The sequence below is a fragment of the Pezoporus wallicus genome, unplaced genomic scaffold (genome assembly GCF_028554395.1).
Source record: "Pezoporus wallicus isolate ANWC-B61680 ecotype Strahan unplaced genomic scaffold, APGP_CSIRO_Pwel_v1 contig_3486, whole genome shotgun sequence".
Taxonomy (NCBI): Eukaryota; Metazoa; Chordata; class Aves; order Psittaciformes; family Psittacidae; genus Pezoporus; species Pezoporus wallicus.
In genome coordinates this window covers 983,245-1,055,333 of record NW_026642292.1, presented here as the reverse complement: position 1 = coordinate 1,055,333, position 72,089 = coordinate 983,245, and the positions used below count along the sequence as shown (strand labels likewise).

General features: G+C 38.9%; 1 long non-coding RNA gene across 1 annotated transcript; it reads left to right on the top strand.

The window, feature by feature from the left end:
• The first annotated feature begins 50,642 nt into the window (after window positions 1-50,642).
• LOC130609524 (uncharacterized) lies at window positions 50,643-69,164 on the top strand. Its single transcript, XR_008974805.1, has 3 exons — window positions 50,643-50,777; window positions 54,426-54,623; window positions 68,823-69,164. It is a non-coding gene; the product is annotated as an uncharacterized LOC130609524 (long non-coding RNA).
• The last annotated feature ends 2,925 nt before the right edge of the window (window positions 69,165-72,089 follow it).

Genomic DNA, 72,089 nt, shown 5'->3' with positions numbered 1-72,089 from the left:
CAGCCACTTTTGCTAATTCTCCTGTAATAAAATTTGAGATGCTACAGGCTGTGAGGATATATTTAACATTTGCCTTTATTCTTAAGGGAGGTACTGCACTCATAACCTATCTTTCTGCCCTATGTATAGATTGCTTCTGGAAGGAAAAGTTGTAAGAGAGAAGGTTCCTGTTGACCAGAGTACAAAGATGAAATGTATGTTTTGAAGTTTAGAGTCACAGATGAATTACACTTTCATATAGAAGTGTTCATATCTATTGGTTTTGTTCTTTTATATCTATTATTTTTGCTCAAGTTCTCGCCTTCAGTGATGCTCATTCTAATGCATACCTATTTCCAAAGGGTCTTGAGGTGGAAGAGACTTTCAGAATTGGTGAACTAGAAAAAGTAAAATAGCAAACTTTTTCGTGCCTGGACCAAATTTGTCCTATAAATAGTCCCAGAAATCCCACATATTCTCCTTTTTTTTCCCTACAACACAGTGTGTTCACTTTTCATTTCACAAGGGCTGGGAAAGCCCACAATAGCTCTTCAGTCTGACTTGTGGCACAGTAAAGAACTAGGCTCGGCTTTCTTTTGTTTCTTTGATGTATGTTTTAGATGACTCTGTATAAGTGCTTTGCTGTCAAAAGAATTTGTCTCTGTTTCTGAGAGAGCTTTTCCTCGAGATAGGAAATCTCAAACTTTCCCCCAGGTGAACAATGTTATCAATATTACTTAGTACAGGATGGCAAAAGATTGCACAGCTAGAGCTGGAAGAAATTGCTCTAGCAGGCAATTTATAATAGAAGGGTTTAAGAGTGACACCAAATCACAAAGACATGAGTAATACAGAGGAGGTGTGATCAGCTCTAGTCTCTTTTCCAATTGGAACAATAGGAATTTTGAGGTGACCCCTGCTTGCACTGACTTAAATTATGGAGTGCATACTCCAGTACATAACATAAGGAAGACAATTTTCTGTTACTGGCAGGAGGCATGGAAAAAGTCACCTGAAAATGAGCAACTTGGGAACAGACTTTCAGAGAATGCGATTTCATGTAAAACAGTAATAACTATATGAAAAAATTTGAGAAGGGAGGTGACTGGAGCTAGAAGCAGTGATATATTTAAAATAGAACTAGATGAAATTCTTAGTAGACACACCACAGCAAAAGAAAATAATAGGAAAGAGGAATGTGAAAATATTGAGGGACGTGAAAAAAATGAGGGACATGAAAAAAATGGAAAGGATCCTACTACTATTCCTGGATTACCACTGTGTTTTTTTTTCTATAATATAATGATTGTGTTATTATTCTGTAATGACAGAAGCTTACATTGAAAGAAGTTGCACCAATGTCAACTAGCAAATCTTTCCAATAGAAGATTAGGAATCGGAAATAAGTTAAATAGATACACATAGTTTTGTTTGCAGACTCAGTGAGTGCAGAGAGAAAGGAGTGGGGGAAATGAAAGCAGGGGTCTTAGAGAATGGAAATTGAAGACATAGTCTGTGCAGTAGCTATGTAGCATTTATTGAGTAACTATGCTGTTCTGATTGCCTCTTAGCGGTTACCCTTTCACATTTCCCCTTGTGGCAGGAGCCATAGGATGTGTGTTTAATCAAGAAATAAGGTATATTTACCAGTGGCTGGAATGGCAGATTAGGACTAGAAGTTGCTTGATTCTTCTTATTTAGCTACTGGCTCACTATATATCTTTCTTTCACTTGCCATCCCATCTCTGTGCCTTATTTTCCTTGTCTGGAAATTGGGGTTGATGATGCTTACCTGCTTGATAGGGCTGTAGTGAACAGGACATATACCCTGTCAGAGAGACACAAGAAAGTGAAAATATCATTAAGGATAATTGTCTTGTCTAGCTGATGCCAGTACTGATTTGGAAACAGATACCTTTGAATTTGATAATCTCCCTGGGAAAATGTAATTGCATTATTTCTACAACAGTGTAATCTTCCTGGTCTTTGAAGAACCCACCAGTTTCCAGCTGCATAGGGTGATCTTGCTGCAAGACCCTACATTAGTAAAAGCTGTTTATTTAAACATTTCATTCTCATAACTTGCCCAGTCCATCAGCAGATATTTTAAGTTTCTGTGTCTTGACAACCACATCTAATTCAAGATGAAGAAAAAATATCTGCAAAAAGAATTTTTCCATAAAAATATTCTAGTTATTTTTGTGACTATTGTGATTTCTGTGACTGTTTTTCAGAAATTAGACATTATGAACATTTTTTATTTATTCATGGGCATCAGCAGTGATTTCTTCCAGAAGCTGGTTTAAACAAAGTAAACAGGTAGTATGGGGTTAATTCTGTCACTTTGCTGGTGCAGCCTTTTGAGTTTCAACTGCCAGCTAGAACTCCCCAAACCTTGATTTTTCTTTCCCTTTGTTTTCTCTCATTGGTGCAGAATTTCTGCCAGTCGCTTGTCAACATGAGCATACCTTGACTGAATGTGAAATCCCTTTGATTTTCAACAGATAGAAGTTCTACAAGACTGAAAAATATTGGTTATGTTGAAGGAAAACAAGGCTGATTTGTAATTAATAATGATTAAAACTAATTAGTTACCCATACTGGGAGGAATTATACATCATGTGATTTAATTCCCTTTCAGTTTTGCTTAACTTTAGGTCTTCTTTTTCCCCATCTAATATGATACAATCTAGTCAGTGAAATTCCTGCCTTACTGGTTACTGGACTGAACCAGATTAACGAGGTACCCATTTTCCTTCATATATGTAAAGCAAAGTGAAGGGGAATACAGCAGATTAATATGATAAAAGAATATGCCAGCTAACATGTCCAATAAAGGGCTTGGGAAAAAAAAAAATGTGAAATACTACAAGCTTGTAGATTTCCTCTAGAAAAACAACCCGTGCTTTAACTTGAACTCACCCTACTGTTCAGTCTTTTACTTTGATTCCTCTGGAAAATAATCTCTTGATTATATTCCAGGCAGTAGAAATCCCAGTTAAGAAATCCGTGCACATTTCAAGTCCTACAACATAAAAATAATAAAAAGAAAAAGGAGTAAGGGTCGAAAGCTCTCTAGTGAATAACTTGCTTTTCATTTTTCCACCCTTGTCCTCAGTAGGCTCTGGAAGCTGTTCTGATAAGAGGAGCGTGGCTACGTATAGGTGAGGAAGTGGTGGGAAAATGCTAGTAGGAGCTTTGGAATTGGCTCTATTCTGAATTAAAACTAGCCTAGTCCATATGTGAATAGTGTTGGGGAACTTCGTAGCAGCCAACAGTGAGGTGCTGCAGGTAATTAAGCAACTCCCAGAAGAACCAAAAGCAGAAATAAAAGTGCCTTTTTAGTCTGATGAGGCTGCATGTTAAATCTTTTCTCTCCCACATCAAAGACCTAAATTGTGCTCTTCAATTATTAAGTTGATTTAACCATGGATAAGAAGACTGTCTTTAGATAAAGCATTCTCATTCTGATATGGCTTTATCTGCTTAAAAGAGAGTAGCGTGTGTTATCACTTGATTTGCTGTGGGTTTTGCCACGTCACCCATTCCTGAAGCGTGTTTTCTTCTAACCTTGTCTAGGTATGGGAGAATACATGGACAATAGGGACAGGACAATAGGGAGCTTGGGGAGAAGATTACATGTATGAAGAAAAAGTAAAGTTAAAATAAAGCCATAAAGATTCAGTTAGAGACTGTGTGCTTACTAATCTCTTCAGAATGCAAAATAAAGCCCTTTTATTGGCAGATTTACATCTAGATATGCTGCAGAAAAATAAGCAAGTCCATAATGGATGCCCATCCTTAAAATTACTGCACATTTCTCATTCGGGCTCAATGTTTCGGACTGCTGTATGGATTTTGATTTTTATCTCTAGTTTATTTTTATTTTTTTTAAATATAGGTATTTGTATTGCTTGATTCATGATATATGGACCCCAGTTTTATGATTTGGATTCAATGCTGTGCAAGCACCACTGGCATCCTTTCATGTAATTTTGGTTTTGTTTGGATATGATTGGGTTCAGAAAGAAAATTACAATGGAGCAGGAAAGCAAGAGGCTATAATAATTGGTTCAAGAGTGAGTTAACAGAGGGGATGTGACATAGTGAGGTACTTATAACATGCTAGTTTAGTAAGAGTGGCTTCTATCATTTTACCGCCAGAGACAGATAAAAATGATTTCATAAAGAGTTACAAATAGTTTAAAAACCCCAGAAAACAAATAATCTAAATATACAAGAATCTGTGTTTTCTTCTCAATTATATTGGTCTAAAAAAAAGCAGTAATTGTCTTAGATTTATGCCAGTGGAAAGCTGATGTTTCATTCTGATCATGTCTTTTGCAACTTGACATCACGAAGTATTCTTTTAGTCATCTAACTCTTATCCATGTAGCCAAAATTGGGACATTTACAAAAGCTTAGCCTTTCAGCATTTATAGCTTTAGTAAATTTTACACAAACCCACAGGTTTTCCTAGAAATCATTCCAAACAAGAAGCAGATCTTCTATACTGCAATAATTCATTTGGGTATGAGAAAGTGAGTGTAGAGGTGGTGCTTTTCCAGCCATTACCTACTGACCGTAACCTACAGTGGTCTATCTCAAGCAAAACAACTGCTGGCTCATTTCAGGAGCCTTTCCTCCACATTTCTGGAAGAGATGACACGTTCATAACTGTGCCACAGATTACATAAAATATGAGGAAATCCAAGCACTGGTTCCTAAAGACTTTTGGAAAATGTGTGCCAAAAGTGAAAGCAGCAGCCTTCAAAACTGCAAAAACCCATAGGAGAAGTATTGGCTCAGTACAAGAAATTGCTTGCTTTCTAACATTTATTTTCCTCAGTGCTTTTAAAAAGGCCTGTAATGGCAATAACCTTGGCACAGAACACTGGCTTAATGATGGTTTGGCTTTCTTCAAGCCATCTTCTTTATAGCTGGCCATTAATCCACCACTGATGCCAAAGACTTTTGACTAGTGTGTTTAATTCATGGAGGTTACACAGGCTGCTTTCTATGAAGATCTGCAAATGTAAGTTCAGGACCAAATTAATTTCTTTACATTTTTGACCAGAAATCTCCAACATTCTTGATATACGTGTCTGTGTAAGTCTTTTTGACTTAAACTCTGGAGATGAAAAGGGAATGGAAGGGAAGGCAAAGGAAGGGAAAATAGAGGAAAGGAAAGGAAGGGGAAAGGAAGGGAAAGGAAGGGAAAAGAAAGGAAGGGAAAATAGAGGAAGGGAAAAGAAAGGAAGGGAAAATAGAGAAAAGAAGGGAAGGAGAAAAAGGGAAAAGGAAGGAAGGGAAATAGAGGAAGGGAAAAGCAAGGAAGGGAAAAAAGAAAGGAAGGAAAATAAAGGAAAAGAAGAGAAGAGAAAGGAGGGGAAAAGAAAGGAAGGGAAAAGAAAGGAAGGGAAAAGGAAGGAAGGGAAAGGAAGGGAAAAGAAAGGAAGGGAAAATAGAGGAAGGGAAAGGAAGGGAAAAGAAAGGAAGAGAAAGGAAGGGAAAAGAAAGGAAGGGAAAAGAAAGGAAGAGAAAGGAAGGGAAAATAGAGGAAGATAAAGGAAGAGAAAGGAAGGGAAAATAGAGGAAGATAAAGGAAGGGAAAATAGAGGAAGAGAAAGGAAGGGAAGGGAAGGGAAAAAGTCTTGTATCTCTTTGGCACCCTAGTTCCCCTTTTATTTGCCCACACTGATGTGGGGTAGGTCTGGATTTTGTACTCCTTCCAGGGCTTTACTTCCTCTGTAAGCATCACTCTCTGTGACTCTCAGTGTGGCAGTAGTTTGGCTGTTTGTTAATTTGCCCGACTCTCTTTCCCCGTCCCCTGGAGCTCCCCAGTGAGGGCAGGAGCTCTGTATTATGAAAGGAGTTAGTTCAGGTGCCCAGCTGTCCATCATGGCAGGGGGCATTCTGGCCACTCTCAGCTGAATCAGAATAATGGGTGAACCTCTGGCTCCATGGTAACAAGAAGAAAGAGGGGACTGACTTTTGATCAGCAGACTGCTTTATAAAGAGTAACATAACCCTCTAGTGTCAAGGTCAAGAGCTACCACAGCTGTAACAAACCAACAGGAGCATGTTTGTGAACGTTTTGGCACAGTAGAGCAATACCAGAGGAAATTCAGGGTGTGATGCAGATTATCGCAGAATTCCTTAGCACCTTGGTGCTAGTTCTTTAGCAAGCACTATCAGATTTCTTGCTAAACCCTCTCTGTTGATATTTGTACTACCTACCTGCTCTTCTTTTTAAGGTTATAAATGTTAATCAGTATGTGTAGTTAATAACACATTTAATCCTCTTCATTTTTAAAGTGTTAAACTGTAAATAAAAAAGATTAAAATATGCCAGTTTCTGTTGTTTCAGAGCTGAAAGTCTTCCATCTAAAGCTTGCTTTATCACTTTTTATAGATCAGTTACCACATCTCTAAGGAAAATAAAAAAGCCTACATTTACCATCCCCCTCCAAATCTGGCTCTTATACAAAAACATCGAGACTGAATACATAAAAAATGTCTCATCTGTTCAATTGACTATTTGACAATGCCAGTCTGGGCCCTGCAGAAGAAATGTGATAGCATAGAGATTTCATCTTAAGCATTTGGATGCTGTGATAATGATGAAGTATGAGCTGAGTGGTAGAGAGAGGTTCTGTATACCTGAATATAATTCCACACTTACTTTTGTAGCCATAGAATTGCAAAGAGTGTGAAAACAGTGCCAATTAAAGTAATCGGTCTAGCACTTAATAGCACTTTACATTTTCAAATACAACACATTAATGGACTGATCTTTGCCACACCCCATGTAGTATTTTGCTTTGCATTTCCTACACACATAAACTGAGAAACCGCTTGCAGAGGAGATAGGCTATAATTTAATTTGTTCTTATAACAGCTTGTGATCTCATTGAGAACTGCTCTATGACAGGAATAACTGCTTTCTGGTGATTTTAATTTCTTACTAAATTCAGCCAGCTCTGGGAACCCTCAGCTATTTCACAGCCAGGTTGGATAAAGTAAGAAAAGTAAACTGTCATGAATGGCACTGTCATGAAATAACTCTTTTTCTAGCACCTTTCCTCTCTCTGTTGTTTTCCAGTCAGCAGAGAAATATGTGTAACATGGTTCAGTTAAATAAAGCCTAACCAGTTTTAGATCCCGAAGCTTCAGCTAGTGCATTGGCCACAGCATTTCCAAGTTACCGTCCCCTTCTTCTTTATATTACTTTTTGGGAGGACAGTTGGGAGTGAACAGGAAAGGAGTTGTGATGGCTGAGGCAACTTGGTCATTTACAAGGAACAAAATAAGGAGCTGTTGTGTTGTTTAGATACCAGAGTAATTTTTTTTACTGTGGCTAGTGTCTTGGGCAGGGGTGGGGGTGTTGGGGACAGGACAGGAAATCAAACAGAAAACCAGCATTGTACAGTAGATGGAGGTGGCTTTTGGACTGTAAAATGTGTTTTTATTACATCATTTTTCTCAAATAAGTAATTGAGGTTCAACAACTCCTGACAGGAAATGGCATGCAGACCAGCCTTGTTTCAGGCTGAAGTAGAAGCATTTATCATGTAAATTAAATCTGAACCATGCCAGTAGGCTGCATACATTGAAGGGATAATGGGTGGATGATGTATGTTGTTATCCTAAGCCTTATTTATCTACTTTTTTTTTTTTTTTTAAACAAGCAGCTATAGTGATAATTGCTAAATGTCCATACAATAGAAAAACATGATTATCGAAAGAAATCTGAAACCATAATCAGGTACTGAAAGATTAGGTGGGGGACAGTCTCAGTCATAGAATCATAGAGTCATAGAATGGTTTGGGTTGGAAAGGACCTTAAGATCATCTGCTTCCAAACCCCCTGCCATGGGCAGGGACATCTCACACTAAACCATATCACCCAAGGCTCTGTCCAGCCTGGCCTTGAACACTGCCAGGGATGGAGCATTCATCAGTCCTTTGGGCAGCCTGTTCCAGTGCCTCACCACCCTCACAGTAAAGAACTCCCTCCTTATATCTAACCTAAACTTCCCCTGCTTAAGTTTGAACCCATTTCCCCTTGTCCTTCCACTACAGTCCTTAATGAAGAGTCCCTCCTCAGCATCCTTATAAGCCCCCCTTCAGATAATGGAAGGCTCCTATGGGGTCTTCACACAGCCTTCTCCAGGCTGAACAGCCCCAACTTTCTCAGTCTGTCTTCAGGCTGCTTATGCATTTATTTTCTTCTCCATTTCTACTCTGTTTTGTTCTCCTTTTCTCTGAAGAAGGTAATACCAAATTTAGGATGTCTGAGACTAACCCAAACGTAGCATTTAGGTGTTTCCTAAATGCTATCTTCTTTTATTTCCTCTTAAACCACCAGGAGTTGGTGGCCTAGAGGACAAATCTGTGTGGTACAATGAAGTATGCATAGCCAGTAGAAGAAGCAGTTTATCTGCACCTGTTGGAAATTACTATCAAAAAAACATATGGAAAGGGAAGTTGATACTTCTTTTCAGAAACTCTAAATAAGTTTATTTAACCCACTCACACTGTTACAGCCACATACTCACAAATACTAGGATGTGCATGCCCAAGTTCAATTTTGTGCCACGTGGGAGATAAGACATGCCAGCTATTGAGCACTCATCGTATTCTGGAGTTCTTGTATGATGATGCTGAATTAGTCTTGGGGATGGTCTTTTAAAATCATTAGGAATCGCTGGTTATTACGGGGGTGTCCTCTGATTTAGAATCCTGCAGAAGTCTCCATAAATCCTAGGCAAGGTTACTGTTAATTTTTCATTTTGTCTTGTTTGTAACATATGTTTGGAATATATACACATCTGTGTTTTCCTTGTGGGCTAAGAAGAAAAGGAATGGCATATGTGATGGGCTGTGACCTTGATGCCATCCTCTTGTTTCAAAGGATAAGATCTCCCCCTGATGACTCATTTGTGCTATGGTCTTACCAGAGTGCAGGCTGTCTGGTCTTGACATGAATAGCACACTTCTCGTTTCTATTTCTGTGAACAGAATCCTTATATATCAATGTGGACCATTTTTTTTAAACACTTCTGTTGTTTCTTCTGGTGCTTGCACACATTTGTTTCCAGTCATACCTAGTTTGTGCTAAACTTAATGTCTCCGTTCAAGACAATGCATGGTTACAAGCTCAACAAAGCATCATCAGGTAAATCCAGGCTTACCAGGTCATTGTACAGTTACAGTGGACTAGCTTGGACAGCTACCTTTGTTGACAGGCTGTCACAGTTTGTTTTTCTGTATGTTTTCCCTGCTGTGCATATATTGTCCAGACAGTGCATGTTTTGCAGCCTCATAGGTACTCATCATCGCTTTCACAAGTTCTCAAATGGCAGATCAAGCAATGAGGGTGAGTTTTCTCAGTAGCTCAGACAGCTTCACAGCTCACTGAACTGACGTGCAGCATTACTTGCTGCACAGTCATTTTCTGAACTGAGTTAATACAGCAGCTAGTTAAAGACCAGCCATCACAAATACCAGTTTCTTTATAGCAGTACATACCTAGTATTTTGCAGGTCCTGTCAATGGTTAGCGAACACAATACTGTATGACTCTAATCTACAGAAGCAGCTTTTGACAGTGGCTGTAGCTATGTTAGAATGGCATTAGCAGGGAGTTAAACTTTTGCTTCTGAAGTTCATTAATACAGGCATGTGCAGTGGTACAGCGTTGCATCTTGGTGAATTATGCAATATTAAGTGTGTCCTCCACTTCCTGTCCTCTTAAATGGTATGTTGTAGGATGTTAAAAAGTCTGTTCCAAATACACATTTTATTTGTGCAATAGTTCAGAAACAATAGCAGTTATCCATCTTAAGCCAAGCAAGAAATGTTGCTATCTACATTAGAAAGGAGTAAAACTCACTGCTTTGAAACATCAGGAGAGTGAGAGAAGACAGATGGAATTATTAACAGTTTCATTGACCCATTCATAAATTACTTGAAGGAATGTCCAGAGAGATACTGATTTTAAGAGGTGACCAAAATGACCACAGGGAGCTATTACCAATTCTTAAAAGTGAGTAAAACTGTATTAATAGCATCATGAGCTTGAGATCACAAGGCTGCTGTTATATCCAAGAGAACTAAAGCAAATCAAAGTCAGGTCTGGTATCAAATTTAGAAGGAGTGACTTCCAGTACTAGATCAATCTGTCCTGTTTTACAGCTATCTGTTTCAAGTTCGTGTACAGTGCCTGCCAATGATCTTTTATATGGTGAATGTTACTATACTGATTTCAATGGGATTGCATAAGTATGACTGTAATTGCACATGGTAAATCACACAGAAAGTTTCAAAGTAACAGATAGTTCTTATTCATCAAGAGAAATACTGGATTTTTTATGTGAATTTTGTGGTTACTGATAGTATGTAGAACTACATGGCATTGAACCTGAGGTATTCAATGCTATGAGCTGGGTGTTCAAAATTGGACCCTAGTACCAAATTCATTTCTATGCCCAGATAACATACAGTGCTTTTTGTCAATCTGCTTTTTGTTGACTTTGGGGTCAGGAAATACACATTTTCCATTGGGGAAAACAAAATAAAATCGTTATATTAAACAACTGAAACAAATTTGGTGTTTTAAACCAGAGTACATAAATTACGGTTAAAAAAATAATTTTACATAAATTCTTATGTGCTGATTTATTATTATTGTCACTCCCTGATATTCCATAGACTGCCTAGCAATTTCAGAGAAAGCATTCCAAGTTGTATTGCAAACTATAGCCCATCAACAGCATCTGGCTTTAGTAGTTCATTAACAATGAAGGAAAATGTATCTCCCTTTTTCTACTCTCCTGCTTATCTCTTCATCTTCATCTTCTCTGTCATGCCTTTCCCTCTGTCCAGTGCTTTACTGAGGTAATCCAACTCCCTAGCACTTTTCTGTATGTTAGTTGTCTCACAGTGTTGAAAACAAAATCATCTTCTTGTGAGTCCAGCAAACACTGCTTTGGTGTGCATATGGGTGGATGGGAGTGAGGAGGAAGAGAGGAACCCCACTCTTTCAGCTTGGGGTGGTCCGGACACCCCGTGTCAAGTAACTATTCTTTGAGTGGCTAGGACTTCTGTGAGAGGATCAGACTGTAAGAAGGTGGTGTGTAATCTGCCTCTTCTTCTAGAAGGTGATTCAGAAACAGATGAGACAGCCCTCTAGAGCTTCAGAGATCAGCTGATCAGGGAAGGTCCTGCCACTGTGTTTCTCACACAGTAGTTGAGTTGCACCCTTAAGTTGAAAGCTGTCTCCTAGATTTCTCATCAAGTATCATCCAGCCATGACACTTTCTTAGCTTCATCCAGGACACATATCTCTATAGAGGTAAAAGCTGAGATAGACTCTTCCACAAGGTCTCCTTAGATAAGACAGATAGGAGCTAGTGAACCAGAATGAGAAGGGAGTAAGCAAATGTGCTGTTCAGTTCATCTTTCTGTACCACAGGGGAGGGTAAGCATTTGTGGCTTGAAGTGCTGAGAAATCCACAATGTGTCCTTTCTCCAATACACTTTTTAACATAGTGTGTTTTATAAGTAAATGCAGTGAATGGTGATTGAAAACCTTTGGGCTTGGCAGTAAGAAAATACAAGTGCTCTGCTTCCCGTTCAAAATCTTCCTTCTACAGTTCCTTGTTGCTCATTAAGAATACAGATGCAATATTTTGTTCCAAACAAGTCTCAGGCAGCATCTGTTGCACATCTCACTTTGTGGAGATCTCCTTAAGCAAACACAACTTTGACAAGGTTGGCTGATAAAAGGAGCTGTGCTGACATCTACCTGCACTTCTCTAAAGCATTTGACTTCATACCACATGACATTCCAATTAAAAAATTAAAACTATGGAAAATTAATGTACTGCATAATAAATAGATTATAATTGTCTGATGGATTTCAAAAAAGGAATTGTAAACAAGGACTCAGAATCCACAGAAGGTATTTCCAGCACAATTCCACAGGGATCTTTCCTGGCCTAATACAATTCAGAGATTTTATTTATGTCTTAGAAATGGTGGAAATAGTGCCTGTAAAATTTGCAGAGCATACAGTATTAGTTAAGAGTAAACAGTGGTAAAGTTTGATCAGTTTGACAGATCAATCTAGTTCATTTGGGAAGTGGGTCTTGTTTAACCAGAACAAATGTTAATGTAACCAAATGCAAGGTTGTGTGTTTGGGAACAAGGACAATAGGATACATATGCAGAGCTGGTACTTGCTTCCAGGGAAATGGTGACCCTGAAAGGAGTCAGAAGTCAGAGTGCCTAATTGGCTGAACAAGAGTTCTCAGTAGGAGGCTGTTGCTGAAAACTAACATGACCTCAGATGAACAAGCAGAAAATTATTGCATAGGAGCAGGAAAGCAGGATCTCCATAGTGATGTGCTCTTATGGTGTCTTGAATAAGACCATTAAATACATCCCTGATTGGGAGTCGAATCTGCACTGTAGGAGGCAAAAACAGTGCACAGCACAGGCCTCTGACATGGTACCCTGAAGTGAAGACACCTGAGGAAATTCTGTGTCACTAGGGACCTGTTAGAGTTTCAGCCTTCCTTGACATGATACAATTTGCATTTAAATGGTATCATCCGAGTTGCTCTGTGTTTTTTGCACTGAAGTGTCAGTCATAGCTAGGGAATAATGAACAGAACTGTCCAGCATCTAATATAGTGTTGCTGAATAATAGAAGTGGTGAAATCATGACTCGATTTTATTCATGTTCTAGAAAACTCAAGCCCATTGCCTGCTTGAAAGATTGGGGAAGAATATTAAAAAAAAAAATGGTGGGGAAGAAAATAATGTGTGAGCTAAATAATTCATTACATTACATTGCTAATCAGCCACCTGAGGGGATAACAAACGTATTGTAAGTCTTTTCCTGCTCAGCACTGACTTTACTGGTTAATACTTCCATTCAGATGCTAGCACTCCTATTGAATTTACAATCTAGATGCTGAAGAAAACACTATAGTTAGTGACAGAACTCAAGTGTATTTCTGTACCTCCTGAGATCTGGTCGTGGTTTAAACCCAGTCAGGTAACTTGTTCACTCACTCTCCCCCTTCTTTCCCTCCCCCTACTCCTGGAGGGACGGAGAGGAGAATCAAAAAGAATGTAACTCCCACGGGCTGAGATAAGAACAGTTTAGTAACTAAGGTATAACACAAATCATTACTGCTACCACCAATAATAATAATGATGAATGAAATAACAAGGGAAGAGAATACGACATCTCACTACCAGCCGACCGACAACTCGCCCCCCCAGCCCGACCAAGCTCTGCCCGATACCTCCTCCAACCCCACGGTCCCAGCCCTTCCGGCTCACTCCCAGTTACATCCTGGCCATGACGTGCTGTGGTATGGAATACCTCTTTGGTCAGTTTGGGTCAGGTGCCCTGTCTCTGCTTCCTACTGGCTTCCCGTCCTCCCTGGCAGAGCATGAGGCTCACAAAGTCCTTGGCCAAACCAAAACATCGCTATCAGCTCTGTTCCCGAGCCGAAAGTCAAAACACAGCACTGCACCAGCTACCAAGAAGGAGAAACATGACTGCTACTGCTGAACCCAGGACAGATCTGTATCCCACTCAGTGTTTTGGGGCTATACTTGCAAAATTGGGAAAAGAACACTTTACAGAGATGTGGGCTTCTTCCTTCCTCCCTCCCTCCCTTCCTTCTTTCCCCCACCAATTAATTAATTTACATTTTCATTCTTTTTAAATATTTAAGTGACTTTAATTTGATCTTTATATTTAGGGTGATGCTGTTGAAGCCCACCCTCATGTGGGCAGGGAGACAGCTCTGTTAACTATGAGTTGCAGAGACCTGGAAAATTTCTTTCTCTCCTGTTGAAAAGAAGGTTTTGAATAACCATAGCAACAGTAGAACCTGCTGTGAGTCTTACAGCATGAAGTGTTGCAGATGTCTACTTCTGGGGATCAAGGAGTTAGTCAAGGGTATTTCTTCTGTGCGATGTTGTCCTGCCCCATGTCTCCCAGACTGATCCTAGAGAGCCCAGTGTAGAAGCAAGGGAAGCTTCTGACAAATAGCTTATACTTCAGTTTTCTTATGTTTTTGTTTTTTCTGATTGATCATGCATTGGCTATGGATTTTTTCTATGACTTTTTTAAAAGAAATCCACTTGAAATGTTTAATTTTTCATATTGACTATTCAAAGCAAACCACACAGATGCTTGAAGAAGTGTGTGTATTTTGTGGAGAGTGAAAAAGACATCTAGCTCATAGGAAACGATTTGCCAGGCTTAATTGGATCTCCTTCAGGGAGTTCAGTAGGAATGTGACTCACCTGATGAGGGAAAAAGATCACATCTATGCAAAGGTTACCAAACCCCAACTGGGGTAGGTGTTCTTTTAGCTTGCAGCAAACACAAGTTCAGCGTAACTTAGACATTTTTGACTGTGAGGTAGGTTGAGCTCCCTTGCATTTGCCTTGAGCTGAGAGCCTGTAGCTGAACATCAAGTTGGACTCAGGTGCTGTGTGGCAGCTTAAGTCTGAACTGACTTGGTGTCTAACTCTTTAGATCCAGGTCTAGGATTGGGCAAAAAAAAGGGCTTTGGAAAGTACCTTCAACATTTTTCCTTTTCTTCTTCCTTTTATTTTAGCTCTCCAGCCAGCCTGTTTCAGTGTCATGCTCACAGGTGAGAGCAAATTCTGCAGTGAATCAGAGATTTGTGAATCCAGATGATGTCTATTGCTTTTCTCACGGCTTTAGCTTTACACTCTGGTGTAAAATGTGCATGACTGAATTCAGTAATTGTTAGTTGGCTGTGTCCTAATAGTTGTTTGGTTTTTTATAATTTTAAAATGTTTAATTCTATATTCAATATAGACTGAAGTCTCTGCCTGCCTGCCCTCCAAACCAGCAATATCATAGATCACATTTCTGCAACAGTATCCTGCTTGCTGAGGTTGTGTTGAGCATATATATATATATATGTATATATATATATATGCAGTCTCTGCTTATGGCCCAGCTTGACTCTACTTGATTCAGTACATAGTCAGTGCAGGCTCAGGTCTGACAGCAAATCCCTGGCAGAGGTGCCAGAGCAGGCACTGAGAAATGAAAATATAAGAGTTTTCATGCTGGTGAAACTGGCATGTGGGCATTCACTTAAATACAAGAAAGTATTTCTTTTTTGCTTGTGGCATTAATTTCCATACAAAAGATGTGTCCATGACAGAGCAGAAAAGGCTTTGCTTTTCACAAAGTTATTAAAAATAAGCTGTTACAGTGCTGAGCATTTTAATTGGAGTTGTATCTATCTGCCCAACTCTTCCATGGATTTTAAAATGCATGTCTATGATTGTCTCTATATTTGCTTATGCTCCTAGACTTCATCACCTTGTACTCACACAGAAGAAGAGGGGCTTGAAATTCAGCACATCCACCCCTTTCTTTTCAGGCTGGGAAAATGGGTAGGGATTTCATCTACCACCAGAGAGCACTGAAACTATGTGCTGGAGTCAGCCGAGCGGGCTTCCAGGGCAGCTGCTGCCTGCTGCTGCCTGTTCGTTTCACAAGCTTTCCCTTCCAGCTCGCAGTGGCAGGAGGGTTCTTAAAGGAGTTCTGCTCCTCTCCGTGACCATTTTACCCTTTTGTGCTCCGTGAATCCACGGTGACCCGGGCTGAGTCACACCCTCGCAAGTGCTGGGCAAGGGGGAGCTCTACCTTGTCAAAGGGCAACCCGCGACTTGCGCAGCCCTTTGCATTAACCTTGAACTTGGGGTGTATGTACGGCCTGAATGCATCTGGCTGTGGACTGAGAAAGTGGCACTGCTCTCATTCTATTGTCACAGGGCTAGTGCTCATTGTTGCTCAACCATCAGAAGAGCAAGCAATGCAGCATCTGCCCCAAACCAGGGCGCTTTGACACCCTGCTCCCTGTCCTCTACAAGGTGTTTGTTACTCAAAATAAATAATAATAATGAGGTGTTCTGGGATCATTCATGTAGTTTGCATGCACTGAAACCACTGCAACATACAAGCCTAATAATGAGTTTGAAATCAAACGTCTCCTTTTTCAGGAATAGCAAAGAACTTTGTAGATGGTACAGTCCTGTACAGGTCCTGCCCCTGAAGTAAACATACCTGCAGATGTGGAAACAGCATTTAGGTACTCCTTCTGGGAAGGCTGCCAGACGAAATTATATTCATCTGTAGTTTCATGCCTAATTGCTGTGGGATATTCACCACCGAATCAAAGTAGTGTTGAAGATCCAAAGAACATCGCACCAGAGCATCATTCTTTTGTTCATTTTCTGACTGAGTCTTTCTCATAGTTATAGGCAGTATCAAAGGGCTTTTTCCATCTCCTCAGCAGCAGGCTAGCAAGGGGCTGAAGTGTAAGACCTCCTCAATTCTCATCCCTGGGGTTAAAATGTAAATGGGAATGCGGGAGTAACTCATGCTGTTCCTGGGCAATGTTGATTCAGATTGTCAGTGGCCCTGTGGAGCTATCATTTCAGAGTCAGTGCATTCTTGAGCAGCATCTCTTATAGCTGGCTACCACAGTAGTACGGTAGGAGATGCAGATGTTATGAATGGAGACACCCATGATGCAGAGTCTTCAGAGAATAGCATTAGGTCACATCCTAATGCTGCTGCTCATTCAGTAACGTGTCGGTTAAAATGGTCAGCCTGTGCTGGGGTGGTAGTCCTGTCCTGGGTCAGATAGGAGAGAATTTTATTTAAGTCCTGTGACTTGAGGCAGCATCTTCCTGTTGTTTACAGCCGTCCCTTTCATGTAACTCCAGGGCCATATCCTGCTTAATTTATAGGCTCTGACAAGATCTTAGAGCAAGAATGATAGCATGGTTGTAGAGCACATACTATTGTTTAGTATCTAAAGTGCCGATTTGCTGACAAAGTGTAATCTAATAGTGTTGTATAGTGTCTGTGTTTGATAGGAACCTCTAAAAGTCACCTCAGATTTAGAAGGGGAGAGTTTAAGCTGTTATATGGGTAATGGCAAAGAGGAAAGCAAACAATTCAGGCACAAATCTCCATTCTCCCCCTCAATGGAGATTAAACAAGGCAGGAAAATATAATCTGCCCGAAATCTGACATTTTTTACCCTGCCTAATATTATAGTTCCTGTTCACTTCCCCCTCCCAGGGCTGAAAGCGCTTTACAAGGAGGCACTTGTACACATATCCACACACATAACCCCACAAAGTGTTTCGAGGGAGATTGTTTTGTAGTGTCTCTTGCTAGCAGGGTTGAAAATGGTTTTAACCAAATCTCAGGTTTCAGGAAGGGTTTTAAGATTATGCTGTGAGGATTTCATGAGGGGGATTTCTCCTACTGGCTAAGCCAGGGATCTGTCTCTTTAGGACTTGCCAGGCTCTGATGGCAAAATGGCATATTGGAAAAAGGCATGAAAAACTCTTTCTGATTGACTGCAGGCTAATTCCCAAACCTGGCTCTTTTTTTTTGTTTGTATCTTTTCAAAATCTGCTAGAGTCACAGGAAAAAAGAGCTTTAAATTATAAGGGGCCATTCTTTGATTTAGAGCTCCACTGTCAACACAATGGAATCTATGAGTTGTTTTTTATTATTCTGGCCCATTCCATTCTTCTTTCTGCTTTTAAATAGCATACCACTTTAACAAATATAAGCAGGGAAATTATTTCTCACCCTGCCTAGAAGATTTGAAAACTAAACATTTAAACTAAACCAGAGATGCTAAAAGTTGAAAGTAAGTTGAACTGTCGCTGTTGATTTCACAGAACTGCTCCTAGATGTATCAGTAGAATACCTCATTAGTAGGACATGTCTAGAATAATGATTTGGTGATATTTCTAACTCTTTTTTAGGCATTTTGTGATGACACATAAAACCTGCTGTTTTCAGAGCAAACAATGTGTATAGATTCAAGGAGAAGTGACCAGCTATTCGCTAAAAGAGGAAAAGTGATCATAGAGTCACAGAATAGTTAGGGTTGGAAAGGACCTTAAGATCATCTAGCTCCAACCTGCCTGCCATGGGCAGGGACACCTCACACTAAACCATGTCACCCAAGGCTCTGTCCAACCTTGCCTTGAACACCGCCAGGGATGGAACATTCACAGCTTCATTGAGAAACCTATTCCAGTGCCTCACTGCTTTCACAGTAAAGAACTTTCTCCTTATATCCAACCTAAACTTCCCCTGCTTAAGTTTTAACCCATTACCCCTTGTCCTATCACTACAGTCTGTAATGAAGCAACCTTATAGGCCCCCTTCAGATACTGGATGATGTTTGGGCATCAGTACATTTCCCTGGGATCTCAGACTACAATAATTTATTCACATTAATAATAGGTTATGCCAAGCTGGGCCATGTGAGTGTAAGGGAAGACATAGGAAAACTTTGTCAAAATATTTCAAATGAGGACATGGATGTTTCAGTTTTGGGTGCTCATCTTCAGAGTATTCAGTGACAGATTTTAGACTACTGATTGTGTCCAGCTACAGCGGAAGTGAAGGGTATTCTCTCCAGAAATGCAGTGGTGATTTTTTATTTTTTTTTTTTTCAGCTGAAATTGGTGCATCTGAAATTGGAACCCATCTTTGAAAATCAGCCTCACAGACTTTTATCTTAAAAAGAGGCTACCAAGACCAAGTGTAAGCAAAATCTCTGAAGAAAAGCTTAGTGACAAAGCTGTTTTCTTTAGTCCTGGAGATAAATATGTGAACAGCAAGAAGTAACTTCATGGTAAACTGGACTGAGATCTCCTGGATTTCCACTCCTTGTGATTTTATTGAAGTATCTTTCATTTAATCCCAGAGCCAGAAATCCCTTTCAAGACCCTCTAGGAGATTAAATCTGCGTCCACATTGGCCAGATTCAGTCTTTCAATAATTTTACATTAAGCCGCCTAAGTAAAACATGACTGATAGGTCTCCATTAAAATAAGAGGTTTTAATCTTCTTCACAGAGGCAGTGAAAATATTTCCTGTTATGTTATTCCATAGTGGTAGATAATCTAGAATAAAACCAGGTGAGTCTACTGTGGAAGATATTCTTCAGGAAGGAACAAGAGCTGCTTCTTGCAATTGTATACCAGCACTGGTTTAAGAGCTGGATGTCAGCTGCCTAACTGAAGAAGTCTTAAGCTGTCTCTTACTGGCTTACCATTGAAGATGGATAAAGGGTAAGCCCAGGACCCCACATTTTCTTCAATGGCGTTACCAGGCGAGAGCCAGTTTTATTTTCTCTCTTTTGGAAGCAAAATCATATTGAAAATTCCTCCTAAACAAGCAGCCAGTAAGCAAGAAGATTCTTTTTTGGTTACTTCTACAAGAAAATCTATTTTTTTCTAACTATGACAAGAGAAGGAGTTACAAAATCTTCACTGTGAATTGAGACTTTTTTCCCCAAAATCATGTCAGCGTCATACAAAATTATCTTCAATTTCAAGCCAGTTCCATTAAGAAATACTTTTGAGTTGCAGAGTCTTATAGCTGATGGAAGATATACACTTTCTCATTCTAAAGAAGTGATGGTAACTTTTATGTCTCCAATCATTGTCTCCTTAATTCATATTGTGCTTTATTCTGTTACACAAAGTATCTCCTTGCAACATGGTACAGAATATAGATTCAGATTTCTGGTGCCTCAAAGGGAGAGGACAAGTGAGATTCAGAATCAGCTCTTTGTGGAAAACATGCAATGTACAAGATACTGACTTAAAGAAATTTTCAAACCCTCCAGTTGTTCAGAAGCATTGTGATGGAGAAGAACCTTCATGAGAAAATGTTTGTGAGGTAAACAAGAAGAAATACAGTTGCCTGTTTTCCCTGCTGCTTTCTTTTTGATTACTTAAGCTGTGAAATCAAAGCACAGTAAAGAATAAATCCTTTATGATTTCAGATTTGAAGATGATGTAAAGAACTGACTGATGGCAAACACTAGTGAGAAGAGGGCAGTCATGAGAAGTGACCTAAATTACCTGGAAAATAAGGCCAATTCATGAAAGAGGTAAAAGTTCAAATAAGCTAAATCAGAGCTGCATGTCTAGTAAATGGAATTCATGCCAGGGTTACAGAATCAGGCCCTGTTCCCAGGAAAGTAGTGACGCGGGAAAAGGCATAGGGCTTAGAGTTGAAAATAAGTGTGACATGAGACTCCCAGAACATTCCTGTGGGGAAAAGAAACCAAACAACAAAAATGCTCAGTCCCTCGAAATGTAAGAAGGAGTAACAAGTAGGATCAGAGAGGGATTTACACTGTACACAGTATAGTGAGAGCCAGTATCAGAATATTGAGTCTAGAAAGTGTCTACATTTTAAAGAGAATGTTGAAAAAATAGTTGAAGTGCTAGAAAAAAATGTTATATCGAGAGACTTGAGAGCTCGATCTCCTTGGTTTTTCCTATAGGAGTGACTTGATTGCAGTGTGTACCTTCCCAAAAAGAAAATGCCTTGTGGTAAAGGGTTCTTTAACCTAGTGACAGAAAATGTCACGAAAGTCAGAATGTATAAACTGAGCTGGGTGGGAGGGGGGGAAAGCAAGCAAATTAAATTAGATATGAAACAAAAATTTGAGCAGTAGGAAAAAATAAACAAGGACAGTGGTAAATTTTCTGTTCCTTGATGTCTCAAAAACAAGACTATATTCCTTCCTGAAATGATTCTTTAGCAAAAATGTGCTGTGTTAAAGAGAAGCTGTTGGGATCCATTCCAGCCCAGATCAAAATAAAACCAGAAAAGTAGTAAGGGATATTTGCTTTACTGGTAACTAAATACCAGGAAATACCAGAACAACCAGGTCTCACTTAGGGGTTCTGCTCTGGTAAAAACATAAAGCAGTTGTGTCGTGGTTTAAACCCAGTCAGGTAACTCGTTCACTCATTCTCCCCCTTCTTTCCCTCCCCCTACTCCTGGAGGGACAGAGAGGAGAATCGAAAAAGCATGCAACTCCCACAGGTTGAGATAAGAACAGTTTAGTAACTAAGGTATAACACAAATCACTACTGCTACCACCAATAATAATAATGATAAAGGAAATAACAAGGGAAGAGAATACATCACCTCACCAACAACCAACTGATAACTCGCCCCCCCCCAGCCCGACCAAGCACTGACCTATACCTCCTCCAACCCCGCAGTCCCCCAGCCCTTCCGGCTAACTCCCAGTTACATCCTGGGCATGACGTGCTGTGGTATGGAATACCTCTTTGGTCAGTTTGGGTCAGGTGTCCTGTCTCTGCTTCCTCCTGGCTTCCCCTCCTCCCTGGCAGAGCATGAGGCTCACAAAGTCCTTGGCCAAACCAAAACATCATTGTTATCAGCTCTGTTCCTGAGCCGAAAGTCAAAATACAGCACTGCACCAGCTACCAAGAAGGAGAAAAATGACTGCTACTGCTGAACCCAGGACAAGTTGTCACATGTTTTTATTTCAAAGTCCATGTTTTTCTCCCAACTAGTAACTAAAAAAAAATAACTCCTTAAGGGGTTAAATAATCTAAAGATGTTCCCATCTCCCACATTTAATTTTTTTTTATATCAAACATGATGCAACATGACTGGTTTGAATTTGCTGATTTCAAAATGCTACCCAGCTGCACCCTCTGCAGTTAAGCAAATTAATTTTTACTAAATGACTGGTCCAACATTGTTTCTGATTTGTGGTTGGGGTAAATCACTGGTATCCAGTACCTGGTAATTCTAAACAACATACCCTCTATTGAGTAATGAACATAGATGTGGTTGCTCAAAAAAAATTCATTGCACTTCCCCTTCTTTATATTAAATTCAGCCGCCCATGCTCCAATGGATCATCAAAAACATTTTCTTGAGGATTTTTAATATTGCCCTTTTTCTTAGTGGCTCATCTCTAACATTAATACAAATGTTAATCATTTCCTTCCAGCTTCAGCTTGTATCATGATGTATAAATAGAGACATGAACATGTAAAACTAAAGAAAAACAAACTGAATAAGGAAGACACTCAGGAAATGTTCTTACATTCTAAAGAAAAGCGAGTTGTCTGCAGCAGAGTTTTTATTTTACCCTAGAAGATATTCAGATATTCCTATTTGCAATTTCTATGTTCCTTGGTCTGATTGCTGAGATAAGAAGATGAAATTCTTTGACCAAGACTACTGCTATACTTTTCAAGGATAACACTGGATTTGTTGTATTACTTGATTTTTGGCATGCCTTTACTTGTAGGAAACACTCTATGTCAGGAGTTTGCATGCTTTCTCTGATCATAGATAAAGCTGCAAGTCCAACTACACAACCCACTCTGAAGCTGTGTCTGCGCTACTGCTGACAAACTAGGCCAGCTGGCTAAATAATTAAGCATGAGCTAGTTGGTGATGTGCACCTGGAAATCATTAGATGCCTGCATGTTACATATTCATATTCATAAATTCTGTCTTAGAATAAGGAGGTTATGTGTTGTGTATTTGTTTTGCTGGGTCTCTGCTAGTAAAGTTCAAAGAAAGTGATCTTTGAGAATCTGAAGCATAATTCTTCTCTTCTGGCCAGGTATGATTAGTTATACTTGTTGGCAGTAGGAGTGCAGATTAGAAGTTGACTGGGATTGAAAGTGGAGAAAGCAGCCTGGGTCATTGTGTGTGATTAAATTTCTTCTGCAAAATAACTTCTGTGGAAATTGAAGAAATAATAACACAATTGAATTATGTATCAGGGTTATGTTCTTGTAGGTCACTCCAAAAATGGAAAAAAAAGGTCTACATGTCATGATACTTTGTACACCTCATGGCCTCATAACAGAGACAGAGTGAGAGCTAGTCCCATTTTGTCAATTTCTGAACTGTTTTACTCTTCCTGATAAGCACAACAGCTGTATGTTTTTCCACAGTACAAGGTCTGGTATGTTGCTTCATCACAACTGGAGAATGGAAAATTATCAAACTCATATAGAGATGATGCAATAAATTTTTTCTGTTAGTCAGTAAATGTTTATTCTTCAAGATAAATATTCTTATAAGAAGTTGTCTGATTCAATGAAAATTTTAATGAGTTTTCCAAATCTAAAATGATATTTGTAACTCAAAATATGGATAAGAAGAAGTCACCTTAGAATAATATGGCAGAGATAAACCTGGGCATGCAGGAAGAATGATCAGACTATAGTGCAAATGTAAATTTTTTGGTTGTTTTTTTTTAAAAAAAAATATATATTTTTCCTCTAACAGTATTTTTGTGCTGGACTCAGGTAATGGGAATCTCTCTTGGAGTTAAAGAATTGTGAGCTGCATTGCTCAGAAAATTAGGCAGACAATTTTAAAGATGTTAGTGAATGATCAACCATAGAGGTCAAGAGGGCTCCTTTCTTTCTCTTCTAGTCCAGCACAGTTTTCTGCACTGAAGCATTGCATTGGATTAACTAATCTGTGTTGGATCTTAAATTTATGACTTAGTGCAGCTGAACAATCTCCTAAAGTCAACTGACCCATGGTAACTCTTGCTTTTAGCCTACGTCAAATATGAGATCATTTAGCTTTGCCCACCATAAAATTACTGGTAATACAATACAAACATATGCTTCTAGAGTGAACATCTTATTTTAGAGGCAGATTATAAGAATTTTTTTCATTCTTTCTTCTGTTAACACTGGTGGTTTAACATTTTTTTCCTTTTTTTTTGTTTTCCTGGACTGTCTACAGAGGTCACCTGTTAGTCTCAGCTCCCATCTGTTCTTGTATTTCAGCAGCACAAAACATCAAATAGCCTTTTATTTTTTTTATTTCTTTTTTAATCCATTGCCAATTTCATTGAAAGAAGAGGAGTGAGTAAAAAAGAGCAGAATGAAGTAACTGAGAAATTTACAGGAAGAAAAGTTGCAAAATGATGGAGAAGATTTTATGCTTTTATGTTTGTTGACAAGTTTAAATTAAAGCTCAAATATGCCTTTCTGAGTAGGTGGTGGTGTTGTTCCTATCCCTCCCTCCACCTGACATTCTGGATTTCACTTGACTAGAGCCACAAAGCACATTGCTTGGGTGCAGAGAGAGAAAATAAAGATGGGAAGTAATTGCTCACGGGTAAAACCAGGATTTTTGGGCGACACTGGCTCAATATTCCACAATAAACATGATATTGACTTTTATATTTTTAATAACCCAAAGGAAGAGAGACATAGGCCATGAAATACAAAGACTTTAGTACCAGACAACTAAAATGTCTGGTTTTGTTGTTGCTGTTGACTTTTGCCCTCCTAGAACAAAGAAGGAATGACAGACATATAAACCCCTGACAAACACAGGTTGCAGCAACAGCAATTTGGTTGCATTTGTTTTCTTTAAAAGTCTGTCTTTATTGTCTGCATTAATGATGTTATTTAATGTCTAGTAAACAAAGTGTTGCCCCCTTGAAAGGCTGTACCCAAGGGAAGAGATTTAAAATCAATACATCCAAAAATGAAAACTGGGGAGGTCTCTGGGAAGGTGTTGACTTGGCATGCTATCTATCTGTGTGTCACATCAAATTATGTACATGCCATACACTGATGAAGATTAAGGTTTATGATCTTACAAGGAAATAAGTCTTTAAGAAATATTTGAATGTTATTTGATGAAGACATAGAGCATTGGGAATGAAAAATTATTTAGGTATTAAAGAAAGCTATGTAGGTAATTGTGGGTTAAAGAAGTAAAGGCTGATGACAGCAGCATCACTCAGAAAATAAGGGTAAAATGTGATAGTTTTGCTGAACTCGCAAGGCAGAGGTGATGGAATAGAGGTGGTCAAAGAGAGATGATTCCATTATTTTTTTGTGGTATTTGAGTAAAAACCATAACTGATACCTTTCCTATAATGATTTTATAACCTATGCATCTTGTTTTGACTGTGATTTGCAGAAGAAATGAAAGAAAAAATCTAAGTAAATTTGCCTGTGTGTATGAAGATCAAAGCCCATGAAAATTTACTGTGTAGGCCAGGAAGCATTCTCAACATTAAAATTTCTCAGGTTTGTGAAATCATTTCCCCAAAGGAAGTTGCTTCAGCAGACCCCTCACTTGGCCCATTTAAAACTGGGCTTCCAAATAGACTAGGGAGTCTTGTGTAGGGAGCAATACTGCTGGAGCCATGGAAGCTGCAATGCACTGGCATTCCTAATGCACCTTCCCTTTCTAATGTCTGGCAACCTGCTAAAGGCCTTTGTGTATCCCAGTTAGTTTCAGAAAAAAGTTGGAGTAATTTTTTCTTTTGGCCTAACTAGTCTGGCCACTTTTAGTGATCTTCCATTTTATTTCCTAAAAGCAGCTTCATTTTGACAGTTGTAATCCATGGTTTTCTTTGGTATTCTCATGCTCCACTGTTAGTGCATCAAGAAAGCATATAGGCTTCCAGCACAGCTGGAAAAGAATAGTCCATTACGGTTCCTGTCTCTATTAATGCTCTTTTGACGTTGTGAGAAATTATATAAAGAGCCTTAGGATTCTTATTTCTTTTGCCAGCAGCCTACATGTGAGCTTAGACTGGGAGTAAGTGGATAAGTTATGATTTGTGGTGCCATGCTATGCCAAAAGAGATTGAAAACAACATTCACTTGCACTTACACTTTGTCCAAAAGTTGAAAGTGGAGAGACTGGGTCCTTACTTGCAAACTATCTGTGTTACAAGCCTCAAGTAGCTGCTTGTGCTTCAGCTTAGATTTGGAGGAAATAAATGAATCCCCAGAGAGCTGAACATTGTGAGAAGAGAGTTAGATTTCCTCTCATGTTATGTCCTGACTGGGATGTGGCTAATAATATGCCTGCTTATTCCACTCAATGCAAAACCATAAATGTCAGCAAGGCTGTCATAACAACAAATGTACCCCCTCCACAGCAATGCAGCAAGCCAAAAATGTGCTCCATGTCAGAGTGATGAGGATATTAGAAAATGCTGAGATGGAGAGGCTGTTAAATGCAGACCTAGTCAAAGCAGCTGGGTCAAAAAATTGATGGTAGTGGGTTAGCTCACTCACACCATATCTTGCTATTCATGAATATTCAGGCAACTGGATATCTAAAGAAAGGCTGCTCCTGAGATAATCATTGATATTAGGTTGTGAACAAAAGCATGTGTGTGTATAGAAATGTTGCAGTATTCCTTATTCATGTATTTAAACAGTTTTACTCAGCTGGGGATCAGAGAGGATGCCATCAAGTTATCCACCATATGCTGTGAATGACAAGCATCAAGGCAAATCTATGTACAACTTGTAGGCACAGACTTATCTGTGGAAATCAAGATCCGTTTAAAAAAAGTTCTTACCTTAGCCAGTTAGTGTATATAAGTGATTACTCAAAACACTTAAGTAAAAGTGATCTGGATGAGTAAAAAGCTGATAAACCTTTTGCTCTAATTTCTTTTAATAAATAATGGAAATTGGGCAAAGGACATAAAACCTATAAGCAGGAAGAAAAAGAACATGAGGATCCCCACAGAGAATGACATCTTTAATTACAAAAGTATTCAAAGGCTTTACAAATCATATGTACTATTTTGCTATTGATGAAAAGCAGCTTCTTCCATTGAGGAATGTGCCTATGTTTCAGTCTTCTTTCCTTTTCTCAATAATTCTTCCTATTAGAAAGTCTGGAGTTAAGTTGTCTTGCTCTCCTGTCATGAAAAAAATCTATGAAATTGAGTTTTTCCAATTATTTGGACACAAAGTGCACCAAGAGCAGAGCACACAGACTGAACACCTGACAGGCTTGGACACCTTCATCTATCAGCCAAAGTTGGAACATTGTTTTCTGTGTTCATGTAAAAAAAAAAAAAAAATCTCTTAATAAAACCCTGACATGGAAATGACAGCAAGAGTTGAAAGGGCTATATTTGCCATTTCAGCAAGTGTTGATCAAGAGTGTATAAATGTTTCCATTTCTCTAAGGGACGTGTATGCTGTCAGGCAGTCTGAAGCCTGATGGTGCTGATGAGCAGTAGGGTGATTTCCACTTTAGTGGAGCATGTTTTTAAATTTGATCTCAGACCATAATCCAGTAATTATGTGAAGCTGTGTATATAACCATATGTGTGCCTCTATGGCAGCCTAGGCTGATACAAGCCTGGGCTGCTGCACATGTTCCTGCCTTTCCTCTTTCCTGGTATTTAGAGTTCTTAGGGAGCCAATTTAGGAAACTGATCTGACTGAAAATTATCTTTAAAAATAGAAATTAATTTTCAAACTAGGAAAACTTACAATTTGTGAACAGTAGGGACCCCAAATAAGCAAATGTAGCTGTCTGCTAGGATTTACATCTGCACTTTATGCAGCCTTTGTTCCTGTCATTAATTTAGGCATCCTCATAGGGCAACAAAAACTGATAACTCAATATTAGGTGAGCCTGAAATAATACTCAGTAACTTCTACACAGTCCTTTTGGAGGAGTCGGACACACAAAGGGTCAAAAGGAGGAACAGGCAAAGCAGACAATTCTAAAACAGCAGTTGTTGACAGCAGCACAGCCTAGTTGCCTGTGTTCCCTGTACTCAATTCCTGAAATGATCACTGCTGAGTAGTACTGGTAGGCTGGTGGCCTCCCTCAGCAACATGACTAAGCCATGGCCCCAGAGGAACAGTAAGCCTTGGTCTCCTAGCCCTCACATACCATCACAGTTATCTCATCTCATCATCTCATCTATCTCATCTCATCTCATTTCATCTCATTTCATCTCTCAATCTCAACCTTATCTCTTCTTATCATCTCCATCCATCTTTCTAAAGGAAGAGGCTTGGCCATGCTTCAGCTCATCATTCTAGGAGGAGACATTCACTACTGCTGAGAGGTCTTGACCCCACGTTGCTTCAGACTGAGCAATCCAGAGGACACCTAGATGCTTCACATAAAGTAACTCAAATTTGTAAATTGATCTATTGAACTCAAGACAATGCTCATGAAGCCCAACCCCTTGTATTTGGACTATGGTTTCCATAACATGCAGACAGGAAAATTACTATTAAGAGATCACTAGCTGAAGTACATGGAGTCTATCACGGAAGTTCATGTGCACTTTAAAGATGCTGAGGATCTACTGTGCTGGCATTTCCTCCTGAGTTTGTATTAGCATCTTGAAGATGAATTTTAGTACTTTTTATTGGTAAGGTGTTGAGTCTTGGCTGCATGAATGAGGGCCACTGTAGCCAGAAGCTGCAAAAGTCAATTTTGACTTAACATCAACCGTGCTTCTTTAGCTCTGTGACTGTGCTATCCCAGACACACATTTGTGGCAGATTGATGCAGGGGGTGCTGTGAAGCAATTAGAAGAGTATTTGAATACTTGGCCAAAGCTGCCAAACTCTCATTACTTTCCATCAAAGTCAGAAAACCCAGGTGGGATGCCATGGCCTTGAAGGCTGGTGCCTTGTCTCACATATATCTCCCTGCCCAGTATCTGCATTCCTATGCTCTTGTACAAAGCAAAAACTCATTAAATACCATGTTGATTGTCCTTCTTTTATTGCTGGAAATACTAACAACATTTACTGACAGTAACAGTGTTTCCAAGCCTATATGGAAGCTAACATTTAATGTTTCTGTACACAGTGATTGTCCAGGGGCATCTTGAAGAATTGTTTTTGGACCATTATATAAAAGCAAGCTGCCAGATACAATAATTAATTGGCAAGTGTTTATATGTCTATGCTGCGTGACACATGTGCTCCATGGCTAACAGCTGGTTGAGATCCTTTCTGTACACAGGGAAAATTGCAGCACAGGGATATTATTTTGAAGGCTACTGCTACAAGAGAATTCCAGGGGACATGATTTACAAAAAGGGTAAAGGAGAAACTTTGAGTAAGCGTGAGGTTTCCAGTGACTGCAGTGTCTTTTCTCTTGTAAGAAGATAACATGTTTGTATTTAGAAAATTAATAACTGGAAGGAAATTTTATAACAACATTTACCACATGCATGAGGCATGGCTAAATAATTTCCCTACTGGCATATGAAACAGTGCCTTCCCTCTCTCTGCCACTGTGCCCCATACACATCTTTATCTCCCACAGACACTTCAGCAGAACTTTCACCATGAAGAGACCTCTAACGTTTTCATGAGTTGAGGGATACTGAGAATGGACTAATGCATTAATGCATTCGAGGCAAATGATCACCTCCTGCTACTACATAACAGCCGAAACATTTATTGCTGGAGCAGAAGACACTGATCCTCTGACAGTGCTGTGTTATGATGTTATCTCAAATGACTGAGATAATTCCATCTGATGACTGTGGGTACATTACTGTGACAGTTGCTCTTTTTTTTCTTTCTTAGGATAGTAGTGTTCATTCTCAAAAATACTGTATTTGCTTCCATAACAGTATTGGTTCCCCCAAAACAGATTTTGACCTTAAAATCTGCATGGATTGTGAATCTCTTTTGTCAGTCTTAGTGCTCCAGGAATATGGCTGTTATTTATACACAGTGACTGTACAAACAGATAAAAATGAAATACTGCCTAAAAATCCTGGATTAGGAAGATGTTACTGCCCTTATTCACTTAGAAGTCTCAAGTGCTAAAGCCTGGCTCACTTCCATATGTCTGCTAATTTGCTGCATGTATCTCTGAGCACCTTCTACACTGAAGAGTGCAACCCTCCCTCTCTGAGACACTATTTTGGCACTTTAGTTGTCATCAAAAAGACTCTGCAAGCAGCAATTAACAGCATAAAAAAACTATTAATTGGATAACACACATGAGAGAGAGAGTTTGCAGAGCTGCTTGGCTAATTGTTGGCAGGCTCATCACACTGGTAACGTACCTAAAGATTCTTTCCTGGCCAGAAGGGGAAGGGTTGATCCCCACTGCTACCCTTGAGCCAATCCTTTATGATGACGAGGTGCCATTTCCCTGTCATTTCCCTGTTTTTTTTTTGCCTTAGGATTTTATGCCATTTTGGTGTTTATTTTCTTAATCTCTGTACTACCTGTTGTCCCTGGCCCAGCAATCCTGCCTCTGTAATTTTTCCTTTCTTATCTTGCAGGTCTTCTCACAGCTGTTTTTCGGAGGTAAGTGATTTCCTGAGAACTCTGAGCCAAGGTGACACAACTGTGACAGATCAGAGTTGGGACTTGAATCCTTGGAGCACAGAGCTCCTTGCCACATGCTGAAAACTGGTACAGGTTCATTATAAGGTGGGATAAATTCTTGGAAGAGAACCCCATTGAAAGTCACTGTATTCATAAAAACTGCATTGGCTTCAGATGTCTCCGAGTCTCATGATACTAAAGGTTGCAAGAGGCACTGAGGAAATCACTTTTGCTGTATTCTTACTCTCCTCACGAGATATCAGCAGAGAGGGACCTTTCATCTGATCTGATCCAGCATGACTACTCTTATATTTTCCTGTACTGTTATGATTGCTCTGCAATAGAAGAAGGACTAGTTTTGAATGGCTTTTGCTGAAAAAGCACTTCTTATATGGCAAAGGAATGGTCAATATGAGAGTACTGTGGGTAGGGGGACAGCAGCTATGGCCATTCTATTCTTGGGTTGTCACTCCATTGCTTGAGCAGGACACCAGTTCACGAGATGGCCTCATATTTCTGCTTCAGGTTCATGGATATTCTGGGGGCTGAGATGGTGGTCCCAAACATTTGAATTCTCTAAGCTTACCATGGACACAGACTGGACCCATCCCCTTGCTTCTGGCCACTTTGGCACTTTCATTCATTCTCCCAGGTGATCACAGAAAGAAAACTCCAAATTATAAGGGATAATGGGAGAGTATTTTGTGGAAAGGGCCTTATTATCAGTGGAGTTTACATTTGTATGTAGTGAAATAATTTTTTTTGAAACATGTCTGATCTTGATCTTGATTTTGTATTTCATACATGACTCCTACCACCAGACTGTCAATATCTGGTCTAACATCTCCTCACCACCCTTTCTTCCCCTAGTAACCTAAAGGCCTCCATTTCCCGACCACTGTAACCAGTGTTCCTTATGCACAAATATAACTCTTCATAGAGATCCCTTGAAATGCTAGTGAAAATCTTTTTTTAAGTGAAAAAATATGCCACAGAACAGAACTTTGAACTCTATTGGCTATAATGTCCAGCTATTTACAGTTATCTGCAGCCTGGTTGCATCTTGTTAGAAAGTTGCATTTAATATCTACAGTATATTCTAGCTATAATATATAACGTATATATATTGTATGTATGGCCGCATCTTGGTAGAAGGAAATAAATTCCAGAAGTAGGAAGAAATAACTCCAAGAGGTAGGAAGAAATTTCAAGTTCTGTGGGCTTGACTGTCAAATCTTTGTAACTCCAGTCTCCGTAAAAATGTTACTCCTACACTTTTTCTTTCCTCAGAGGTGTGTGCTTCTCTCAGATCAGACAGCACTGATGACATTTCTAATTATTGCCAATGGAAAAGGTTTTTCAGGGTCTACCCACTCTGCTGAGTGTTCCTTAACAGGAGACGGAACTCTTGAAAGACAAGGTAGGGTGTGATACTGTAAGTGAAATAGCAGCGCACTACAGGTAGGTGTGAAAAGAAAGGTCAGCAGAGCTAACAATGTTTGCCACTTTTTTCTGTAGGATTCGGCATTCCTACTAGTTAGCTAAACTTCAGGGAAAACACAAGACACCTCCAGGCTATAGTAGCTCTCTTGATTTCTAAATTGCCCTCCTTGTGCCTTATGGTGGGTTTATACAGCAAAGTGGATCTGTCAGCAGGGGCGGGTCTACCCACCACCATGCTCTCACTGTTGCCTCTGAAGGAATCTGTGAGTTCTCATGAGCTGCGTCAGCTGGTGCTGAAAATTCTGGGGAAACATGCAAGCCTTTGTCTGCAAAATGTTTTGGGGTGCCATTACTAGTTCCTTGTGACAGAGGAAAACTGCTTGTGAGTGTGGAGGAAAGGACATCGGATTGAAGTTACTGGCCCAGTCAGGGAATCAGAAAAGCCATGAGTGTGGAGCAGGGCAGTGCTGATATTGACTGCTCTCCTAGTGACCAGGACACAGCTTTGGTTCTCACCACACAAAGCACCTGCCTGCCAATGGAGACAGCAGCTGCTGTCAGTCAAGGTTCTTCTCAGTGCTTGCAGATGGGCTGTGGGGGGCACCTCTAGTGTTCTAGTATGTAGAATAAGGCAGGTGACAGGGCCCATGTCTGATGGTGCATTGTTTCCCTCTCATTAGGCTAAATTCCAGGGTGTGAGTAGTTTCTTTACATTACTAAGGAATTGTGAAGATACGCACTTCAATCAGTTTGTGAGCCATTCAGATTCTGTGGCAATACAGGTCTGAAGTATTTCGTTACACGGTAATGTGTATAAGTATCGTGGTATTCCTGCAAAAGCAGAGAAAAGTCTTCCAGCCCACTGTTTTGTAACTATGGGGAAACGCCTGCAAAATGGGCTGCTGAGATAAAGATGAAAATCTTGTGCTTCCAAGAGAACTGCATGTTATCTGCTAGAGTTTGACCAGCTCACTTGAAAAAATAGAACAGAATAGAATAATTCAGTTGGAAGGATTTCTATCAGATTTTTGTTACTGCATCATTACCATTGGCAGGTGACACTTGGTTTGTGCAAATCAAAGTGTGATGTTACTACTCAGTGTAGGCGACCACCTACCAATTTCACAGCTAAGCTAATAAGCTAACAGAAAACAGGCTTTGTTGTAAAATCTCTGACACTTCTTACCAACAACTGTTGCTAGAACACCTGGAGACCAACTTTCTCTCAAGTACTTATGCTTGTCTTGTTCAGACGGAAACCAGAAAGGATGAAAATCACGTCTGGGCTTTTCACATAGGTGAGGGTGAAATTTAAAGTCACCTGTCTTGATGGAGCTCACTAGCACTTTCACTTTACTGTGATTCAAAGAACGTTGCTAATACTTGATGGTGCACGGGCCAAAAGAGAGTTAAGCTCTCTTTCTTAGAGCTGTGCTGTTTCTGCCATTCTTTTCTGCCTTCTCACTGAACTGGATGTGTGATTGACAGGCATGCATTAAGCAGATGTGTTGAGTAAGATGACCTTATTTTCCTGACTTAGAATCATGTCCTTGGTGCTCAAAATGGGAAAGGTGGTAGCCTTTAGAAATGAAAGACTGGATACATGGGGTTGAAGACATCTATACCTAAGATTCATACACTGAACACTTAACAGTGTTGACTCAGGCTCTCTTCCTTTCCAGCGCAGACTTGTTGAGCTTAGTGTAATGTGGAATTTTGAAGTATGAGGTGGTTTGCAGATGCACGTTGTATATGGCATGTGAGGTCAGTGTGTATAATAGTCTCCTTTGGTATATTTGGCCCAGGATATGCTTTCCTGCTTCCCACTGCTGTGTTGATCGTACATTTTATGGCCTGATTTGTCTGCCCCAGATTTCCACCTTCCATTATGGGACTTTTTCTCTCCCTTTACAGTCTTTCAAACTTTTTTCAGTTCAGCAAACAGTTTGTTCCCCCCTCTGTCCTTCAAATAAAGTTTTCTTTGGCAATCCCTGTCAGGATAAATTCAATAACTCTTTAACTCAGAAGGATCCCCAAGGAGGAAGCCAAGAGTCAAATGCTACAATTATTCACATTTTGGTGAGAAGAATCAGACTTCTCAGGAATCATTTCAAACAAAGTGGTAACAGTTTATTCCTGCTGGGTGGAAGCAGGAAGTGTGCTGGAGGGAACCCGACAGCCTCCTGAGCACCATCAGGAAGCATAAAATGGATGGGCAAGGAGAGGAAGAGGGAGAGGCATTAACGGAGAAAAATGTCTCATTTCCTCCCTCAAACTAATTGGAAAAATGTGTTAGTGGTTGTGGCAGTGGTAATTTCTCAAGGTGGTAATAGCTGCAGTCTGTCCTGGAGTGGGACTGGTCACAGGTTGGACCTCTACTCCGAATGGCTGTGATTAGTGCAAACGATAGCAGCTTTGCTTGTGATATAAATGTACACACACAAACATATATATAAACACACCTACGCATACATATGTAAGGTGGGTTGGTTGATTTTTCTTTCACTCAGGATCTATGCCTCATTTCTAGTAATTCTTGACTATGCATACATTTCCAGAATAAGAATGATAGAATGTAGCTGAAAACATCTTTTGTTTCCTTTTTTTTTTCTTTTTTTTTTTTTTTGTGAGGGTATCTTGCTACAGGAAAATGTAGGGAGGTGTGAAGGGAGAATAGAAGGGGCTTCACCATATAGGTCACTATTTTAGAATAAGAATGGGATTGCTTATTAATACTGGTGCAAGTTCTGGGCAAAAAATGGATTTCCTTTGACACATCAAGGCACACTCACATGACCCACCCTCTGTAATCTTACTGCAATGTTGATAAGCCTGTTTACATTTCCCCTATGAGAAGGACCAGCCCAAATTCAGATGTCAGTTACCTGCTTAGCTGAAATCTTTTCATGGACTCTGTGCCAACGAAAATGTTTCGTGTAACCCCTCTCTGTCACAGGCTCTGGCCCTGAGATATCACCTCTTCCAGGCCAGGGGAGAGGTACAGAGCAGGAGTCAGCTTTTGATGGCTGGAGCTAAAAGGGTGTTTCCTATTCACTGGAGAGCGTTATCCTCTTGGGTGTTTCGTACAACCCCTTTATGTTGCCTCAGTGTCACAGGTCTCTTGCAAAATATGGAAGAATTGGAGGGAGAGTTGAGATGCAGGGTGTATATGTTCTTGACTGCTGTGTTATTGGAGAAAAACAATTCTCAAACTCTTATATGGATTTTCTTATAAAAGCTTGGTTCAAAAATATTCAGTTCTGCATCCAATTCTATTTTCTGTGCAGCTGATGATAAAAGCAAAACCTACAGGCCAAATGCAATGCACAGGTTTTCTTCTGAATAAAGGGACTGGCACTTGCCTTTCAGATTTGAAATACTCAGCCAATATGGAGATAACTGACTCATATTCTGTCATCATTTTCTTCGTGCTTCATCCTCCTGAAACAGATAAATGGATGCATATGTAGTTTTCTGTGTATGTGTCATTTAGGTGAAACGTTTTTAACAGGGATATAGAGAGACACTATTAAATGAAAAGATGAGCAGTGAATTATGCCATGTACCTAGAAATGTTAATATAAGAAGATAATCTAAGATTACAGACCTGGAGGTTTAACCTGTGGAGGTTTAACAGAGGCAGCTGCGTTCTGAAAATTCAGAAATCACCTACCTGGATACGTAGCATCATTTTGCTTTTGTTAAAGACAGAAAAGACAATTCAAGGAGAGATCAAACAGCAATCCTCTGTTGAAAACTTCCCATACGCACTCAGGAGCTAGCAACTTTTTAACACCCCCGAGCACAGCCTCTTTCTAAATTGAACTTATGTTTAAGTTAGAACATACCTTGCAATTAAGCATCACCTTCTACTTTCCTCATTCTCTTCTGGTAAATGGGAGCACATGAACCTCAATTTGGTTCATGAGAGAAAAGGATAATGAGTTCAAGTATCCATAGTGAAGCCATATTGTATAACATTGTATAAAGTGAATATGGAATAAAGCCCAGAAAGAAAGTGTGGATAGCTCAGCAGGTGGGAATTAGCAACTGAAAAAAAAGAGATTTCATTTCCAATCCTCAGTGGCTATTTCATACAGTCTAGAATAGATTTGGAGATGGAGGTAGATCTCTCCTAGAGACCAGTGATTAGGATATTATTTTGGAAGGTCATGAGAACTGTGTTCAAACCTTTAATTGAAACCACCAGAGCATTGCCACCAGTGGCTTCTACTTTGCATTTGAGTACCAGAGGTCAGTAATTTGTAAGCCATTGGAACAATTTGTCTGGACTGTGCTCATTTCAAGGGCAAACTTGAGAGCGGGCTCTAAACCAGCTGAATTGTCTTAATGGTAGCAATTTCTGCCCATCTGATACTTCTTTCCCCCTCTTTTTCTAAATGGATTATGTCCTTTCTGCTCTGTTTTGCCTATCATTTCCACAGCTGTATGTTTTATATTTGATGACATTGGTTTCTACATCCTGCATTCGCTAGGACTCACTAACTAGGTCTTCACTTCTACAGACAGTAGCAATGAGATCACTGTGCTGTGACCCTGGTTCAGCCAGCCAACGACCAGCAAGCTTGGGTGTGGTGTTGAGAAGCTCTCATGGATGTTTGGGAGAGTCTAATCACTACACATTCTTGGACAAGCTGTATAGTTACTCTTTGCAGGCTGCACAATTACTCTTTGCTCACTGAAGCATCCATCTGCATGGCAAATGCAATAATTAGGATGGACAGAGAGATGGTGACACATCTTTGGGGAGATCAGGGTTGTTTGCCTTCACAAATTTTGTTTCCTTTTTATTTCTGTTATGTGGTGAAACACCACTCAAACCATGCTCTCTCACAGAGACCTCACTTCTCTTTGCATGTGCAGATCCTCTTCAATGCAATGACTGTGTTAGCCTGAAAACACTCTTTCTACATGTAATTATATAATAAATAGATAAATTTAAAAAAAGGCCAGATCAGAAAGGAGGGGTACACCAGTGTTATTGTTGGTTTGGATTTTTTTCTTAAAGCTATTTATCTCTTGATTGCAGATTTCGATTTTAATTCTACTGTTTGATATTTGCTACAAGCCCAGCTTTCTTGTGCAGACAGCCAGCAGATTCTGTCTGGGCATACTGTATGACACATACTAGTGGTCCTGCCTGCTACATGCACAGAATGACTCTGCTTCCATTTAAGGGCAAAGTCTGGGGAGTGGGAAGTATGGGAATGGCCATTATTCAAGTGTATATGACATTTAATGTTAATTTCATTTTCTCTCACCTATTGCACAGCAGAACAATGCAAAATATCAAGACTTTCCCTGAGGTGGCTGTCTTTCCGATATAGAAGAAATATAACATATACATTTAACCAACTAACCAAAAAAAAAAGTATGTATTTTTTAATTCTAACCTCATCAAGTACTCGTACTGAGAAAAAAAGGAGGATAGTGATTATGGGAAGGAAAAGAGCTGTTTTATTTATGCTGACACTAACTTAAGTTACGGTGGGTAAAATATGGCAATTTGTTTCTCAGGTTACTCATAATTTTTTGCATCTTTCCTTACTCAATTAAAGTACAGAACATCTAGAAGATGATTCTGTCTAGCACAAAACTGAATTCAAGTGTAGCTGGTGAGACATCAATGCAACACTTAGCTGGCTGTGAAAAGTAGCAGAGGTTCTGAGATCCTGTCAGTGTTTATGAGGGCAAAGTGCTAGAAGAAAAATCAGTCAAATTCTCAGATTCATTATGACCCATAAGCTGCCTTCCAGAAATTAAATGCCTGGTGGATGTCAGCAGAGTGTGTTGGTGTGTGAGCGTGTGTGTGATGGAAGTCAGAAATTCGTTTCTGTGTGTACAAGTGGAGGAAGGAAAGTAGAAATTGAAATTTCAGTCATAAATTCTCCTCTGTTGCCATGTTTAGGATGAGAGGTAGGAAGGACAATCTATACAGGGTAGAATGCTTTCTTCTTTAATTTTGAACAGAATTTTTCTTAGTCTCAGTGTTTCAGGGTGAGTTATAGTAAAAACATCATTACCTGATCTGTAGGTTTTAATATTGATCCTCCTTTATTCCTTCAGAGATGAAAAAATACCCCCTCATATGCCAATTCCTTCATCAAAACTATCCCCACAGTGCATGGAGAGGGAGCAAGTTGTCCACTCAGAAGCAGCTACTCACTGCAGAGGCGGAGTCAGAGCTTTATCTGCAGTACTCCAGCCTGTCCTTTCTGCAGAGCTGGAGCAGCAAGGACCCCCATGAGCAAGTAAAGATGACATTTGTGCCAGCGTATGCATCTTTGGCTTCCACTAGTAGACACTGTCCTGCACACAGGAGTTATTGCATAACCACGGCTGGGAAGTGAAAAGATAAGACCTGCACAGCACTGAAATCCGGTCCCAGTTATCAGACCCCTTCTGTTAATCGCTCCTGGTCAGTCATATGTAGGTTACAATAAGATGTTATGCATAGGGTGTGTATGGGGTATTTTCACTAGGGAACATGCATCTTCCGTACCCTCTTATTCTCTGTCCAGAGCTTCCTAGAGCAATGGGAGAGATAGGAGATCCCATCGCTACTACTGATAGAGCAGCTCTGCAGTCAGCAAATGAAATACTTCCCTTGTCCCTTGTATAATTATCTCTATCTTGAGTCCTGGCCAGCACTACTCATCTTCATTTCAGTAAGGGGACAGGCTGGAACTGGGAATGGCAGAATTCGTTTATCACATTTTAATAGAGAGGCAGCTCAGGAAGGGAGGGACTAATGAGATAATCCTGAAGAAATTAGCTAGCTTCTGTCACAGGGTTGTCTCCTGTGAGGCAGCTGCAGTGATAACTGCTCCCTCCCTGCTTCTTCCCTTCTCCCTCTGGGCCCTACCCTCCAGTGCACCATCACCCCTGATTGTTTCCCTGTCGCTGCAGCGGAGAACCCCTCATAGGCCATGCCGATGTCCAGCTCATGTATCTTCCTAAGCTCAGCATGTAAAGCACCTGGGGTGTGTGGCACTTCTTAAGCAATGAAGAGTTCATAGATGAGACTGGCAAGATATCTCCCATCCATTGGGGCATACGTAGAAGAGCTGGTTTTTTTTTGCTGTTTTCTGCCTGATTTCAGAAAGCAGGCCCAGTAGTACCAGCAGTTCTGCTGACTCAGCGTTCACTCAGATTCTATTTGCAATTGCTCAAAAGTCGTTATTGAAGACTTGATTCAGCAAGGCACTAAGGCACCTTAGAAAAGTAAGATTCCCCCCCCCCTTCAGGGAACCACGCAGGATAAGGCTTATGCTAAGCAGGTGGTTAAGGCTTGTTACGTTTGAAACTACAAGTGAGTGCTCTTGTTCTGCATTGAATCAGGACACAAGACTGGATTTCCTTCAGAAGAGAGTCTTGTACCACCTTATTTATGTACACTCAGGTATTTTCACCTAGAAAGGGTTTGGTTGTTTTTTTGTTTTTTTTTTGGTCTTTGTGCTGGCACATTGCTGTCTTCAAACATTTCCTGAACTTTTCTTTAAACAGAAAAATGGAAAAAAAAGGTTCTTGTATCCATCAAAAACAGCAAATTCAGCTCAAACGTCACAAGTTTCAGATGTGACACTTGAGTCTGCTTCAGAAATTCCTAAATTAGACAGCCAAAACAATCCTCAGCTGTGCTGCAGCTTGCTTACCTAAATCCCAGTCTTTCAACATATATCTTCTACGTGCTTTCCTTATATCATAGAGTGTATTACAGCATCACAGCTTGCACTCTCTTTCTTAACCCATAAGGCATCATACAGAGCTCTTCAGTGGTTAAAGTGAACGGATTTTTGTGTCTATAGACAGAGTAAACAGCTCCTGACAAAATGGCCTAATCATCTTTAAAGTCATTAGCTTTAACTCTGTATCAATCATTCCATATTGCTGAGCTAATAATACCTAATTATAAGCTGCTCCTGGTGTTAGCACTGCTAACTGTTTTCCATTTAAATGCAGATGTTTCCTGACCTTCTGCTTCCTGAGGAAGAGATAACTCCTTATTCTCGAAGTCAAAGGGAGAGGGCAGCCTGTCATTTTGGCACCAGGGGGCTTTTTCACCCCACGAAGGGATGTCAGGTTCCCCTGGGAAGAGCAGGTATTTGGAAAAGACTGGCCAATGCTCTGGGCAAGTCAGGCAGAGCACAGTTCCTAGAGTTAATTACTACTGCAAACATATCACTGTAAGAGCGGTGTTAATTGTGATGATATTGCAGTAACTTGCTCACTGTCTTTCAGTGCAAGCCAGTGGTTGAGTGGTCAGCATGCAGTGGGACATCGCAGTGGAGCAGAGGAAAGGCCAAACATCTTCTGCCTGAAGTCTTGAAGTAACTGGGACTGAGCTGGTGTTTTAAATGCAGTCGGATAATTATTACATATAGATCTTGCAAAATCAGTTTAGGAAGAGATCATTTGGGTCAAAAGAGTGGATAATAGGTGAGTGGAAACAAGTGATTATAGGGAGGTTTGTAGTAAAACTTTATTTTGTTTTATTTGCATGTATGTTCATCTTGCAGTACTGCTAAATTAGGAGAGTTAAAAATTTTAAACAGGTAACTTCTTGAAGACAATAATTTGACTTTTCACATGGTTTTAATAAGCAAATGAGAAAACTTTGGATGAGGAGACTTTCTTATTTTTCTTTGTGGGCATTTGTAAGCTCTGGACTCAGCACACAAATATATTAGCTTTTGTTTAGTGTTAATCTGGAGCATAAGGTGGGGTAGATTAATGAAAGAAATTAATTTCTTCTGTTATCTGGCCTTTGAAAAAGTAATTAAATGTGCCTGATTGTTTATACTTTTTTCTGAAAATGATTCTTTCATTTCTGAAAATGATTTACTTTATTTCTTTGCAGTGTTTTTCTTTGTGAGTTTAATTTTTGCTATACCAATATTGTGAATAATAAGGAAACAACATTTTTGGAAAAATGATCATATTCCTCAGTTAGTATTATTACTTCAGTTTAAGGAGGAAAAAGAGTGTTTCCAAATTCACCATTTATCTTTAATTAAAAAATCAATGAAATCTATTAAATATAATGAGTTACTATAAAAAAATCTGCAGGTAAGTATATAGAATCATAGAATCACAGAATAGTTAGGGTTGGAAAGGACCTTAAGATCATCTAGTTCCAATCCCCCTGCCGTGGGCAGGGGCAACTTACGCTAAATCTTATCACCCAAGGCTTCGTCCAACCTGGTCTTAAACACCGCCAGGGTTGGAGCATTCACAACTTCCCTGACCAACCCATTCCAGTGCCTCACCACCCTTACAGTAAAGAATTTCTTCCTTCTATCCAATCTAAACTTCCCTTCTTTAAGTTTGAACCCGTTAGCCCTTGTCCTGTCACTACAGTCCTTAATGAAGAGTCGCTCCCCAGCATCCTCACAGGCCCCCTTCAGATACTGGAAGGCTGCTATGAGGTCTCCACGCAGCCTTCTCTTCTCCAGGCTGAACAGCCCCAACTTTCTCAGCCTATCCTCATACGGGAGGTGCTCCAGTCCCCTGATCATCCTCGTGGCCCTCCTCTGGACTTGTTCCAACAGTTCCATGTCCTTTTTATGTTGAGGACACCAGAACTGCACACAATACTCCAGGTGAGGTCTCACAAGAGCAGAGTAGAGGGGCAGGATCACCTCCTTTGACCTGCTGGTCACGCTCCTTTCTGATACAGCCCAGGATACATTTGATAATAGTAATATAAAATATTACAAACCTCCCATACTTAGCAAGATGTTTTGATATTTGGATACTCTTACATTCATTGCATTTTTACAACGCTTTTTTGTTCTTTTCCATTTCTTTTCATTGATAGAACAGGAACCATGATTTTTGTTGCATTTTAATTAGTGATATGAGAATTCCATGATTAATAAGTATATTGCAAAAAATTATCCATTTAAATAACTTGTGGACAGATTTTAACCAATTTTTCAAAACTCAAAGAAGAGTTTGGGTTAGTTTCTGTATAGTCTGGACTTATATAACAGATGACTTCTTATTTTATCCAGTTCTGCTTATGGGGTCTAAAAAAACAGTAACTTTCATTCACAATGGGAATGTTTTACCTAACTCCCATGTGCACTGCTCTTTTGGTGTGATACTTTGTTTTAACTGTGACGTTGTATACATTGCAGATAGATGAAGCTTTGCGCACCTAAACACAGCCAGTGTCTCACATAATTTGACATTGAAGTAGAACATGGAAGCTACTTACAATGGAAGTGATATAAATCCCATGTTAAACAGAAAACCAAACCTGCTTAATGATGCAAAAACATGGGTCAAAATAATCTCTACTTTAAGAAAATTCAATACATTCCACTCAATAAATGGATTCGTGAAAATTCAACTTTTGCATGAAAGCACCTGAGAAGCCAGTCGTGCTTAAAAGCCTGTCTTCTTAACTACCAAGCCTTCTTTACTTGCAATGCTACACAATGTGTGAAGAGTCCCACTGAACTTCATTGAACTGTACCCAGTGTCTTCAGTGGACTGAAGCATGTTCAAACACTGCCTGGGGACTAAAGAAATGGTTGAGAAAGATCTAGCCTCTCTGATGTAATTTTTAAAAAATCTAGTTCTTGTGAGTTTTGCTAAAGTGTTAAAGATTTAAAATATTCTCACAGGTCAAATGAAATGCTTGTAAGTAATATTTATTCTTAGAATGCAGCAATTGTTCCTGAAATTACTTTGATGAATATTGAATTGTATCTATTTTTACTTCATTGTTCAAAGCTTTTACAGCCCTGTTCAATATTTGTTCCTCTTCTAGAGGTCTTTTGACATACTGAGATTTTGTATGTCACACCATGGTAAAAGCTAGAACAATATAATTATTACATAGGGTGTAAGTTTGTATACTGACATACTCACCAGAGAGCACACCCACACTTTCACAGTAGCTGGTCACGAACGGTAATTATTTCTCTCCTCATTATCCCTTTCGCTATTGGAAAAACAAGAGAAACGTTACAGGGAGGTTGGCAAGGGTGAAAAAAAAATCTCTTGTTCAGTAACAATTTCCATCTTAAAAACATATATATATATATGCTGAATTTTGTTTTTTGGGGATGGGCGGAAATTTATTTTCAATAAAAAGTCTAGTTTGCTTCTCTTCCTCATTTGGAGCCTGAGCTTCAAGCATCTTCCATTCTGAGGCAAATTCACCACCCAGACTGGCTCAAGAGATCAGATCAGGCTTCTTAGGGACCTGCTGCAGAGTTGAACATAGTAGATCCCTGACTTCCCAACTCTGGTGTCTATCTCTGGATGAAACTGCCAGTTTGTGCCCATGTGGTTACCAGTCTGTTTCCTAGGTCTGGCAGGGCTGTAACCTGGAAAAGGGGGATAAACTGAGACTGTGCCACAGTGAGATTCTGAGACCGCCTAGAAAATTGCAACACTTAATGTTTTGATCATTTCAATACCATCAGTTATTTATTTTACTTTCCATTTTCTCATTCTGGAAGCTACAACATTCATTCTGCAATGGATAAAGTATTTTTACAAGTTCACAGCTCCCTGAAGAGTGGGACCTCTGACTTTCAGTTACCTCCAGTCCATATCATACCCTGTTCATCCCAACCTGCGTGCTGATGTTAGTATGCTTTGAATAGGCGGCAGCTCTAATCTGTCTTTCCTAAAATCATTCTGAGCTCTTCATCCAAAGACAGATTTCAGTAGCTAATATCAGACGGTATTCAGTAAAACTGCTAGATGTTATTACCAGTTGCAAGCCAGGCCCTTGGTTTTGATGGAGTGACAATAAAGTATATTAATGAGTAGGCTGTGCCCTTTATGCTTTTGCCACTTACTTCAGTCAGAAGCTTCCTCAGCAGTTCAGCCAGATTCTGATGATTCGTTGTTGTTTAATTTATCAGTTTCACAGTACATTTTCTCTTCTAGCATTTCAGCTGCTAACAGCATCTTTCTTTTACTATAATGAAAGGGTCTGAAATAAACATCTCCCTGATACCTTTGCTAGTGAAGACTAAACATATTTTTTTCTGAAATGTCTTTTTATTTTCTGTGAATTAACCCAGTTTCTTGAGGGTTAACAATTCTCTCCTTCTTGAAAGACTGAGTAATATTAACTGAACAATACTGTTGTTTGAGTTTCCCTTCTTGTTTAATCGTTTTTTAATTTCCCAGGCCCTTCATTTCAGTCTTCCATGCATATGTCTACCATTTGGCAAACACACCAGTACATTTGCAGTGCGGGCTGCCTCTCAAAGTGCAAGAAAAATAAGCAGAGAAACTTTTAAATGGAAAAAATAAATAACAAAATTTGATTCTCTCTGCTTGCTTCTATGCAGGACTGTAAACATCTTTTAATAATGAGGAGAATAAGCTCTCCAGTCATCTTCAGTTTTTACATAGATATATTCATCTAAAGGCTTTGGTAATTCCTTTGCAAAGGAAGATTTATTTTTTTTTGGCCTTCTTGTGCTGGCATATAGTTAGGAAGTGTCAGGCCAAATGTAATGTGAATAATGAGAATAAGCCTAGGAATATATATGATTGAAAGAACAAATCCCAGCAAGAGGGGTGCAGCCAGCTTTTACCCTCCCTCCACCTTCACTAGGATGAATAGGAAGAGCTCAGAGTAGGAAGACACAAATACCAGGTATCAAAATCATTAATAATGCAGTTGCCATGCGATATATTACTTGTAAATTCCTTTTAAAGGGCATGTCACACCATTTAGTACAATCCATTAATCAATAGCTTACAGAGAAAGAAGCCATCTATCTTGTTCTGTTCCTCAAATCTAAACTTTCAAACAAGGAGAGATTTGTTGAAGTTCAGTATTAACTGTTCAAAAAGAAGGGAGCTCGATCATCCAAAAGAGAGCAGACATGGCTGTTTACTTTCAGCATGGGTTGATGTCAGTATTAAATGAATCATTTGATTTACCTCTTCTCTGCTTACCACCATGAATATGTTACAGATCTCTGTTAAATTACGATAATTTTTTCCCCCACAAAATTAAATTCAAATATGAATCAAAGATACTTACTAATGGTGAGCATTGTTAAATTGTTATCTTTGAAACACACTGTAACAGTTATCAGAGTAGAATGGTCTGACAGTCCATTTAGCCTCCATCAGACCCTTATGACAGTTTTATTAGTGACTGGAATAAATTTCTCACAATGCATCTAAAGCATCTAGGAGAAAGATCATTTTTCCTGATCTAGCTGGCCGAGTTCAAATACTGCTGTAGTCATTGTGCTGAAGTGAATCTGATATAATCTTTACATTTTGCACACTGGCATATAAACTTGGTTGTCTTTGCACCTGCTTGTGGACCCCTGAGAGTGATCCACAGAAAGTAAGAGACTGACTGCAAACCACCTTCCAGAACCACAGATGTTTACAATGCCATATCTGAGGCACAATGGCAGCATGCAGCACAAGTACTGTGAGCAATCGTGTGGACAGACTGCTGTTCAAGACAGAGGTCTTGCCTCATTCTTCATGATGATAAAAAACATACTTCTGTCCTTCCCTCAGCTGTTTGTGGGCTGCTGTGGACATGGTGTCTTTGTGACTCAGTCCCTCTTCTGGCACTGAATACTGAGAAGCACCATTAGTTCTTTTTCATCTTGTATGCTGTGGTCATATACTCATTCATGAGAGCAACACCAAAAGGTAGCTGAACCAGTTATGTTAGCATTTTATGAACCTGAGCCTCCACCTTAAGCCCAGAGCTGGAATTTCACTTAGCTACTGTAACAGGACTACATTTACTAGGGACCCATGTTGTTCTTTCTGATTCTTCATATGCTTATAGCTGCAGGATTAGTTCAGGTCTGTGTGCTACTGCTGTTACGGATGTAGTCACTGTGGTTGAAACCCATCCCCAAAAGGACATATCTCCAAATCCCAGATGAGTCTCCTACTTATCTGGTCTCCCAGATAGCTCCAAACTTAACATGAACTTGGGAGTCCAAAGATGAAAAGGATGGCCTAAGTACTAAGCTGGATCTTGGACTGTGGTCTAGAAGCAGGCTGAACTATAGAAACCAGGACAACAGTACATGCTGCTATTTACTACTTAACACCTTCTATGATGACAAGTTTTGCACCTGGATGATTCTGTGTCTTTTATTTCATTTGATTTGAATCCTCTTCTAAACCAAGAGAAGAGTGAGCTGAGTCAGAGTCAAGGGTTTGCTCCTTTACTCTTGCCCTCTCCTACTTCACTGGATGACTCCTGGCATTTTATTGAGAAAGCTGCATAATGTTTGAACCCCTTATTGATTAAAAAGGAGAGGAGGAAATGAAAAAGAAATGAAAGAATCCATACAGTGAGGTCTATGCATCAGCACAGGGAACGCAATTAACCTTAGAGAGCAGTAGTAGTAAAAAGGAACAGAACAAACTGAAATAATAAAGCTGGCTCTGAATTCTACCATGGTGTCATGGACAGATTGTGCTGGAAAGCTTCAGCTCTGTGGAACTTTGGGGTGAGGGGGGTTAATTATCTCTCTGTGAAACATTCATTACAGCACCTGGAACTACACAGAACTCACTGGGCTGCAAGTTCATTGAGAGGTTCATGATCCTTTGGAGCAAACGCAGAGTCATTCTGGCATGAAACTGTTTCACTTTGCTCCCTGCTCATCTAGACCTCTGCCTCCTACATGCTGTAGTGCCGATGCTTTTTCTCTGCTTATTCCTGTGATTATGGCTTGGACTGTCGTTTGCTGTGTTCGCACAATATGTAGCACAATGGGGCCCTGATACTTACATGGAGCCTCTGGGTGGGAGTGTGATACAAATAATAATGCTCCTGAGCAGCCAGGACATTTTGGCTGTGCTGTCTTTCAGATAGTGTCATTTCTTCACACACTTCACTGACTGGCCATACTCCAGCATGATTTTAAGCTTCTTTTCCTAACCTTTGAGCCTTATCTTGCTTTTGCCCTTTCACCCCAGTCTGGGCTCTTACTAGTTTGCATTGCTCCATCAGGCCTGCTTAATTGTCTGCTTTTTTTAATCACAAGTACTCTCTGAGCTTTCATTTGCCCACCTACCCTTTCACTAAGCAGTTCAAGCAGTTAGCAGAGACTTTGCTGTTACAGCCTTCTTTCAGTTTCCCATTCAGTTTGATGCCTATAGAAAATCTCATATACAAAGATGGGCAGGGAATGGGTCAATATACACATAAAAGATCTTAAAGACAATCTGGCATTGTACAAATGGAATTTGAGCCATAGCTCTGGGGTATTTCTCACTTCACCACCACCACCACCTCCTTTTCATCTCTGCAGCCCGAGGGGCTGCGTTGCTCTGCTGGAAGCTCCAAGGGTGTGTGGAACTACACTGCAAAAAGGACCAACATTCAAAAAAACCTCCATCTTTGCTTTTTTGGGCTTTATTCAGAGAAGATTTCAAACCTTTCCTAAATTTTGTAGCAGATGATTCACTGGTGATGGCAAGAATTCATATCTCTTCATCTAGCATACTATATCATTAGCTCTGTTAGGGTAGTCTGAAGTTTGGTAAATGTGGCTGTGTTCTCTTCGAGGAGGATGACAAAATTAAAGTTTATTCTTCCTCCTGATGGTATAATTAAAAAAGGAAAGAAAAAAAAACGAAGGGAGAATCCAGGATCTTTTTATTTAAAATAAAGTGTTAACAACCTGGAATTTGTCATCTAGTTAGTTGCCCCATAGAAAGTTAACTAGATCAAATCGCTTGAGCAGGAAAGGCAAGAGAAATATCATGTGTGTGAATCTTCCCGAAGTTTACCTGGGAGTTAGTGACAAATCCTCTTGGCTGACTGGCATAAAGTGTTGAATTCTCGGGAAACCTTGCAGTTTAATTCAGAGGCACCCGAGGAATTTATGTTCTTCCAAAGTTTAGTCCTAACTAGCTGGGTATTTTGAGAAGCATGTCTGAATTCAGACATGTAAATCCCAGCTAATCTTCTGTCTCTGCATGTGGGGTCCTTGCACTTCCTGCCTTAAAGTCAAGAGAGAGAAAATCAGAACACAACAGGGAGAGGACTGGCAACTGTGTCAGGACAGAGATGAGCTCTTCTGTGTCCGTGGGAGCTAGATTAGGCAGAATTTAAAGTTGTAGCTCCTGAGGACAGAGATGACAGGCATTTATCAAAAGGTTAGGGAGACTGTACAAAAAGCAAGACATAAAAGACTAAGAAGAGACTAAGGATTAACAATAAGTAAGCAAACAGTATGAAGGAATAGAAAAACATGGTCAAATGAGAGATGAAGTACAGAAGGTGTCAGAACTGAGCTGTGACTTGAAGGTGGGAGGAAAAGAGGAAAACAAATAATTATGGAGAAAAATATTCACTGACAGCATTCCAAAGGGATTGCTTAATATCAAAGGCCACATTGTCTGTCATTGCCTTATAAATAAGGCCAGTAATCCAGCCTGAGATTGCAGACACTGGGCCAAGTAAGGGAAAATAACCTTGCAAGCAACAGCGAACAGCTTCAGAAAAGTCACCATGGACACTGCTGCAAGTTCAATGGACACAGGAGAAATGTTTGAAAGGATTAATCCATAGAGCAGGAGAGACAAATGCAATGGGAAACTGAGGCAGATGGAAGAAAATGGGCTGAGAATAAGAGATAAATTCTGTTCCTTCATATTTCCTGTAGCACCTAGGAAAATGTGAATCCATCTGTAACATCTTCCCTCAGAGCTGAGGAGCAGCTGCAGGGCATGCTGTAAGCACAAAGCCCTGGTCTTCATCTGCTGACGGCATGCCACTCTGGCTGTGAAGAAAGCCCAGTGAAGATACAAACTTCAGCTTGTTCTTTTCTTGTCTGAAAACTGCAGGCAAATCCTCACTGCAATTTTACTTCATAATGGTGAAAGTAAAGGATCTCTGTTTTTCTCTAGCCTGTTATCCAAAGTAGTCCCATACACAACCCACAGAATGGAAGAGGTGCCTGGTACAGTGAAAAATTGGCTTCTGTTTTGCATTTTTAACAGAATAGTAACAGCGCCTTACTCTTCAGATAACAACAGTTCTAGTTTTCTCTCCGATCCAAAACTTTATGTACATATGAAGAGTCTGTTAGGGAGTCAGAGTGTGCTACATAAACCAAAAAATTTCAGAAATGCTTCTTACCTAGCAAATTTCCTGAACTTTGAGCAACCTTGGCAGCAGCTTTTCTTTATTATCTGGTGAATTCAAAATGGAATGCTAAAACTTTATCAGAAAACCCCAACAGTAAATGTGAAATATGTGCTTTTATGAATAAATTACCAGATAGATATCTAGTGTTAGTGACGATTTTGTGTATTATTGTTGTTATCTGGCACAGCCTGATTGTATAAATGACCTTAAAATACTTTCCAATGCAGTCTGCTTTTGGAAGATTTTAACGAGGAAGTGAGGTGAGCAAGCTATCAAAAAGGAAGGTAGAAGTATTAGTGGCAGGGCTGAAATACTTTGGATTATAAGAAATAATTTTCTGATATCAGACTTCAAAATCCGTGGTAGCTCTTTTCCCCCCTCTTTTATTTCATCACATCCCTTTTAAAAACGTTTCTGAAGGCTGCAAAGTTCAGGATGTAATCACATCAGCACTTGCAACCCTACCAGAATGGCTTCAAACAGGAAGTACCACCACCAATGAGAAGCAGTTACGGACTATGCCAGCATTTGCACAGCAATACCAAAAAAAAGGCAACCCCCAACCCCCCCCCCCCTTTTTTTGCGCAGCCCATCAGTAAGGCAGTTCTGCTACATGCTGCAGTAGACTACAAGTCTATGCCAGGGCAACTGATGCATCTCTGCTGAGAAGAATCACAGGATTTTATGTGATGCCGACCTGTTCTCATGCATTGAGCTTGTATCAGAAAAAAAACCCCCAACAAAACTAAAACAGTCTTGAAGATGAACAAAAGCAAGAAAACAAATAAGCAGCAGTTGAAGCTCCTGCTTTTGAATTCAAGCCTGACTTGCTAGTAACTTTATATTTGTTTCCAACAAAACACCACACTATGCTACTTCTCAAAATTTTATTTGCAAAGTAGAGTTAATGCAAATTTCTTAGCCCCTTGCTAAGTTGTCAAAACCATGTTTTGTTTCTGTAATTATGAAGATTATAGTATTTTTAAGGGAGAATTCATGAAAGTCTTCATAGCACTTGAAATTAGTTTTTTTGGAATTATTGTGAAAGCAAAAAAATACCACTTTCATTATTTGGAATGATTTTGATTTACCTGGAATGGAATTTTAGAGAGCAACAGTGCAATAAAAAAGAGAGATTCAGTGCTCCTGTCCTGATCCAACCAAAATGACATTACAAGGATACACCAAATGAAATGTAGGTAATGCAGCTAGAAATTTCCAGAGGCACTATGCTAATTTCAAAGGACTAATATTTCTTCTGTACATTCCAAACAGTGACTAAAAGTGCATGTAAAATTTCTTTGCTTTTTCAAGGTGTGTAAAAATCACATCCTTAAAGTTTTCTAAATCATGGTCTCAAGATCAGTTGATGGCTTTTCCTTAATTTGCCATAACCACAATTAGTTTATTGACTAGAATAATGCCTTATAATTTCTTTTAATTAGAAGAAAACCTTGTAATTAACAACGGAAATAATTGATCTCCTTTAAAGAAAGCACTAGAAAGTAATACATTACTTGCTCATGAATTGTAAAAAGGTAAAAAATAAATAACAATTTCTAAAGTAAAGATGGCAGGGAAGGGGAATACTATCTTCCTCCTTAGTTTTCAGAATTACTTTCTTTTGTTTACAAATAATTTATGCCAGCTTTCTGGTAAAAATATCATTCAGACAACTTGAATTTTGGGTAAGATTCAAGCTAAAATCATTCATTCAGCCTGATCTGGTAAATCAATGAGAGTAAAAGGTGTATAGGAAATAAGTTGCACTTCTCATCTGTCAGTTTGGCTTCTGAAGCTCCATATGCTTAGTAAATTAGTTAAAAACTAAGCTCTTGATTCAAAGGTATTTGAAAGGTTGCCACGGACTGAAAAGTAATTTGGATTGGGCTCTATGACCAGCACCCTTATTTAAGGCATGTAGTAGTATTTCCCTCTTGGGTACCTACAGTGATGCTCAGGATGAAGATCGATTCAAGTTACAGAACTTGGCTGGGGTACAGGGCTGTCCTGGACTTGAACGAACTGGTCTGGATAAAGAAAAAATAACTCCAAAACCTCTGTGTCCTGGTCTAGTTTAAAATTCTTCTCACTTTTCTAGTTATGCAGCTGAAGCTGCTCTTTTAAGCACCTTGGGTTGAGTTGTAACATAGCTGGCCAGTCACAAGGTAAGATGGGATTGAACTAGTTCTAGTCCAGCTGAAGTGAGTGTTAGAAATTTCATTATCAGGCTTCTTTTGTTTGAAGGGCAAATTGGGTCAGTTATGCAGTCTAGGTTTCAGGTTTATAGGTACAGAAAATTTGAATAGATTCAGCAGAATCAGAAAGTCCTACTTTATGAAAAAAAAAAATTCCAGAAATTGAGGAGCGCTGGGGAATGATGAATCTGCTAGAGACTTTGCTACTCCAAGGAGCTAGATTGTCTGCAGAAGGGGTTGGGTAGCTGTTAGATTGGAATTCAGACTGGTTGCTTTTCCCAGAACTGGGGTTGCAGAAATCTTTCCTTCTTTAAAACAGATAGAAATGTAAGTGGATCCTTCCATCAAATGAAAAATTAGTTGGTTTGAGGTTTTTTGTTTTGTTTTGTTGCATTTTGCTTGTTTTTTAATTCCCTTCCATAAGCTCTTTCCTATGATTAGAATAGAAATGGAGGGAAATACACTCTAATAAGGCAATACTCGCATTTCATGATGAAAGTCTGTTTAATTTCTATGTTTGGGTCAAGTTTTTTTTGTACTCACCATGATAACATGAACCATTCTGACCTCCATTCATCAGTTAATGGGGCTGTACAATAAAGTGAAACTCTCCAACAGAGAAGAATGCTACAACCACTGTTCGTGATATGCAATGCTATGGCTTATTCTCTGTTGTCAAGCAGAGAAGGGGATGAACTCTTCATCTCATCTGCAGGAAGCAGGGTGCTTGGAAGCCTGTGGTAAATCGTTTATTTTGATGAGCTCCTTTTCATTTGAGCTTGCAGCATTTGATATTCTTCAGTTACTCCCTTACCGAACACTGTTGAGGCTGTGAGTGAATTGCCATTCATATATATCAAGTGATGTGTTTCTGCACTTGTGTAGCATCTGCCATAAAGGATCTCAAAATTCTATACAAACTTTAATGAGTAAGATTTCACAACACTCCCGGGAGGTGCAGAAGTACTGTTAACCCGATTTAATAGGTAAAGAAAGCAAGATGCAGAGAAATCAGTAGATGCATATTCAGACCCCTGCCTCCACCTGCATATATATTCTGCAAACTTTTGTTCATACAGAAATCAAATATTCAATACCCCTAAAAAAGCAAATTGAAACTTTCATTTGCAGGTTCCTTTGGGAGAAAAGGATTTGGTAAGTATACCTTTCAGTACTGAGGCATTCAGAAATGCTCCACATTTTTGAGTAGGCATACAGGTATTTGCAAAACAAAATAAAACAAAAAATCTCATGTGCATTCAAACCCTCATTTTTTCTTATGCACATTTGGAAGCAGATTTGGGGCTCACAGCTGTCACATACTGAAACATGGTTGTATGTTCTGCAGGAGAATACGGCTTGCTGGGGAAACCACAATGGCTTGAGATGGTCTGGTTTACATTAATTAGCAAGCGTCTCTTGCCGTGGTGAAGGCTCCCCAGAAAATTGCTACTCCGGTTAGGCATTGCTATTTTTGTGGTACTGAAACACAGACTATTTCGAATTATTGGGCAATAGTTTTCCTTTAAGGAGTCACCGGTGATTCTCCTGCTGACAGGTCTGCTGGAAAGCCCTGGCAACTGCCTTCCCTTCTCCTTCCTCGGGACGGAGGGAAAGTGAATCAGTACCATTCCTAGAAGAAACAGTAGGGGATGCTGTGGGGTAAAAAACCCAATCCTTGCTTCCCCCACCTCCCAAGGCCTCTCCAGAAGAACCCACAGCACTTCCCACTTTTAGGAGCTGAAACCCAGCACAAAACTACAACCAGTTGTGTTTTGGGAGAACAAAAAGCCCTAATTAAAGGGCCATCCGAGTCACTGCTGAATAATTATTTTCCACTTTTATTTTCAAATTGGAAATGATAATTTTATTTAATTCCACTGCAAGTGATGTGGAGGAGCCAGGTGGCATGCAGTTTGATTGGACTGGATCTGATCTTCCAAATGGAAAGATTTAAAAAGTTCAGCACCATGGCAAAATAGATATTTTCCACATTTGTAGCAGTTAATTAGTTCAGACTGAGGGAAACACATCACATAAAAAAAAAGATCTTCCTCCGGGTATTTATCAAATGTCTGGAAACCGAGAACTGACTGTATCTGAGAAGCTAGATCTACATCTAAAAGAAAATCGCTGTTGACAGGTTCCCAGAAAAATAACCTCCTGAAAATCTGAGATAATTAGTTATTAGAGTCTACATATTTATGAGTGATTTGGAGTGGGAGAACATGCTTCTTTACCCAGCTCTTATTATTGAAATCTAAATCATTTGGGTTACTACAGAGTTTTCTGAAGGCTTTACTATGCCTTATCATAATCGGATATGTGATAAAACTGTTGTAATCGTAAAAGAATCTCTGGTAACGGTGTTTCAGCTTGACTGGCAGATAAAGGTAATCAAATGCCAGGTTTCAGGGCATAAACTAATTGCCTGCAGAGGTCGGAAGGAATTCTTTCCTTCCAGGTGCTGTACTGCAACAATAATCAAGGTATACAATGCATTTTGTAGTGAGATGGTGTCCCAGAATTAAACATTTCTCTGAAATTTTATTTATTTGCCATTTATTTATTGCCATCTGGCCGGGCACCAGACCTACTGGACCATGTAACTAACTTGGTACAGCAAATCTTATGGGAAAGTAATTCTATTCAAACATGCAATACAATGTTAATCCTTAGATTTTGACAGCAGACAGTATGTTCTGACAAAGACTGTCTTATTAACTCTGCTAATAAATGTGTCTGTGAATAAGAAAGAAAAATAGTTTACCTCAGTATTTGGACTACACATTTCATGCATGCAGAGGAACTAGCTTGTCTTTTATGAAGGTGGATTTTTTCACACTGTTTTCATATTGCATACCATGCATGGATGCCACATGCTAATAATGACTGGGCAAAACTATACTTTTTCCTTTCCCAGATGGCTTCCCTGTAAATATTTTTAAGTCACATCTGCATGGTTAAAAATGTCATATCCCAGCATTTGAAAGAATAATGTATCCCCTGAATCAAATTTGTTCCTGATATGGGGCCAGTGATAGCAATTCAGTTTAATCAGCTGTATGTTTGGATAGTTGGTTCATTCCAGAAGATAAGGTGCTAGAGAGGAAAATTAGCATGCTGGCTCATTTTAGAGTAGTTGAATGTTGTCACCTTAGAAAACCCTCAAGACCCAAACCACAGTAATACTGGGATGACCAGGATTCCTGTTTTGCCCTACTTTTCTCTATCAGCTCTTGATTTACATGCTGATCAAACTTTAGTGCTCTTGTTGCTGCAGACATCAATTTTTCTTACCAATTGGCTGTGAATCTTTCCAGAGTTTATGAAATAGTGGCCATAAACTAATGTATGCACTGTCCTAAATTCCTGTAGTGCTGATGCCTAGTAGGGCTGAAGTCCTTGCACTGAAAAAAAATTAGAGCATTTGCTGGCTGCCATTAAGTAAACTCTGGTTATGGTCTGATCTGGCTGATGTATATTTTGTTTATAATAGACATGGTAACAGGATTAAGGCAAACGGGAAAAAAAAAAAGTATTCTTTTGTCATAGCATGTAAAAATATGCTATTTTATATTTAACATAGAACTCATTGCTATATATTGTATATAACAGGCCTTTGGATAGGTGTTTTTCAATCCAAGGGCCTGAGTATGGCTCCCTGGTGAAGAAGTCTCTTTAACCCAGCTGGATGAGTCCTTGAAAGGACAAATGAATCAGCAGCTGCCCTGTGTGCACCCCTGCTCCACCTGCCCAGCTGGCAGAGAGGGGATACTGGGAAAAAGGTTTGGAAGAGGAGGAAGATCACCTCAGGTTGGTATTATTACTTAATCAATAATGACTAAATGGAGGAAAAGTGAGAGGAAGAAGAATATAAATGAGTAAAAAGAAAGTTTGTGGTGGATGATAGGCTTGGAGAAGATTTCAAATAATATGATATCAAATATGTGTTTATTCCAATTAACTTTGTGACAGGCATGTTCAAGGAGATTTAAATGCAGCTTTTAATTGGTATACTTTCCAGGGCATGGTAGGTGTTTGATCATTTTAGGTAACAGAACAGCAGAAGGGAAAATTAAATTGACAGAATGCAGAGAGAGAAGATGAAAGCTACGTGTGGCATAGAACTATATTATTACAAATATTAGTAAGTAGATCACATCTATTCGTTATTGATTTTTATTTTTTTTTCTGTCTTACATATTTACTGTAATTGGCTTTTGCAGCAGCAGTCCCCACAGTGGTACAGACTGAAGCCTGATGCTAACTCCTTGGCTGTACTGATTTTTTTTGGTGCTGGATGGGAGAGCAGATGAGTGGCCTTTCATTGAAGGGCTGTCTCATGAGGGTCATTCCTGAGCAAGAAACAAAGGATGCCAGTGCAGCAAAGATTGTTGCTATTTGCATGCTTACCCTGCCAATCACAAAGTATGTGCTTCCTTTAAGTGCATGCTTATGTGCTATTGACTTTGAGCAACTCAAGGTTAAACACGTGCTAAATGCTTTGTTTTGCATGCTGAGTCTGAACCAGAGGAGGAAGCAGTGACAGGTTTGTTAGTTCTGTTACCAGCCGCACAGTTCCCCCTTCTTTGCTATGTTATTATTTAGTCCAGCAATGATTGGAACAGCCACACTTCCAGGCAGCAATGTGAAGTTCCTTAGGACAGCTCATTACAAGTAAGACATGCTCTCATGTGCTTGGAAAATAAAGCTTCTGTATTTCCATTTTCCAGAAGTCTGTTTGATGCAAAAATTTGAAGCAATTCATGGACCTTGCCTGTTGGTACTTAGTGAGAACATTAATTGTCTCCAATCATTGTTAGAGCATCTGTTTCACATTTTGGCAAGTGCACTTATCTCCTTTGCTCCTACCCCTCCCTTTCACATTCCTCGACTAAAGGTAATGAATAAATTACAGAGAAATGACAAACGTGTTGATAATCAAGAGGAAGAAAGAAAAAAAAAAACAAAACACCACCCTGAACTGGAAGTGGCTATTTCTGTGTGAAGCTGTAAATTGCTTTCTTTTCTTGTTCAGTGAAACTTCTGGCTTGCCATCTAAAAATACCGGAGAATGATTAGAAGTGTTGGAAGAGAGGAGGCTTTCAGCAGCAAAACCTTCAGGGTTGCTCACCTTGTTGGGAAGAAGATGAGGGTGCACTGAGGAATCAGGAAGGGCTGAAAGCAATGTGAGAACCTGGGCAGCTGGTAAATCAGGATGGTGAGGAGAGGGTTAAAAGGTTTAGTTTTAATTAGGATTTAATGAGTGGATATTATGTTTTTGAAAGCAAAGGGCTGGACTGAGGCAGAAGGCACAGCAGAAGCCTTGTTTTTCCATCTTCCTCCTTGGCAGTAGAGACTGCCTGTGTGGGACCCAGGCTTTTTACAGCCCATTCACTGAAACAGCATTCCTAGAGCAGCTTCCTGCTAAAGACTGCCATTGGCTTTTCCTGTTTGTGGCGGAGACAATGAGAGTGGTAGCACTGCACTGCTGCTTTGGGCCCACGGTGAGAGCAGCTGAGTGTTCGGTGCTGGCCTGGCCACAGCGAGCTGGCCAGCGCAGCAGCTGCCCCTCTGGTGCCATACAGCACATTTACTGCAGTGGGCAGTGCCAATGGCCTTCCTGACCCTCTCATGCTTCCTGCAGTAAACCCACATTTGCTACTAGCTTAAAGCACATTGGATTGTTTTAACCTTCACACTCCTGGTGTGTTTAATGGAGCAGAGCAGTCCTCACTTTCTGCATTCTCTGCTATTCCAGTCATAGGATGTGCCCACATCAGAGGCAGTGTAATTCCCTACTTGTCTGAAGCTTTAATCTTCTCATCAGCAACTGAATTTGCTAACAGTTCCTCTGACTTTACAAAAGCTGCAATATTAGTTTAGTTTTGTGCCTCTCTAGGACAGGCATATCAGCACTAGAGAAGGAGCTATGTATGTGTTGTAAGACCATGTTTGACATCTGTAAATTGGAATAAAATCAGGCTCTTAAGCAAAATTGTGGTAGTTTATATGGTTTTTAACATGATTGCATGATAATATGTGGGAAATTTCCACAGTGATATTAGGATTCCAAGCCTCTGCATTTTAATCACTGCCTCTCTTGAACTGAAATGGATGCAGTATACAGCTAAATAATTAAATTAAACATTATTTACCTCAAAGTCTGCACAATACTTTTTGACAGAACATGAAGGGCTGTGAAGTGTATTAATTCATCTTTTGGTTTTAAAAATTTCATGAACTTACGGCATTCTTGTTCATTAAAATTTAAATCTGGATAAATACGGGATAACTTCAGCTCACTGTATTTTCATATTTGTCGAAGACTGAGACATATGTACAAACCAATCCCTTCATGAATAAATTGTATTATTATTCCAATGGAAGTACTTTTTTTTTGCAATGTGATAATTACTTGAGGTGGGCACAGTGATGATTATAATTAGCATTTTTCAGAATTGTGCCGTTTTAAAAGATCATTGCCAAGCTGCTGGGGGATATATTTCTAAGTATCATGAACTTCATTACACAGATGAATAAACTCAGGCAAAAGTGAGTAACTGCTCCCTTACAGCAGAAAAAGTCACTGAATGAATTCATCTGGGGACTTTACAACTCAAAATGTAACATCTTCTTCCAGGCTTGGATAGGTTAATTAACATTTAAGTTCATTAGTAACTCAGGTCTATAATTTGAAGGCTGTTCTGTTGCCAATGTGACATGTGTAGATGGTCTCTAGTTCTGGCTGAACTTGTGTCTGCAGCTCAAAGGAGCCTTGCTTTTGTCAGGCACAGCCTCTCTGAAGACATCTGCAGATGTCTTTTCCTTCTTGTCTGGACTGTAGCTGTTGTCACCCTGGGATCACAGACTGCTGCCTTTGGCTGCGGTGACATTTTAACAAGTCAGATAAAGGAGCTAAAAGATTCCACTAGTTTTCACCAGTACATATTTCCTTCTGTCCCAGACCACTTCTCCTTCAGCAGCGTGATTCAGCCTTGGCTGCTTACTTCATTCAATGCCTTTCAGGTTTTAACACATCCACAATGTTAACAGAGAAGTGTAGAGATTATTACAAACATGTGGTGGTTCCCCAGGAGATCTGTATGTTGTTCTTTGACCTGGTGGCATTGCTTAAGAGCGTTCCTGTCTGGGATAGAGGCAGTGTGTCACTACACTGGGTGTTGGAAGATATTAGGTGGGATATTTAGCAGAGGAAGAGGTCAGAGCTGACAAGGGATATTGCTCCGAGGCTGAATATAGGGAAGCTAATTGGGTACATGATCACAAGCTGCCTTATTCTCAGCTATGCCCTGGTGCTGCAGTGGTGCTCTGAGAATGGTGCTTGTTCTACAGAGATGAGCAATAGGCTCTGCCAAAGCACAATCAGCCTGATAGGTGTTGCCCTTTGAATTCTCTTTTCTTGTGGGCGCAACAATGAAAAATCATTTTGTGTTAAGAGCTGTGAGCCATAACACAGTGTCAATTATAAATACAGTGAAGTATCAGCAGAAGAAGCTTCTAATCACCCTTGAATTCTGAGTCAATCCAGAAATTTAAGATAAGACTGAGCCCTCTTCTTTTGAGATTATCCCATTGAGATCCAGATCAAGCAGGTTTCCTAGAAAACCAGGAACTTTAGAGTCCCGTTTGAATGCAGTACTTTATGCTTTTAAGGTTCATAAATGCTACTATGACTCAACCTCTTAATTTACCTTAGAACAGTTCAGAGTAAAAATGGCATTCCTTATGGTTTGGGGTGTTGGGTTTTTTTACTTATTTTGTTTTGTGGGTTGTTGTGGTTTGGTTTTTTTTTTGGTTGGTTGATTTGTTTTTGCTTTGTTTCCCCCCCCCCCCCCCCCCCCCGTTATTTTCTTCTATACCTCTTAGGAACATAAAGGAAGCACAAACTCCATTAAAATTGGTTAACCAAATGTGATTAGAACAAAACTTGGTTTTATATGAAAAAAATTCTGAGGATCTTCTCCTCCCTTCCCCTAAAAAATAGGAGTTCAAAGAAGCTGTACTTTCAGATACTATAATTAGGCTTGATTCAAAAAAAAAAAAGAACCTTTTCGTCTTAATTAATATAAGGGTTCCTTGAGAAAATTTCAAATGCCTTAAAGAGTGATTTTCTTTTAATTTTTAAAAGCTTCTCTTTAATTTAAAAGTTAAAAGGCCTTTGAGGCCAATATTGGTGATGGTAGCACAGCTGAACTTTTTAGAAGAGAATAACTCTAATATCAGCAACTCATTAAAAAGAAAAAATAGTTCAGTGTGTAGGAAGCTATCTTTGGACTCACAGTATGAAGAAGTTTCTTTAGAGAACACCAAATTAATGAGAAGCAGTTTTCAGGAAATAAGAGTGTTTGTGGGTATGGCTTCTTGCTCTAAAATGGTTTCACTAAATAAATAAATAAATAAATACATTATAAAAAAGGAGAGGTCAAAATAGTTCATTCTGACAATTATCAGACAAAACGTAAAATGTTTTGGCATTTTAAAATGATGCTCTCTTTTTGAATTTTAAAATTATCTAAAGTCATAAAATATGTTAAAGAACCTATTCTTTGGCTGAAAAAATTGATTTTCAGTTGAAAGAAAGGTTTGGGTCAGCAAAAGACATGCTCTCTCTCAACATATATGCTGCACACCCCTCTGCATCCATGAAAGACTTTAACTATTTTTACTATCAGGATAAACTGAAAAATGTGTTCAGTTTTCCAACTAAAACACCCAGTGTTTACATAGCTGTCTTTTAGGAGCATTGGATTTAGTTTCTGGCTCTGCAACAGAATTTCTGAATAACCTTGTGGACTTGTAACCAGGTTTGCATTGGATTCACAAGAAACTTTTATCAGATTTAGGTGTACAAACTTTAAATTGAGAGGGAAGCCGAACCTTCAGCCTAAACAGTAGTGGAGCACTATAGTGTTCATCTACAAAATTATAATTTAAACACTTAAGGAAACACCATTTAAAAATTAAAACATTCTTGGACTTTCAGCATCTGTAGAATAACATACAGTTGATCAGATTTTAGAGTCACTACTCTAGCCTGTTCATTTTTCTCTGGAAAGCATTCTTGAAGCACATTTACTGGTGGTGCTTCAGGCGAAATGTAGTGCAGCTCCTGTTTTCCTTGAAAACACAGATAAAGTTTCCCTGTGGGAGGTTGCCTCCCTTCCACTGCAACGTGTTTGGGGTCCCAAGGAACAGAGGGTCAATTGGTTACCTCTTTGCTCTCCATCCAGAAAAATGTAACTCAGGGGAGGTTTGTGTTCACAGGAAGATTTCACGGAGAGTTCTTCTTGTGTGGTTGATTATAGTGGCACAAAGATGGGGAAAAAATGAGGTCCTTGATTATATTAACAGATTGTCTTCATTCAGCATATAAGAAGCAACATGCTCTGAGTTTGCAAATCTAGTCTTTTTCAGACTGTAGTATATGATCTGTGGGCTCAGGGGTTTACTCGCTAAGAATGTAAGAGATTCAGGCTCTGTTTCTCTTAGAGGACTTCCATCCACATTAAATTTCAAACTCCTCTGCAGTGCCTTAATTTCAAGGCTATATTCTGGCAGGAGACTACTTTTCAGGGCACCTGGGAAAGCTCCTTGTGAGGGACGTGAGGGTCAAGAGACAGAAGAAAATTACTGCATGGACTAGTGATAGAGAATTTCTGCATCTTTGCCCCCACTACAAAAGTGTTTGTGTATATGCAATATTGCATGAATAGTCATTGGACCAAGCACTCCTTGTGCTAGATGCTCTTTGTACCATGGCCATCAGCTCCTGACTACTGAGTGCACAAAATTGTGCTGCATAAGAGTGGGCAGCTGACTAGATTGCAAAGAAAGTCCAATAACTGAGAAACTGAGGTGTCTGCAGTTCACCATTGGTTCACCAGTCTTCTACTCTCTTGGCTGTGTGAGGCCTTTGAAAGTCAAGGCTGGCTCAGCATTCATGCTGATGGAAGGACCACCAAATCAGGTTTGTCTGGGCTTTTTGGCAGCGGATATTGTACTACATCTGCAGGAGACAAACAAGTCATTTTCAGTGGGGAAAGGTAAAGGCACTTTGTCCTCTGCCCTGCCTATAAAATATGGAAAGCATTCATCATGTCCCTAACAGTGCACCTACTTTCCTACTTTCATGCAGTAGGAATGTCCCAGAATTCATATAGCTGACTAATCATCCTGAGTAACAGAATAAACTTAATGTTCTCTTAAGCCTTAATTTAGGTCCTGTGAGACTGCTGGACAACACTCACGGCACTTACCAGAGAGTGGCTAAAATCCTTAGTATTCCTTGTCATTAAGACTCTGCAGTAGCTGCATTTTTCATATTGTATTATTCTAGAATATGGTTTATTTTTACAAAGATTTCATAATTTATAATTTTTCAGATTTATATCCTGTATTTGTCTGTTAATCTGGAGGATGTAGCAATTCACCATTGCAGGAAAATAAAAAAAAAGTAAAAAGAGGGTAACGTAAAAATTGAGCAGCCGCTGTTACTAAAAAGTCAATGATTGCTATGAAGCAATGTACAGGTATTTCATACATTTAAGAAATGTAAGATGCTGAAATAGTCATTTTGGTAAGAATACTTAAAACTAATTTAACATGTAAATGATGGTAAGTTTGTGAATGAACTACGTGTAACAGCAGTATTTGCATGGATTCTGTCTTAAGTGTACACCTGAAGAAATCTTTACATTCTCAGGTAAAGAGACTTGCAAACTACTCACAGCAGTACTGGCTGAAGAACATAAGTTTCATGCATGAGTCAGTTTATTGCCTCTTGTGTAAGATGAGTGTTTCATCTTTTTTGTACATGAAAGTTTCAATTTCCTAACCTCAGCTTTCACCTGGGGACATAAAGGTAGGTTTTGGATTTGGCAGGTGTAATATTTCTTTTCTTTTTTTTTTTTTTTTATATGTATATGCTTGTACCAGGAAACTGGTAGGAATCTCAGATGTAATCTTGCATGAATATAAATTAATGACTGTTCAATTTACAAACATGCTTAGGAACATTAAAAAAAAAAAGAAAAGAAAAAAGAGGCCAAGAACAGCAGCTGAGAACTTTTCCCTAATAAAGTTTATCTAAATGTTTTACATCAAGCATTTCTTTTAAGTCAGCACTTCTTACACAATTACTTCATTGTCACCATTCCAGAGTTCCATCTCTAGATACTTACCTAGGTATTTTAATCAGGAAAGATATAATTTCCTTTCAAAGTATTTTCTATCTCCGGGTAGTTCTGGTACCTTTGTGGAGGGGTATCTTTATTCAGACGCTGGTCAACACGCTTTGGGTGATTTCTAGGTGACCAGAATCTGGGAGAAAAAATTTAGACTGGAATCTCACCGTTGATGACTAATTCTTTAAATGCTCTTTTTGCCACATACAGATGGTGATATTTGTGATTTAAGTAGGAAGAAAAATACAGATAATCTGTCTGAGAGCTACTGAAGTCTTCTGTACATGTCAGAGCAAACCTCAGTGGCCTCCAGAAGAGGAAGAGAGCAGAGTCCTAAAGACAGCATCATTAAAGCTCAGTGTCTTGTCCACTGGACAGGTAATCAAGTCCAGTCTTCCATGTTCACTATCAACTGGTAGGTAATCACTGTGAGATAAATACCTGCTAACATGTTAAAAACCAAATACGACACATAGCCTTGTTTAGGCTTTGACAAGGTAGTCCCATTGAAAAACATTCACCTAAATTAATTTACCAAAATTAAATGAAACTAAAATTTAAAAATTAAGCAGGACTAAACCAAGCTCAGTATCCCAGAAAGAGAGCAATTATTTTTCTTTATAGTGCTTTCTTCAGGAAAGATTTAGAAGAGGAAGCCTGAGACATGATAATGTGAAAAGACCTAGGAACTGGCACACTTGATCTGAACCAGAGACCCCACCTGTACACAGCATACAGCAGGCAATCCTTTTCTACAGCATAAAAATTGAACAAGACTGAAAGAGAAAACTTCTCAGCTCAGAAGTGGTCCTGTTGGGAAACATGATGATGTGGAAAAAAGTTTATATGCTATTTATGTCCATTATGTCTGTTCTGGGAAAAGAGAGAAGCTTTCCCTCTGCAGGACTGCCCATAAAGCATGCTTCACCTGTATACTGGTAGCTTGAAATTAAAACAAAATGCCTCATCAGTTAGGAATAACAACCTACAACATTGTCAGTGACTAAATTCCTGTTGCTAGGTCTCAGTTTGAAGTATATTATATTTTAATTACATTATGTAGGATCCAGGTTTAGTAGGGCAAAAGAAACATAAAATCCTAGGACAAAGCTACTTAAACAGAATAATCTCCAAAGCTAATTATACATAATAGCCAGTTAGGGGGGAATGATTTTCCATTTCTTAATATTAACCAATAAATACCTTCTGGCATTATTTTTCCATTTAAAGTAGAAAAAAAGTGAGCTTTAGAAGACACTATGTTGCTACAGCAGACATAATAACATTTATATGATGCTTCATAATAAATTACAAATTTATACAGTCATTTTAATATGTCTTATATATCTTTGTTAAAAAGTTTAAGTGCATATTACTTATTTTGCTAAGATTACCTTTGCTATTAATACTTGTTAGCAGTACTTGCTAACAGTACATACCTGAGGTATTAACGCTTTTATATTCTTTTTTTTTTATTTTTTTTCTCAGAAACTTTTTCAGTGCTCTCAAAAAATGGTGGGCCTGCCAGTTCACTTTTTTTAGGTAGTAAATTCTACTTAAATTTTTTATAGTGTGAAGAAAAAAAAAGCAGCCTATTCAAAATAGCTAAAAAAAATTAGAGAAATCAGAAAAGAATATGGAAAGATCTTTGTCGATCTTTCCCTCCTCTCGTTTTCCCCTTCTTAATAGGGTCTAAAGGTTTTAGTTGTTTAAATGCCATAAGCATGTTTGAAATTTAGGTTCAAAATAGTTTCACTGTTCTTTTTGGTGATTTTTAGTTAATGTGTGGAACTTACAGATTTAAAGGGATCATTGAATCGGTTACTAAACCCTGGCTGCAAAAAAAGCTGGAGAATGTATTTTCATTTTCAAAGTGAAAACTTTTGGCCATTCATTTCAAAGTAATGTCTTGAGAGTAAATGCAGTTTTGTTTTATTTTTAAATAAAGACATGTGAAAACAGTGTGTCAGCAGTGGTGGTTTTATATAAAAAATATTTCCACTGGCAAATCTGGATTGCAATCAAACTTCATAATTCAGTTCTGTTCCTGAGCAGAATATTTCTGTCAGGAGTAGTCTAAATTTACCGTCACCAGTCACATTTCAGCATGCTTCCAAGAACTGGCACGTTCAGAGTTGTTGGTGGGGGAGCTGTGAAAGTTAAAAGGAGAATAAGCCCATGTAGCCAACTCATCATGTATTGAAATGACAAAAGAATGTTTGACCTCAGGTTGCATAATGGAATTAGTTCAGAACTGTCCCCATTTTAGTCTCCAAAATGAAGCCTTTCACGTATATATAAAAATACATTTGCTTTCAGAATCTCAGTTTGTGGAAGCAAGATTCCAAACTTATTGAGTAGATGGTTCAAATTCTGATTGCATTTACTTCAAAAGAAAATCAACAACACATCCCATTATCTCACCAGAATGATTCTGGAAATGTTTAAGCATTGATAAATGTTGACTTTTCCTTTACTTTATTCTATTTGAAGCAAGCAGTTTTGCTATTTATTTATTTTTAATAAGCAAAAGTGACATAGTCTCAAGTAATATTTTTCCCCAGAAACTTCATGTCTTGAGTGAGTGACCTTGTGTCATTGCCATTACCAATGTGAAGACATTCATATAAAATCTTTATCTCAGATCAAAAGAGCAAACCCAAACTGGCTCCAGGATTGGTGCCCTCTGGAACAAGATATTTCCTGAGGGAAATAATGATTGGAGGAAGTTACTGGCCTTGGGCAAAACTTCCAGCCTTCAGATTTCCCAACCAGTCATCAACTTTGTTCTGTTTTGATCAGTATTTGTCAATTCATACTCTGCATATTCTCTTCATGTCTTCGATATTTTTTTTTTTCTTGATGGACTGTATTTGCTGTGCATATTAACATCAGTTAGGAAGAAAGACATGTTCTGAAGCTTATAATATTTTATCTTAGGTTGTACTATTAATTATATGGACTTTTAAGTTTATTATCGTTGCTTGTCCTAAGGGGTGGTATTACTCATATTTTAATCTGCATTGCAATAACGTCCAAAGTCTGAATTAAGCTATCTGTTGCCTTTTGCTAGGCATTCTACAAAGATGATAGGAAACACCCACAGCCTCTTCTTACTGCTGACAGCTAAGGAGAACATATATTCTCAAGACAGTATTTGTAAATATGACTAAATTTAAAGCACATATAAAGGTCTGCTATAAACGTGGATAGTCTTATCTACTCAAAAAAAAATGTTCTTCATAGGTGTGGCCTTAAACGGTTAAATAAAAGCCAGTTATCTGTGGAAAGTTATTGAAAGCCACTTCTCTGGGAAATGACAAATATTTATTTAAAGGATTTTTGAGCATTGGTTGGTGTCCATTATTGATTTCACTGCGTGTTCCTTTTCTAAAAGTCATTGAATGTATTTTCAATTATTACAAAGTTCTTGCAAGCAAAAGTTTTCCAAAGCAATATTAAAAGAACCCAAACAAACCTAATATAGTGTATTAACTAAAAGGCTACTGAGTAATATCATTTTACATTGACATATATTCTCAGGTACCTGAACACCTGAATTTTAATTTTGTGTGTCATTTCTCAACTTCATATACAGCAAGTAGAAGAATCTTATTTTTAAATATTAAATACTTTGCAGTGTATTAAGAATAGTATTTTCATCAACTGACGGAATCCTGCCAACGTTAGCAAGAAATTGAGACAAAGCTGTACAATCAAAAACTGGTCTGTTATAGTATATGCACTGGGAACATCTGCCCTCTGATTTGCTTTTTGCCTAATTGGTAGGGTTGACTGTCAGATTCAGCACACAAAATATAGCTGTCCAGTCACGATTATTTTAATTTCATATATAATGAGCCTTATGTACCATAACTTTACATCTTTAAATTTCAATTCTCTTCACCTCAGTTGCATTGCTGTAATGCAGACTAGCTCTTTCAACAGTCATGCTCAATATGCTCCTTATAAAATCCTGTCCTTGAAAAAACAGGGAGCAAAAATTATAGGTAGAATTTCTACACATAATTGAATTTCTTTGCAAAACTCTCATTGAATGTAACCAGGTAAGGATTTATCCCATGTTTTTCCTGTAAGTGTTGATTATGTGCAGCACAGTCTGACCACTATTGAAAATAATATTGTTCTTGAGATATATTCTTGTTTTCACAATATCAAACAGTCCTAGTCAATGAGTTACTCTGTTAACAGTTTTTCATCTTGGCTGGTCACTGAATAATTTGTTTTCAAGGCATATTAACAGTTTGTAAAAGGCTGACATGAAAATGTCAGCTTCATTGTGGTATCTGTCAAGGGTAAGTGTAGAACAGCTCAAAAAATAGTTTTCTCAGTTGTTAAACTTAGTTTTTAGGTTTAGTTATTAAGTTTAGTTTTATATAATTTGTAAATATGGTTCTTTCTTTGAGAATAAAAATATGTCAGTTTCCTCAGAAGTTAATTAAAACTACATAGGCAAACTATTGTGTTCACTAACAGATGGAGTATTGAATAAAAATGACTCTTATGAAGTCCTTCAAAATGAAATATATTCTCAGACATGTTGTAGCGTTCATATTTTAGAAATAGATAAGGATTTACTGATGAGTTAGAAGGGAAAAGGTGAATGATGTACATGATGTACATCACAAATAATGAAGTACAAATTAATCAGAATTTATTTATTTTTTACTTGTGCATTTATGAGAGCCAAGCTAACCTGAGTTAGCTTTCTTTCACATTCTGACAGAAGAAATTCATATTAACCTTTCAAAGATTAATAAATCCCACTGAAGTTCTCACTTAACTTCTGGATTGATTAATTGACTCTATGATTATAGGCAGAGACTAGGTGTCTAAATTCAGTTTTTCTTTAGACATTGAATTTCAGCTAAAATAAAGAACAATAACACTTTGTAAGACTATTCAGTTGAATATTTGTCTTTTCCAATAATAGAAAAAAAGGTACATTTCATTTCAATGAATTAAAGCACAATTTTTATAAAAGGATAGGAAGTACTGACGCAATAATTTATTTTTTTTTAGTGTATAAACAAACAGGAATGTTGGCTCCTTAACAATTCAATTCTGTCATGGTACAAGTGTAGACACTTTGACAGCAATGAAGGTGCTGACTTCCCTAAGTTCTTTCTGATCTTCTCTGTCCTCTAAAAATGCTGCATACGAAAACTCACCTTTAATCAATTGATGAGCAGATTGATTTGTTCCTACCCCTCCCCATACATGAAATGATCTTTCCAGAGAGTGGTAATTCAATAACTGGGTTAATTTCATCATTATCTCCTCCAAGTAGGGTGGCACAATATCACAGCTTTAAGGAGGAAACAAATCGTGAAAAAATACAGCTAGGGCTGTAGGATAAAAAGTACTAATGACCAACAATTTAAATAGTGCCACTGCATCCTTTGCAAAATTGGTGTCTTATTCATTCTTTGAGGTCTTGCCCAAGTCAATAGTTACTGAAAATAAATGCCTGAAGTATGTATCAATGAAAATGCCTCACCATGTCTCATTTTCCCGTTTAGCTTTTGCATAGCCATACCTACAAAGAAATGTATGGAATTTCACTGTAGAATGATGCTGCGACAAAGAATCATAACATCTCCCCCACCTTTTTTTTTGTTTTAATTTGAAAAAATCTTTAATGTTTCCTTTCTGTGTCATTCTGAACTTCCAAATTGTTATTGCTCTACTATAAGTCTTGTTGCTCATGCAAGAAATGCATGTGCTGGCTTGCGTTATATAGGGCAATGTGAGAAGCTCCTTCCCTGCCGTTTCCATGCACACAACCACCTTACCTTTTGCAAAATTCTTTGATTGTGGATCAAAATGGAAAGGTTTTGTGAAATCATTTCACTGTCTGTGTCTGGAGAGACAGAAGAGAGGAGGAGACGGATTTCTTCTCTCTCATGGGATGTTCAGTTGCTCACAGACAGGACAGGCTAACCTTCAAAGGTTTATAGAAACTGATATTTTGTTTCTCACCTACTAAACAAGGAGTGGGAAAGGGAAAAGAGAAGGGAAAAGAGAGCGAACTGGAAGTTGGGAAGCTTCCCAGTGTCCTTTTCAGAGTTCTTTCTGTCATGGATATACTGTGTTTGGTCCTGAAGTCATAACCTAGGTCTACATTAGAAAAAAGTCTTCACTTACAAGCTGGTTACTTTTTGCTGTACACTCTTTAATCTAAAAATATCTCATACTGCAGTAAATGCTTTTGCTTTAAAAGGGGACAAAGTTCATAATAAAACTGTAATGAATTATATTTAACTTACTGTTATCTAATGTTGGATTATATTGGCATAAAATCAGAGGGAACTCACAAGCCTTTCTGCTATATTGCGTTACAGGGCACCCGAATGTATTATGTAATTACAAAGTTAGTGAGCATGGCCTTTAGGGTAAGAGGAAGCCTTGGAACACAGTCTCTCACCTCTTGCTAGGCTTTTAATTCCTGCTACTCACAGAATTTAAGGATATTGGTTGGGCATGTAATAAAAGCAGAGACAAAATTTTGATTTTGAATCCATGCCTGAATCATAAAATTTACTTTTCTTCCTGCAAATACGGTGGGTTTGGCCTAACCGTGTTTGTAGTCAACACTGAAAGTTTTGGATTACAATAAAGTTTCCAAACTCTATTTCTTAAATCGTCTTTTGAACTAATCTCTTGCCTTGTTAGATATAATACTTACGCTTCTATTTTCCTGGGCAGTCTTGCTGAAAGAATGAGTCAATGCCCGCAGTCCTCCTTCCCACTGCTTACCTCTGTTGCTTCATCTTCTTTACAGGTCCCAGGACCTGCACATTGGTGCAGTGTAGAGCTGAACTCAGCTAAGAACCAAACAACTCGCAATACTCTGTGCTGTTCCTGAAGCAGACATGCGTGCTAAATATTCTTTCTGTTAAATGAGAAGAGTGTTGTGGCGTGAGAAAGCTACAAAATGCCTATTGCTCATGGGAAAATGAGTAATAATTCATTCTGCTGATATGTTACGGTTGAGCCTCTCTACCCCCAAACTGTAATTATGTGTTCCCGCGGATTCTCTTTTGCCATCTCTGATATTTCTCTAGCCAAGCTGTGAACTGATTCAGGAAACTACAATGACAGAAAATTAAAGCAGAAAAATGAAGAGTTTTCTTATGGTTTGACTCCATAAACAATCTCATTGTGGGGCTGGGTAAGTGATGGTGTTGGCTTAAAAGAGGGGTAAGGACAGGTCACTGGGAGCAGGGAGTGAGGGGAATAGGACATCCTTTTGATGTTAGGTGATTGTTACATCAACTTAGCTGCATTGTCCAGCTGCACCTTTGTCATTTTTTTCTGGGACTGAGAATACCAGAAGTAGGGGACTACTTGGCAAGCTGTGCATATGCAGAATTTAGAAACTGAAAAGAAAGGCAGCACAGAAGTTGAAGATGCAGATGTAAATGTAATCCTATGGAGAGACAGGTATCCTCAGGCACAGGTATGATAAGAGAGGAAAAATTGGAAGCCATGAGCAAGACAAAGAAAATCAGAAAGTAAGACCCAAAATGGCTTTTTTTCCATACTGAGTTTGGAGAAATAGAAGCTGGTATGTTTCCTTCATAAATAAACATCCTTCTCTCAAAGAATATCTTGTATCATTCATTTCCTCTAATGAAAATAATCTCAATCTCTGGCTAACTGCTTAAACCAAAGTGTTTATAAAGTTATTTCCATAATCTGCAAAAATTAGGCTGCACTGGTTATGTATTTTCTTAGTGTTGTTATAGAGTAGAAAAAGGTTTATTTTACAGACAGCCTGTCTCTAGCAGGGAAAGCTTGATGCAGAAGAACTGTACTGCAACTCAGTGCTAAGTACTTACTGTTACCAAGGGAGACTTTATCATTATAGAAATTATAAATCATGTTAAGCAAAAGCAGCAGTAATTATGGTTTTATTTGTGGGAATCAAGACATACAGTTATGAAGAAAAATGAGAGAGAGGGATTGGGTAGCTCATAATGGCTGACAACAAATTCATGATATATGTACGTAAAAAATGGTTGTTATACCTCAATGTCACTGCAGCCATCACATACCAAGCCAGAACTAAAGATACAGGTAAACATAGCATCTGCCTGGCTGTGCACAGCTGTAAAGAGCTATCAAAACCCAGCTGCAGCTTAGTGGCTCTCTCTCAAATCTTTCAGGAAGCAATTGCTAAATGCCTGTATTGACATCCCTTTTGACAATTGCCTAATCTCTTACAAGTTGTTGTTAAATGCTGCTTTATATCATCTTGTCAGGGCTGTCAGGGGGGAAAAGAGCATATTTTTCTAAGTCTAGTTCAGGTATAGTTTTTTCTCAAAGCCTCCTCTGCAGATTTGCTCCTCTCTCTTAGGTTTCAAAACCACCACCAATGGGGAGACCTTGCTAATATTTTAAATTCAGAGATATAATCTTGTCTAAATAAATCTATCTTACAAAATTTTCACTTGATCCCATACTTGCCATTGGACACCAGCATGAATTTTAATGGTCAGATAGATACTCACCTTCCTTCTTTAATTTTCAATACAGATATTGGAAGTCACAAAATACAGATTTATGTCTAAGACCTTGAATGAGCCAAAAGGGTGTTTGAATTTGGATTATGTTCCATTTTAGATTAGTAGGTCCAGGCAAGTTGCTGAGTCAAATTCTGAATTTCTAGTCACTTAAATTTGAAGTTGTTCATATCCAGGGTTGTTTTTAATATCTGCATGTTGCCTGACTCTCCTATATACACAGTAGCTTCTAACCTTATCCTCTTTTACCTAAATAACATCCCTCTCTTACAATAAGTACCAGAAAACTTTTTGTGGCAGCCTCACTTTTTACATAATATAACCAAATTAGAAGTTTTTCACAACTGTACTTTGCTTCATTATACTTATCTCTTCACTGTTTCAGACCTGAAAAGTGGTTCTGTGTACCAGGAAATGTCTGTCTTTTCTTCATTGTGCCAACCTAATATCACTGCTCCTTAAAAATATCTCATCTTGCTTACATATATAGGCATAGTCCAGTACTTAAAAGGGAATAACAGTTTAGGATATGCCTTATCATATTTGTCAGAAAGCTTTGTGGGTTTTTTTGTTTGGTTGTTTTTTGTTTTTTTTTTTTTATCCTCAGCTGTCCTGCCTTGCTAATTTCTCTTCCACTGCAGGAATAAAATACGGGGTTACTTATCATGTTCCAGTTTGAGCCGTTTCTAACATGCACTAAAACTTCAAAATCACGCTAGCTTTATCTTTTCAGTGGGATTCTGGGGAAATAAAACTCAGAAAAAACCCCAACTAACCCCCAAACCCCAGAACCAAACCCCTCCTTTGATATTTGTAGAAAGACTAGTTTGCAAAATGACAAAGCATTCTGAGGAAAAAATATGCTTGTGGTATTAGCTAAAAATTTAATAACTCTGGCACACTGTGCATGATGTACCAGAAGTTGGTGGTAGAAAGGGTCCCTTTGATCTCAGCATCGAACAAATGGTAGTGCTGGTGATATTTATGATCTTCCCAGCTCTTAGAGCAGAGCATGAGCACAAACAAGATATTGATACTTTTATTGTTGTGGGTATTCAGAATTTCTGATTCTTTCACATTGGCAGAGCTTTGTAACAACAGGTTAAAAATGGCAGGACTGTAGATGTATATGTAACCCCAGAGACTGCCTGGAGCCAGCAGTTCATTTGCTTCTACTGGTACTCTACATTTTAACACAATAATCAGATTCAGCTCTAATTCAGACATGCTGACAGACGTGGGAGTGGCTGGAGTCAGAAACAGAAACGTGTCCTCTGCACCCTTGTAGCTAATCCAGTCAGTGTTTGGATTTTTAAGAGCTTTAAAACCAAGTTGTTAATAACCCTTCTGGCCTGAAAATGTCATTTTAAATCTTGGAAGGAGAACAGAACAACTCCCCAAACCTCAAACATTATGAATCTGTTCTTATAAAGTTCTTTTTCTCATGTGTCTGTCAGTTTGTTTGTTTTTATGGTTTCTTAATGATACAGTACACTGGAAAGGAACAGAATTAGTCAGGTTTT